This window comes from Fukomys damarensis, unplaced genomic scaffold, assembly GCF_012274545.1.
Source record: "Fukomys damarensis isolate Sample0158 unplaced genomic scaffold, DMR_v1.0_HiC HiC_scaffold_4, whole genome shotgun sequence".
Lineage (NCBI taxonomy): Eukaryota > Metazoa > Chordata > Mammalia > Rodentia > Bathyergidae > Fukomys > Fukomys damarensis.
Window position 1 is genome coordinate 5225469 of NW_022900916.1, and position 72089 is coordinate 5297557.

General features: G+C 40.9%; 1 long non-coding RNA gene across 6 annotated transcripts; it reads left to right on the forward strand.

The window, feature by feature from the left end:
- Positions 1 to 37590: 37590 nt before the first annotated feature.
- Positions 37591 to 56645, forward strand: LOC104870984. Of its 6 annotated transcripts, XR_782682.1 has the most exons (6): positions 37591 to 37773; positions 37873 to 37996; positions 39468 to 39580; positions 41827 to 41992; positions 55164 to 55594; positions 55976 to 56645. It is a non-coding gene; the product is annotated as an uncharacterized LOC104870984 (long non-coding RNA). The 6 variants fall into 6 exon arrangements; XR_782681.1 differs by lacking the exon at positions 41827 to 41992; XR_782685.2 differs by lacking the exons at positions 55164 to 55594; positions 55976 to 56645 and adding an exon at positions 53142 to 54223.
- The last annotated feature ends 15444 nt before the right edge of the window (positions 56646 to 72089 follow it).

Below are 72089 nucleotides of genomic sequence, written 5' to 3' on the forward strand. Positions count from 1 at the left end.
TACAAATAAGGAGAAGATAGTGCAAGAACATCCCTATGGGGAATAAACCCCAGCTTGCTCAAGGAGGGACATCTCAGAGGACTTGGGGAACAGTGAAGAGGAGGCATCCTGTCCCCTACTTCTTCCTCCTCCACCTTGTACCCTACTGTGAAGGACATGAACTGTGTGGTTTTTTCTTCAGGGCAGACAAGTGCTTGGGAATATAGGATGTGGAGTCTCACCAAGTGGGTTCAAATCCCAACTGTGGTACTTGCTAACCATGTGACTTAGATGCTGACCTCAAGCTTTTTCACCTTTCATGTGACTATGATAATGGTTTCCTCAACTATTGATTTTAGGAAGTACCAACATGTATTTCACAGTACAATGTCCTATACATATTATCATCAAATGAATATTAGAAGGTATTGTGCTTGCAATCTTCCAAGAAATATGGAGGTGACAATATGTTATCCTGTTCTAGTTAGTGAAGACAAAATATCCACCTTGCCTCAGGCTACTAAGAACTCTATTTCAGCTGCTTCTCAAGGAGAAAGTGATGCACATCTTTTTCTCTAATATCAATACAGAAGTCCAAAGGACAAAACCCAAGCAGACTTACTTTAATGACTGCACAGCAAAGCCTTCCAGATATCCAATGTTTAATACTGCATGAAAAGACTCACTAGGGGAAAAAAAGAAAAGAGGTCATGCGTTCATGAAGGAAGAGAAGTCACAGAGCAGCTTGGAGATGGAGAGGAGAAATCCACAAATAAAAATCTCTATAGGAAGCAGTCCTGGGTATGAAGCCTCCAGCTGTATTTCTCAAATTCCTGGTGGCTTGGTGTGGATGAGAATCTAAGGTTAACACTCTAGAGCATCTGATCCTTATGGTGTCCCCACACTTAGTGTGCTTTCGCAGTGAATATGAAACTTGCCTTGTGCATCCAACAGATTGGGAGGAACGAACCACTTTTGAAATATGCTCAGACGTTCCATTCTCTTGCCAAGGTTAACTATCGGAAGTAACTATGTGCTAAAGGAGACTATCCCCTTACTCTTTATACTTCACCTAGTTCCTGATATTGAGTACTTTATGTTCAGCTCTCAAGAAAACATTACAAGACACACTGAAAGGCAGAAAACAGCTTGAAGAGTCCCATCAAAAGCCAGAATTGGATGTGTATTTGGTGGGGAAATTAGAATTGTCTGACTAGGAACTTAAAGAAATTGTGAGTACTGTGCTGTGGGCCCTCAGGGAACAGTAGACAGCATGTGACAATAAAGGGACAAGGTGAGCAAAGAAATGGAAATTCTCAGAATAAAAAGGGAAGGCTAGAGTGCAAAAGCACTGTGACTGAAATGAAGAATATCCTTGACATTTGTATCGTTATAGAGCAGCTTTTACAGCCTAGTAAGACTAAGAGACATGAATAGATCAGGCACAGAGAGATTCTGTCTTAGGAATGAACAGTTTATGCACACATCTATTCACAGAGCACATCCTTACCCTATAAATCACACACAAACCTCCATAAGGTCCTCAGTCACTCATATGAATATGTGGCCAAATTGAGTCTAGGTCACTCACTGAACAGGAGTTCAGGTCCTAAACCACACAGGTTGGGAGAGCGCATGTTCCAGTGCAGATCCTGTGGCCTCTGTGTCCCTTGAGGCTAGAGCATGTAGCTTCTGTGAGAAGTTAAAGTTGTTTGTGGGAGACTTCATGTCTAAATTGCCATTTTATATTGACCTATATATGTGGTTTTAGTGGTCATGTCCACCCATCTTAGCTATCCATCCAGCTGTGATAGCTGAGCCATCTGTTCTTGGGTGCAACCAGGCAGCTTCTTGGAACTCTGACCATAGAGTTCTTGGAATTCCTTACCTTGGTTGCCAATAGGCTGGGATGTCATTGTGCACTTGAAATAACTGATCTCATGTTCCTCATGGTAATTGGAAATGACTGAGAACAAAGCCTCTGCACTTCAGAATACCAGGTAATAAAATGTAAAAGCAAACAAGAAAAGACTACCAAAGGGAAAAAAAAAAGAGCAGAATATTCAAGAATTGTGGGACAACTACAAAAGCTGTAACTACACATAAACTAATAAAATGTAAAAGCAAACAAGAAAAGACTACCAAAGGAAAAAAAAAAAAAGAGCAGAATATTCAAGAATTGTGGGACAACTACAAAAGCTGTAACTACACATAATGAGAATAACAAATGGGAAAGAGAACAAGGAAAAGAAGAGATGTCTGAAGCAATAAAGGCTGGGAATTTCCCCATATTGATGTCAAATACCAAATTACGGAACTAGGAAGATCTGTAAACACCAAGCAGGATGATTAAAAACCATAGCTAGGCATATCATAATCAAACTGCAGAAAATCAAAGATTAAAGTCATGAAAGCAGCCAGAGGAGATAAACTGATAGTGCAGCAAGGAATTGTGGGTGAATTGTATCAGCCCCATAGCCATTGGGAACTGGATTCTATCACAAACCATGTGCACCCAAAGGGACCCTTACCTCAGGTGAGAAGGTCCCCTCAGCAGAGGCCTTGGTTCAACATGAACCAAGCTATCTATCCAATAGCTGGATTCCTGACCCATAGAAATTGGAAGTAATAACTCTGTGCTGTTTAATAGTATTTGTGATTTTTCGTAGCAGTGAAGAACTAATGGTGTCAGGGTGGGAGACAGCTTCTGAGTCAAAGAGACACAATTAGCAAAATCTCTGATGTACATGAAAGATTTGTTTAGCTCTCTTTTACGGGATCACAGCTGTGGAGAGGCTGCTTTGATACTTTTTTTGCAACTAACTTTACATAAAATCTGAGCTCTGACTGGGAGTCACTTCTAGCTCAACAGGGAGAATATCGTAATAGGACTGAGTCAGGCCCTTGAGGCCTACCCTGTGTAGGGAGCCCTGGGCTCCAAACCCATCCTGATAAGTCCACTCATGAGAATTACAGATTGAGAATTAGGATGAAAGTTCATGTGAGCACAAACATGAATTCACAAGAAAGGCCTTAAGCATCTAGCCCCTCTCCATTTGCAATCAGCATGGTAGCACTCTTGTCTTTGTTGCATGATAAGCATCCTTCTAAATTTCTACTGCCCGAAAGCTAATGGTCTCTTACATAGTGCATGTGGTGGTGGTGGTAGCAGGAGGTTGGGGAGACACTAACAAAATTACTGTCTTGAGGGGGCTTTGTTTTTCCCTAAATGACTTTATGATATAGTCTTTTCTGACTCCCCCCCCACCGAACAACACTCCTCATTGCTCTGTTTCTCTTCTTGTGAAAACATATTTTATTTTCTTTTCCTTTAATGCTTTAAAGACATTACCCTTGCTGGAATATCTGAAAACTAGCCAGCTCTTGGCACCTCTGGAATTGGCCCTTCTATCACCTAGCATTGGAAGGTTCAGCACTCAGCCGCAGTAAGAACTACACAACCTTGCTTATACTACGCATTTTCAGAGTAGATCACATATGACTCAAACCACATACATGTCCTCAATTTCCTGGATTCAGTCCCATCTATACATACAGAGAATGTGTTTCATCCATGATATTTTAGGAGATAATGCTCCACGAACCTCTTATTTTCCATCATCAGGTATTAACTGGCATTTACTTCTCAAATGTCCTTTTAGAAATGTTTGGATAAGTAGAAGGCTGGGGAGAGGCAGCAATAGAAACTTTCCAGAAGAAATGTACATGATTTTATTTCTTTTCATGGCTAGGGACATCTTCCTTCCCAGAGGAATCCCTGAGTGAAGATAGGGCCATATCTGTCTCCTCACAGAGAACGTTCTCACCCTCTTGAAGTTGCTTGGGCCATACATACTCATGATCATGCCAGGCCTCAGCCTAAATCTGCATACTTTCTAATTTAATTTATTTCTCTAAGCTTCAGTTTCCTATGTGTAGAAGTCTAAAAATGTTAGAAACTGTATATTTTGGATTACGTGGGTGATTGAGTTTCTATGTCTATTAATAGTAATTATCTTCTTGCAATACCTACTCAAAATAACTTAATTTTCAATTTGTTTAATTTGATTAGAGACACTTAAAAACTTAACAATTACATTATCTAATTCTGATAATTTTATAGACATAATTTAGTCAGATTAAAATTTTCCATATTTAAAACATTGCAGAGCTGGGGATTTAGCTCAGTGGTTCGGTGGCCTGCCTTGCAAATGCAAGGACCCGAGTTCAATCCCCTGTACCAAGAAAAAAACAAACAAAAAAACATTGCAAAGTGTAATTCCATTTCTATTTGTTTTGATATTCATGGATGTGTTTGCCTATTTTTTCTCTACTTGTAGACAGATTTACCTACTTCCTGACGTGCCTATATATTTATGGCATGCAGCATACACCTTTCCCAATTAACCCGCCTTCTTCAAGTTTAGGAATTCTGGTTCCATGATTTATCTGCTACATTTTCATTTATCAGATGCTGGTCCAGCTGACCCAAGCAGAAAATTGTTCTTAATTGATATTATGGGTTCTTCTTTTGTAAAAGAGAGAAAGGGAACAATTATACAACATCTGGAGGAAACAAAAATATAGAAACAAGACATAAGAAATGCATGAGAACAGGGTGGGCTGGGGTGAAGGGTGGGAGCCTTTGTCTGGTTCTAGGGGTGTGACAGCACTGACCATGCCAAGCTGTCCACTGGAGAGATAAGCCTGTGGGTTCATTTATTAGAATGATGAAAGACAAAATTAACATGGAGGATGCAGAAGTATAAAGAAAGCCAAGGTTTTCAATGATTTTTATTGCCCGTGTGAGAGTAATGTGTGATTGAATAAATGAGAACAATTAGCAGACACATGATTCGTGAGCCAATTGGCAGTGCCTCGGGAAACTTCCAAGATGCACAATCAAGACCTTGTCATATCACCACGAACAATCGTATTATTCAGAATGAGTAAGAAAAAAGCTAGTGGTTGAATTACACTAGTAAGATATCTGAGCTTAGAAAACCTTTATGAAATGGTGGCAAATGATAAAACAAATTAGGCTATGTTGAAATAAGTCTTAAAAGGCATAGAATGATTTAGATTCCCCCTTAGATTGCTACATTTTGCACTAACTCCTTTGTATGTATCTAGAATTAACTCTGCTGAAGAATTGAAGGCTAGGATTAAAGACATACTGAGAAAGCTCCTTGTATCAGATGGCATACAACCCCAGCAGATAGATCGAATTTAGGTGCAGCTTTGGTGGCAAAAATCTTTTGATGATTACAGTAAGCTCATACTTCCTTTCTGCCCTCTTCTCTTCCTTCTTCATCACTGAGAAATTCTGAGTTAAATGTAGGACAGTGGATCTAAAAATGTGAACTTTTTAAGGTTCAGACATTTGATATCAGTGTCCATAATTTATGCTTGTATCACTGTGCAATGTTACATCGTACTGCTACATCGTAATTTGCTTGCCCATACTGATGGTCACTGGAGTTGTCTCAAGTTGGTGCCATCATAAATACAGCTGTCATGAGCACCATCCGCGAGTATAGGTGTGGACGTGTGACTCTATTCATCTGTGTTTCTTATCTTGGCTGGGTCATGTGATAGGCATATATCAAATCTTTTAGGAAATGGTCAGGCTCCTTTCCAAAGTAGTGGTGCCATTTTACACTCCCACAGCAGTGTATGAGAGCCTTTCAGCCCACAGACAGTCCTGTCTCAGTCCATATCCTTTCATCACCTACTCCCTGATCACTACAAGTGTTGATCATCTTTACATCTGACTATTGACCACTCATAGAGCTTCTAACTACCTTGGGAGTCCACTGATAAATTCTTGATATTGAAGGCAAAGTTGTAACAACTGAGAGCAGGGAGCGATCACCTACAGACAGGATGAGAAAAGAAGAGATTGTAAGAGGCAGAAGGAAATCTTTCTGTGTCACTGAAACGTTTGTTTTACTCTCTAGAGTGATGGTTACACAGTCACATTCAAGTCTAAACTGAACAAATTATTTATTTAAATATATGCAGACTTTTGTACTATACCCCAATTAAGTTATTAAAAATAAAATGAAATTTATTAGGAGGTGCAGATGTCCGCGTGGTGTATTGAATGGTTAGATCTTCCCAGGCAGAACCGTGTGTTTCCTCAGGAAACAGCCCATGTGAGAGAGGAGGAATGGGCTTGTAGTTAGAGAAATCAGCCTGGCACTGCAAGTCAGAGGGAGGGAACAAGGACAAGGGAAGGAGGGAAGCTGGGTAGGGCAGGAAGAGAGTCCACTATGGCTGGGCTGTTTGGTCATTTCTTGGGATGAGGGACACAGTCTGTGTGTAAGTCCTTCCTCTCCTCCATCTTCAGTGTTGGATTCTGGGTTCATGATCTGAAACACATCCATCAAGGGAGGCCAGAAGGGTGCAGTGCCCACCAGGAATTCCAGCCCCTCAGGAGTTGAAGGCTGGAGGATTCAAGATCGAGGGCAGCCCTGGCAGTTTAAGGAGATCTTGTCTCAAAATAAAATAAAACAATAAAAATTAAAAAGAGCTGGAGGTATAACTCATTGCTAGAGCCCGCCTGGGCTCAATCCTCAGCACCACAAAAAAAGAAAAGAAAAGAAAAGAAAGACTAAAGAAGAAAAGAAAAGTACACACCAAGAGAGGTGTAAAAAGGAACATGAAGAACACAAGTCTACTTTGCCACCTTGCGCTCAGTCCTTTGCGGGACTCTTAACTCACAGAGACCTTTGATTCAGCTGGGGTCACGGCAGCAAGGTGGTGTGACGTTTGGAGATGTAATTATATTTGGAGTCAGTTAAGCCCATATTTGAATCACAGTTTCCCAGCCATATTACAATAGGAAAATACTAGACATGTATTAAATACTAAGTATTAAATACTAGACATGTATTAAAGATGATTTCTATTTTTTTTTTAATTTCACTACATGATTCAGGCAGGACTTCAACTCACTATGTAGCCCAGGCTGGCTGTGACTTTGTTGTAATCCTCCTGCCTCAGCCTCCAGAGTGGTGGGATCACGGGGGTTTGCCGCCACACCAGCTTTATTCATAATGTATTAAAGTCTCTTTTTTCTCATTAGTAAAATTACATCTATTAATGGAGGATGTAGTTTAGCGTTGAGTCATTTGCCTGGTATGCCTGAGGCTGTGGGTTAGATCCCCAGCACTACAAATGAACATACACACCCCTCCTGTTAAGTTTCTCACTGAATCTTAGCCTACTTCCTACAGGTAATCCTGAACATCGTAAAGCTAGAATTGTTGAATTTAACTTTTAAGTCTTATCTTTAGCGAAGAAAAGAATTCAAGACGGCTTTGGATCATGTTTCTTTATCATCAACTAAAGTTGGTGACTAGATGATTTGAGTTTCTCCTTTATTTCTAAATTTCTAGTCTGTGTCTTCAGTAACAGCCATACTTTTCCTTCTGTGTTTTAATAAGAATGTTTTGAGACTAAAAACAAGAATACATTTTTCCAAACAAAGTAGCCCGCATAACAGCAGAGACGTGAACCAAACTGAAAAGATAGCAAACACGGGATGAGTGCTATTCATCACAAAAACCTGACATGACCCAATGTCAGATTCTTCTAAATGCAAAAATTAATTATATCCTCGGGGAATGCCCTATTTTATTCCACAACAGACAATGACAAGAGCCACTCTTACCCATACTCCAACTTTTAGAGGTTGGAATATCTTTTTCCAAGCATGAATTGTGTAACATTTCTCAAATTACTCTAAATTTTGAGAATTATGTTTGTTTCATATTTGATCTTGGGATTAATCTCTAGTTCAGCGAGGGTTAACAGAAGTTGTTTCAGCTAAAGAGCAATGCGCAGTGTACATGCTCCCCTGAGTCCATTCTGTATTATTATTAAAGACTATATGCTCAGGCTTTTCACTCCTTTTGCGCAGGGAAATCTTCCTGAGCCTGGCTCAACCTGCACGGTTGCACACGCGGTGTGTGCTGCCCCCTACTGGAAGAGGGCAAAGCCACAAGGCCGGCACCCATCAATCCATGGCTGTTCTCTGATGTATGCACAAGATTAGGGCAGATATACCAGAAGGACTAGTCAGGGCAGGAAGCAGAGGTAGGCCGGCCTTAGTTTAAATCATATCACACCTTCACTGTCTGTCTGTCCTCCTGGGTAGCCAGCCTAACTGCCAAAGCTCGGTTTTGTCACCTATAAAGCAGAGCGAGGAGTATGAAATCCCATAAGATAGCCGTGGGAATTAAATTCCACCCAGAAAGCACCTGGAATAGAACACACAACTAATAAGCACCAAAGCAGGAATACTCACTCCAAGAGCGACTTCCTATTTTCTGCAAACAGAATCATAATGTCTCAATCGACTTCCCGTCCTCGTCATGTCCCCGTGAGAAAGGAGTTCTGCCTCCTCAGACACCCCGCCCTGCGCCCGGGCTGTGTCACAGCACACGCTGCTTTTCTCAATTAACAGTATCTTCCCTTTAAAATCCCTTGCATGACTCATTTTTTCCTTTGTAAGCACCAACGCGCTCTCGTGTTGAGCAACAGCTCTACGGCAGTCGTGAAAGCCAAAGCCCTGGGCTCCAAACCCATCCTGATAAGTCCACTCATGAGAATTACAGATTGAGTATTAGGATGAAAGTTCATGTGAGCACAAAAATGAATTCACAAGAAAGGTCTTAAGCATCTAGCCCTTCTCCATTTGCAATCAGCATGGTAGCACTCTTGTCTTTGTTGCATGATAAGCATCCTTCTAAATTTCTACTGCCCGAAAGCTAATGGTCTCTTACATAGTGCATGTGGTGGTGGTGGTAGCAGGAGGTTGGGGAGACACTAACAAAATTACTGTCTTGAGGGGGCTTTGTTTTTCCCTAAATGACTTTATGATATAGTCTTTTCTGACTCCCCCCCCACCGAACAACACTCCTCATTGCTCTGTTTCTCTTCTTGTGAAAACATATTTTATTTTCTTTTCCTTTAATGCTTTAAAGACATTACCCTTGCTGGAATATCTGAAAACTAGCCAGCTCTTGGCACCTCTGGAATTGGCCCTTCTATCACCTAGCATTGGAAGGTTCAGCACTCAGCCGCAGTAAGAACTACACAACCTTGCTTATACTACGCATTTTCAGAGTAGATCACATATGACTCAAACCACATACATGTCCTCAATTTCCTGGATTCAGTCCCATCTATACATACAGAGAATGTGTTTCATCCATGATATTTTAGGAGATAATGCTCCACGAACCTCTTATTTTCCATCATCAGGTATTAACTGGCATTTACTTCTCAAATGTCCTTTTAGAAATGTTTGGATAAGTAGAAGGCTGGGGAGAGGCAGCAATAGAAACTTTCCAGAAGAAATGTACATGATTTTATTTCTTTTCATGGCTAGGGACATCTTCCTTCCCAGAGGAATCCCTGAGTGAAGATAGGGCCATATCTGTCTCCTCACAGAGAACGTTCTCACCCTCTTGAAGTTGCTTGGGCCATACATACTCATGATCATGCCAGGCCTCAGCCTAAATCTGCATACTTTCTAATTTAATTTATTTCTCTAAGCTTCAGTTTCCTATGTGTAGAAGTCTAAAAATGTTAGAAACTGTATATTTTGGATTACGTGGGTGATTGAGTTTCTATGTCTATTAATAGTAATTATCTTCTTGCAATACCTACTCAAAATAACTTAATTTTCAATTTGTTTAATTTGATTAGAGACACTTAAAAACTTAACAATTACATTATCTAATTCTGATAATTTTATAGACATAATTTAGTCAGATTAAAATTTTCCATATTTAAAACATTGCAGAGCTGGGGATTTAGCTCAGTGGTTCGGTGGCCTGCCTTGCAAATGCAAGGACCCGAGTTCAATCCCCTGTACCAAGAAAAAAACAAACAAAAAAACATTGCAAAGTGTAATTCCATTTCTATTTGTTTTGATATTCATGGATGTGTTTGCCTATTTTTTCTCTACTTGTAGACAGATTTACCTACTTCCTGACGTGCCTATATATTTATGGCATGCAGCATACACCTTTCCCAATTAACCCGCCTTCTTCAAGTTTAGGAATTCTGGTTCCATGATTTATCTGCTACATTTTCATTTATCAGATGCTGGTCCAGCTGACCCAAGCAGAAAATTGTTCTTAATTGATATTATGGGTTCTTCTTTTGTAAAAGAGAGAAAGGGAACAATTATACAACATCTGGAGGAAACAAAAATATAGAAACAAGACATAAGAAATGCATGAGAACAGGGTGGGCTGGGGTGAAGGGTGGGAGCCTTTGTCTGGTTCTAGGGGTGTGACAGCACTGACCATGCCAAGCTGTCCACTGGAGAGATAAGCCTGTGGGTTCATTTATTAGAATGATGAAAGACAAAATTAACATGGAGGATGCAGAAGTATAAAGAAAGCCAAGGTTTTCAATGATTTTTATTGCCCGTGTGAGAGTAATGTGTGATTGAATAAATGAGAACAATTAGCAGACACATGATTCGTGAGCCAATTGGCAGTGCCTCGGGAAACTTCCAAGATGCACAATCAAGACCTTGTCATATCACCACGAACAATCGTATTATTCAGAATGAGTAAGAAAAAAGCTAGTGGTTGAATTACACTAGTAAGATATCTGAGCTTAGAAAACCTTTATGAAATGGTGGCAAATGATAAAACAAATTAGGCTATGTTGAAATAAGTCTTAAAAGGCATAGAATGATTTAGATTCCCCCTTAGATTGCTACATTTTGCACTAACTCCTTTGTATGTATCTAGAATTAACTCTGCTGAAGAATTGAAGGCTAGGATTAAAGACATACTGAGAAAGCTCCTTGTATCAGATGGCATACAACCCCAGCAGATAGATCGAATTTAGGTGCAGCTTTGGTGGCAAAAATCTTTTGATGATTACAGTAAGCTCATACTTCCTTTCTGCCCTCTTCTCTTCCTTCTTCATCACTGAGAAATTCTGAGTTAAATGTAGGACAGTGGATCTAAAAATGTGAACTTTTTAAGGTTCAGACATTTGATATCAGTGTCCATAATTTATGCTTGTATCACTGTGCAATGTTACATCGTACTGCTACATCGTAATTTGCTTGCCCATACTGATGGTCACTGGAGTTGTCTCAAGTTGGTGCCATCATAAATACAGCTGTCATGAGCACCATCCGCGAGTATAGGTGTGGACGTGTGACTCTATTCATCTGTGTTTCTTATCTTGGCTGGGTCATGTGATAGGCATATATCAAATCTTTTAGGAAATGGTCAGGCTCCTTTCCAAAGTAGTGGTGCCATTTTACACTCCCACAGCAGTGTATGAGAGCCTTTCAGCCCACAGACAGTCCTGTCTCAGTCCATATCCTTTCATCACCTACTCCCTGATCACTACAAGTGTTGATCATCTTTACATCTGACTATTGACCACTCATAGAGCTTCTAACTACCTTGGGAGTCCACTGATAAATTCTTGATATTGAAGGCAAAGTTGTAACAACTGAGAGCAGGGAGCGATCACCTACAGACAGGATGAGAAAAGAAGAGATTGTAAGAGGCAGAAGGAAATCTTTCTGTGTCACTGAAACGTTTGTTTTACTCTCTAGAGTGATGGTTACACAGTCACATTCAAGTCTAAACTGAACAAATTATTTATTTAAATATATGCAGACTTTTGTACTATACCCCAATTAAGTTATTAAAAATAAAATGAAATTTATTAGGAGGTGCAGATGTCCGCGTGGTGTATTGAATGGTTAGATCTTCCCAGGCAGAACCGTGTGTTTCCTCAGGAAACAGCCCATGTGAGAGAGGAGGAATGGGCTTGTAGTTAGAGAAATCAGCCTGGCACTGCAAGTCAGAGGGAGGGAACAAGGACAAGGGAAGGAGGGAAGCTGGGTAGGGCAGGAAGAGAGTCCACTATGGCTGGGCTGTTTGGTCATTTCTTGGGATGAGGGACACAGTCTGTGTGTAAGTCCTTCCTCTCCTCCATCTTCAGTGTTGGATTCTGGGTTCATGATCTGAAACACATCCATCAAGGGAGGCCAGAAGGGTGCAGTGCCCACCAGGAATTCCAGCCCCTCAGGAGTTGAAGGCTGGAGGATTCAAGATCGAGGGCAGCCCTGGCAGTTTAAGGAGATCTTGTCTCAAAATAAAATAAAACAATAAAAATTAAAAAGAGCTGGAGGTATAACTCATTGCTAGAGCCCGCCTGGGCTCAATCCTCAGCACCACAAAAAAAGAAAAGAAAAGAAAAGAAAGACTAAAGAAGAAAAGAAAAGTACACACCAAGAGAGGTGTAAAAAGGAACATGAAGAACACAAGTCTACTTTGCCACCTTGCGCTCAGTCCTTTGCGGGACTCTTAACTCACAGAGACCTTTGATTCAGCTGGGGTCACGGCAGCAAGGTGGTGTGACGTTTGGAGATGTAATTATATTTGGAGTCAGTTAAGCCCATATTTGAATCACAGTTTCCCAGCCATATTACAATAGGAAAATACTAGACATGTATTAAATACTAAGTATTAAATACTAGACATGTATTAAAGATGATTTCTATTTTTTTTTTAATTTCACTACATGATTCAGGCAGGACTTCAACTCACTATGTAGCCCAGGCTGGCTGTGACTTTGTTGTAATCCTCCTGCCTCAGCCTCCAGAGTGGTGGGATCACGGGGGTTTGCCGCCACACCAGCTTTATTCATAATGTATTAAAGTCTCTTTTTTCTCATTAGTAAAATTACATCTATTAATGGAGGATGTAGTTTAGCGTTGAGTCATTTGCCTGGTATGCCTGAGGCTGTGGGTTAGATCCCCAGCACTACAAATGAACATACACACCCCTCCTGTTAAGTTTCTCACTGAATCTTAGCCTACTTCCTACAGGTAATCCTGAACATCGTAAAGCTAGAATTGTTGAATTTAACTTTTAAGTCTTATCTTTAGCGAAGAAAAGAATTCAAGACGGCTTTGGATCATGTTTCTTTATCATCAACTAAAGTTGGTGACTAGATGATTTGAGTTTCTCCTTTATTTCTAAATTTCTAGTCTGTGTCTTCAGTAACAGCCATACTTTTCCTTCTGTGTTTTAATAAGAATGTTTTGAGACTAAAAACAAGAATACATTTTTCCAAACAAAGTAGCCCGCATAACAGCAGAGACGTGAACCAAACTGAAAAGATAGCAAACACGGGATGAGTGCTATTCATCACAAAAACCTGACATGACCCAATGTCAGATTCTTCTAAATGCAAAAATTAATTATATCCTCGGGGAATGCCCTATTTTATTCCACAACAGACAATGACAAGAGCCACTCTTACCCATACTCCAACTTTTAGAGGTTGGAATATCTTTTTCCAAGCATGAATTGTGTAACATTTCTCAAATTACTCTAAATTTTGAGAATTATGTTTGTTTCATATTTGATCTTGGGATTAATCTCTAGTTCAGCGAGGGTTAACAGAAGTTGTTTCAGCTAAAGAGCAATGCGCAGTGTACATGCTCCCCTGAGTCCATTCTGTATTATTATTAAAGACTATATGCTCAGGCTTTTCACTCCTTTTGCGCAGGGAAATCTTCCTGAGCCTGGCTCAACCTGCACGGTTGCACACGCGGTGTGTGCTGCCCCCTACTGGAAGAGGGCAAAGCCACAAGGCCGGCACCCATCAATCCATGGCTGTTCTCTGATGTATGCACAAGATTAGGGCAGATATACCAGAAGGACTAGTCAGGGCAGGAAGCAGAGGTAGGCCGGCCTTAGTTTAAATCATATCACACCTTCACTGTCTGTCTGTCCTCCTGGGTAGCCAGCCTAACTGCCAAAGCTCGGTTTTGTCACCTATAAAGCAGAGCGAGGAGTATGAAATCCCATAAGATAGCCGTGGGAATTAAATTCCACCCAGAAAGCACCTGGAATAGAACACACAACTAATAAGCACCAAAGCAGGAATACTCACTCCAAGAGCGACTTCCTATTTTCTGCAAACAGAATCATAATGTCTCAATCGACTTCCCGTCCTCGTCATGTCCCCGTGAGAAAGGAGTTCTGCCTCCTCAGACACCCCGCCCTGCGCCCGGGCTGTGTCACAGCACACGCTGCTTTTCTCAATTAACAGTATCTTCCCTTTAAAATCCCTTGCATGACTCATTTTTTCCTTTGTAAGCACCAACGCGCTCTCGTGTTGAGCAACAGCTCTACGGCAGTCGTGAAAGCCGAGTGCTGCCCATGAGTGCGACAGTTCTAAACTCTGCTGTGCGGAGCGCCTCTGGCAGGATCCAACCAAGGTCCCCCGTTGGGTCCGCTCTTTCCCACCTTCAATAGCTGAGTTCTTTCTGTCCTGGTCCTCCCTGGACCGTTTCCATATGGGCTTCTCCTTTGGTTTCAGAACATGGTTCCGTTTGCTCCTTTCTTGCTTTCCCCTGCCATCCCCCACGTCCACCGTGGACATAACCCTCGACCTGGCATTTTGCCCTTGTCCTTTCTTTCCACACTGTCTGCGGTCTCGTCTCTCCGTGTTGCCCACTGCCCTTCCGTGACTACAGATGCACCGCTCCCGGCCACGTGCCCTTCACAGTCTGCTCACCGAGGGCCACCGACCTCGAGAGGGCTCATTGGTGTCCTTTCTCACTGTGTCCTGCACGTGCTTTCCATATTGTGACACTTTATTCATCACTCTGGCTCACACTGCAGCATTGGTTTTGATTTATTTCACCTTCCTCCCCATCATTCAGTGAAGAGTCTGAAATCTCTTCCAGAAATATTTTCCATTTCAAAACACTCATTTTCCTTTTCTATTCCCACAGCCACAGGTCTGCATAAATCCCAGAAGCAGGTCCTCTCCACTCAGAGTGATTCCTTAATGACCCTACCACCCACCTCCCTTAGCCCCGGGCTTTCTGCACCATCCCCTGCCTTAAAATCGCTCAGGGACAGAGTTAGAGTTGTATAGAATCAAAACAAAATGGTTTAGAAGAAAAAGAATTGGTTATTCCCACGAGCTCGTTTTATTAGTGAGGAAACCTAGAACTGGGCCTTCGCTCCAGGACGTAAGGCCACCTGGAGAATGGTTCTACCCTACTGTGCACACGGGAGTCAGCATAGTCACTGTGGTCTGTTCACTTACTCGTACATGCACCCCGCCCAAGGCGCTCATTTGTTGTTTGTTTTCTCTCCTCTCCTCTCCTCTCTCTCTCTCGAGCTCGTTTTATTAGTGAGGAAACCTAGAACTGGGCCTTCGCTCCAGGACGTAAGGCCACCTGGAGAATGGTTCTACCCTACTGTGCACACGGGAGTCAGCATAGTCACTGTGGTCTGTTCACTTACTCGTACATGCACCCCGCCCAAGGCGCTCATTTGTTGTTTGTTTTCTCTCCTCTCCTCTCCTCTCTCTCTCTCTCTCTATCTCTCTCTCTTTGTGCAATTCCTTTTGCCTGGAATAACCTGTACCTCAGCTTTCCTTTTGCCTTTCTAACCCTTCACTGTGGGAGCTGTGCCCACCGTCCATGAAGGCATACCACTCATTCCAACCCCATAATTATTATGTCCTCTGAGCTACCATAGTTCTGTTTTCCTCCTTAACTTTGGCATCCATGATTTGTTTTTGTACTTGGTAAGAAAGTTGAGAGTTGTTCTGTAGTAAGCCATTTCTGGCTTTTTTTAATTGTATAGAAGATTGCAGTCTGAGAGTTTGTCTCCCGTGCTAAGCACAGGAATTTCCAAGGCCCCGACCTTGGATGTTTAATTGCTCCTTCTTCTAAGAACGATGATCCCTGGGACTGAGTCCATCCCAATCAGGAGCAAAGCCAAGAATGAGGGGCCCAGAGCTGGGGCTGGAGGGGTCTCTTGCTCCCTGCTTAAGATTTGACTTAGCACAATACCTCTTTAACCAGAAACAGCTGGGTGCCTTCTGCCCAAGTAGAGCATGCCAGATGGAGCAGCATCTGCCCCCTGCCACCAGGATGTCTCAGCTGTGAGAGATGTCATCACACCTTACCTACCACCACATACAGAATTCTAGCCCATTAGACATCTAATAGAATGTGTGGGTAGTTACATGGCACTTTACATAGGTTTACACGCTATGCCTAATTCTCTCTACCATATTTCTGTATCCCTTGGTATTTTCTGGAGTTTGTTATCAGACCTGACGAGGATGCACCAGAAGTGCATTAGATACCAGTCACACATCTACATGTGTGTTTGTGCAACTATAGAAATGGTTTCAATAGCACAGCTTCCAGAAATGTTTACAGAATATGCATGCCAGTAGCTAAGAAGGCCAATCCCTCGATTCTTTGGGAAGCTACCAGTATGAAATAAATAAACACAGCTTTGTGAGATTAGAGGTAGAAAAGCACTTGGCATCCCTCCGTAGCCATCCACCTCCTGGATGTCTCTTTATTGTTCAGCTCATGCTGTCTGCTGGAGAAAATAGGTATGCACTGCCTAAATCACCAATACACAGCACTGTCACATAACCTAATCATTTTATATCTTGCAATATATTGGTCCAGTATTGCACAATGTCATGACTTCATCCCAAATGTCCAAGAAGAAAAATAATTAACAGGTGGATGCTGATATCTCATTAAGGCTGAGAGGAGCAATATAGCAGTACCGGAGTCCTTTTAAATCTCCTTGTGTTGTTCCCTTTGTATTAACACAGAAGGTAGCATTGCACTCGGGCATGGTAGCACACATCTGTTATCCCAACACTTTGGGAGGCTGAAGCAGGAGGATTGGAAGTTCAAGCCCAGCCTGGGGAACTTCAAATCTTAGTGAAGCCCTGTCCCAAAATAAAAATTAAAGAGGGAACAGGGTTGGGGATTTAAGTCAGGGCAGTGGCCCTGGACTCAATTCCCAATAGCACAGGGAAAAAAAAGAAAAGAAATAAAAATGCAAGTAAAACTTTCAGAACTAAATAAACATTACATCAAAATATAAGCAAACTCTCAGTACAATAGACATTGATTTTTATCATTCATCTTATGTTCCATTTTTCTTCTTCACGTTAGAGCTTTTGTGTTTTGATTAAATTATCCCCTAACCCAAATCATGTGCACTATGAGACATTTCTCTAGAGAACGGAGGAATTATTTGTGTATACATGGCTGGAGAGAGAGAGAGAGAGAGAGAGAGAGAGAGAGAGAGAGAGGGAGGGAGAGAGGGGGGGGGGGAGGGAGGGAGGGAGGAGAGAGAGAGAGAGAGAGAGAGAGAGAGAGAGAGAGAGAGGAAGGGAGAGAGGGAGGGAGAGAGGGAGGAGAGAGAGAGAGAACAAAAGAAAGAGGAGAGAGAGAGTGGCTGGCACAGGACTTAGGCTGGCAAGTCTGCACCCTGCCAGGCAGAACTTCAGGCCACCAGCTCCGAGAGTGGATGCAGCCCGGAGTCTGGAAGCTGACTCCATCTCCAGAGAAACAATCCATTGCTCTTTGGTGCCTCAGGCTTTGCTCTGGAGGCCCCCACGCCAACACATGAGGCCCCCTCCAGTTGTGAAGGGCAGTCTGTTCTGCTGAAAGATCCACTGGTTTCTGTATGAAACCCTTCGCTGAAATGGACCCTCCAGAAAGTGCAGAACTGAGAGAGAGGGAAAGGCAGACCTGTGGCCACACTTGTGCTGGTAGATTCACTGGTACCCATGGCAAGAGTTCTCTAGGACTTTTTGTTGGCATGAATCAACACACACACTCTTTGCCTTCTTCCTCTTGGGTCAGTTTTCTATAACATGAAAGCTAGATTCAGCTCTGTATGGTTCAACATGTACCACATATGCATACTGGGAAGAGAAATAGTTCATGGTTTCCAGAAAGGGGCAAAAGCACCAAGAGAATTTCACAGCATCTTTCTGTCCCTTTTATCTTATCCATAGTACTGTGATGAGGGCGGGGCCAAACCAGTCACTCAAGTGTAGTGATTTAGTAACCACACACCCTGAATCCCAGCATCACACACTCTACATTCAGCCGCCTCTGAAAGAGGAAGCCCCACCTCATGTGCATGTGGCTTTGGGGGACATCTAAGCACAAGTCACAACAGACAGCCAGCAAGAGAGCAGAATGGTGTAGACACTGTGGGAAACAGCTGGGTAGCTTTTTGAGAATTAAGTATAGAGTCCCCCTGCCGCCCCCCAATTTCACTCCTATATGTGCATAGACCCAAGAAAAGGGAAAATGCATGGTCCCCTAGAAATCTGTGCTCACACGTACAAATGTTCACAGGAGTGCTACTCCTAACATCCAAACAGTGGAAATAATACAAGAGGCCATCAACAGATAGATGGATAAATGACACACAGCCCTGCACTGGAAACCTATCAGCAAAATATATATTTATGTGAGGATCACATGGGTGGACCTTGAAAGTATTGTACGAAGAAGCCCATCACAGAAGGCCAATGTACATACTGTCTAATTCATACATATTGTGTATGAAAAAACCAGAATAGGAAAATCCATGGAGACATGGCTCACCACTTGACGGGATAGAGCGTTGCTTGGTTTCTTCAGGGTGAGGGGCAGAAAATGGACTAAAATTAGACTGTGACTAAATTAGACTAAAAAGCCTGCACCTACTAAACAATGTTGAATTCTGCATTTAAAATGAGTATTTCATGGTATGTGGATTGTATGCCACTGACGATATCAAAATAAAATTAAACAAATAAATCACTAGGCAGCCAAAGTTATAAAAATTTTTCTCTGAACTCATTTTCACTTTGAAAATGTAAAGTCTCTGAATTAAGGCCATTTTTATTTATCAAGGCTGAACGTTGTGACTCTCCTCCCTGCCTCTGTTTCACGTGAACTTCGATTTTTCATCTGCTGAGTCCAGCATTCTTGGACCCAGAGAATGTGGAGGGGGAATTCCACGTTTATGTGCCTCTTTCCAAGAGAGCACAGACTACGGAAATCTCAGAATGCCCGTTGGATGTGCAGGAAAAAGCTTTGCTGCACCTCGAAGCCAAGACCTGTAATCTCTATCACAATGCTCTGTCTTCTGGTTCTTAAGTGGAAACCTGGAGACTTGGAAACATGTGGGGCACCACACACAGGACTGCCCAGCACGCAGGACTGCCCAGCATGCACAGGACTGCCCACCAAACATGGGACTGTACATGCATCTTCCAACCTAACCTCGCATTTGTTTGTTGAGAAAAAGTTAACACGGAGTATGAACTTCTTTTTAGCTTCGGGGATCAGCTATTACCCAGGAAATTTCTCCAAGAAGACGGTGTCAGTTATTTTGTATTTAATACCACAGATATGACCTTCCACCATTTCAAAGAACCTTCATCCGAAAGTAGAAGGAAGTTAAGTGACGGGGAAACGGAACTACTTTTTTTTACAAAGTGAAGCAACTCACAAGCCCGCAGTGCAGCAGTTTGCCATCAAACTTGGCTTTAGTGTCTTGCTGCAGACCTTGCTAAATTTAGTTCAGCATCAATCAAGACAGCAGATAAGTTTAGTTGTTGTTTGAACGACACCGATTATTTTCATGGAGAAATTCAGAGTATTGTTTTCCATAGATCAGTTGTATTCAACTATTGAAAGGGACAATAAGCCACAGATCTTGATTAATGCAGTCTGACCAAATGAACAATATTAATGATCCCAATGCTCTGAAATGCACAAAGGCAGAAGCACAGAGACACTGCAAGGAGAAGCCTAGCAGGGAAAGAATACCTGAATAATGCTTTTTTAAAAAGATGATAAAAAGCATAGCACTGGAAATATTTCACATTTCAGAATAATGGGACAGTTCTTCTTTGTTCCCAGACATGGCTAGAAGTGTTAACACTTTCAACTTTCATTCTTCCCAGTAGAATATATTTTTAAAAAGCATTTTGTGTATTACTAGTTAGTTCTTAAAGCTCTCATATATCTAATATAGAAATATGCTGTCTTATATCTAAGGACTAACTCATTTGCAATTATACTTCAAGTATACAAAGTACTTTATGTTTTCTGAAAGCCATCGTATATTTCATGTCAACTTCGCCCACAAAATTTCCAGAACTTGGGTAGGGAAAATATTGTGATACATAATTTACAAACAGATGGAGGTATAGGAAGCAAGAGTAACTTCCCTGAGGGACTTGATGTATGATTAAAATGATCAAGGTAACTGTGAGTCATTCTGACCCTAAATGCAAAGTGTTCTTTATAAAAGTTTAATTCTGATTTTCTTTTCAGGTAAAAGTATTTTTTATTCTTTTTTTAATCAACGGGGTAGTACTGAACATTAGATAATGTCAATAGGCTATAAAATTTAAAGAACAAAAACATGAGAAGTCCTACTATACACGGAAAGGATGTTTACCACAGTAAGTGTATATAATTATCATACTCAAGGCTACCATAACAAAACTCTCATACTTCTAGAGCCCGGGAACTTGAAGATGGAGGTGCCAACAAGGTAAACTTCACTCTGGGCTTCTCCTCATGGCCTGTGGGTGGCCACCGTCTTGCTGTGCATGCACAGACTTTCTTGCACGTGAGACACCGGGTAGGCAGAGACAGCAACTTTCTGTGTCTCACCTTGTAGGGATCCATCCACCAGGAAGGTCCTAGCCTCACGAATTCATGCTGGCCAGATACCCCAGCTCTGAATACTGTCACTTTGGGAGGTAGGGCCAACAACATGGGGAACTCAGATATTCAGTCCATAGCCATACACTAACTGCATCGCAAACTTTTTATAAATTATATTTGCAAACTATCCCCATTACCATAAAAGTAATCTATCAGCAATTGAATATCCACATAATATTCAACCTCATGGGTTGAGTGAAAAGTTCATTTATTGAATGTGGGTAAAATGAATGCTCTTATCTGTGTCTTTGTTCTCTGGAGTTGGCAGTTTTATACAGCTACAGATGACATATTAGCAGAAATATTTGACAATTTAAATAATATTGCTAGTGATTTTGTTTCTTGAGAGAAATCCTATAAGGGAATTATAACCTTGGGCTTGAATAAGTTAAGAGTATAGAGAACCTTCACATTTATTATTCTATTTTACTCTTCTTATAAGTATTTAAAAAATCAGAGCAAGCATGTTTAAACATGTTTTTATACATTAGAAAATCAAAGCATACAGATTTTTAAAAAAGGAATACTTGTCTAAATTCAACTTCAAGTAGTTATAAGAGTTGGAATTAAGGCCCAGCCTGTAAGGCCCTTTGGGTGTTATCTTTACAGTCTGAGAAATTCATGAGAACAAGAAGGGGCCAGGCTGGCTTGTACAAAGTATATCGTTCACCTGGAACCTAGAGCTCTTTTGCCTCTAGGGTTCTCTTGCTTCTGCTTCGGCAACTGTTTATCTCATCTGGTCTTTTGGTAATGGTAACTATCCAACTTTGTAGCTACTTCCTTGGACTTGAAACTCTGGATTGTGCTTTTACTGCCAGTAAAAAAAAGAAGATTAACTTGGAAAACAAGAAGTACAGCAGAAAATCTAGGAGGCTCCTATCTCAGAGCTACTGTGTAATCTAATATTTTATTGCTGATATAAAAATGTATATTAAATATCTGCACATCATAATCTTCAGTAAGTAGAAGCTACACATGCCAATGTCTTTCAGATCATTCTGACAGCGTTCTTTTTAGCAGAATAAAACTTGTTCTAACAAAAACAACAACTCGCTTTTCTAAGGAGAAGGAATGCAATTATTATGATCCGGAGAGAAACTAGAACATGATAAGATCATACTTAAAATCATCTTTCAAATAAGAACTAACATTTACATCAAGGAAGAATTAAACTTCTGTCATGTTTTAGATCTTGGGTGTCCCCCAGTTCTCATGTATGTGGAAGTGATTGGATCTGGGACCCCTACATGCATCAGTGAGTCGGTCCACGGAGGAGGTCAGCTGCTGAGCTGCTGTGGTCAGAGGAGGCAGTCACTGGGGATGTGAACAGAATGTATTTGTCTCCCTCCAGCTCCTCCCTTCTCTCACGTCCTGGTGGCCATGACCTGAGCATTTGTTCCATCCCCCCAGGCCCTTCAGCCAAACCCTTTCTGCTTTCCAAACACCTAACCACGGACAGAATCTTCTGAAACTGTGAGCCCAAGTAAACCTCTCCTCCCCTTACAGTGGTGAGAGCTGGGAATTGTATCCCAGCGATGAGAAAATCACTGTGGCAGACTCTGAGCACTGTGAGAGACTAAATTAGAAGGATGAATGACACAGGAGTGAGATCAGCTCTTCTTAGGTGAAAACACAAGACGTTGTGTGAGATTTCAATTTCAGTGAAACTGAGCCCGTGTAACAGCTCCAGGAACTGGAGAGTGATTGTAAATGAGGAAGTTCATTTCTATGTAAACTGTCTCCCTCTGTCAGAAGGGGAAAACGTGTTTATAGAAAAGTGCTGTTCAGACATCATCCTCTAGAAGAAAATCACGAAAGAAAAGATGAATGTAGCATCTTTGCCTTTACCCCAAAACCTTGTCTCGTAGACACCAGCCTAGGATCTGTTTCAGAGACGCACCCCATGGCAAAGGGTGGCTGCAGTACTGCGCTTTGATGAGGGATGAAGACTGTCCGGCAAAACCTTGTGTTCTCATGATTTCCGTGTTTGTGATCAATTTGATCAGCTGAGGGATGGATGAAATAAAGAGCATTATCTACTCCATTTAATATTGTAAAGTTGAAATAAGATTACATAGTAAATGCTTAGTGTGAGGTTATTACTGAATAATTATTGAAGTCATGGATATTAAAAGTTTCTTATAAACACAAAATAACCACATTTTAGAACATTTGATGAAAGCAACAGTGGTATTATAAATTATATTTTTATCCTATAATTGTAATAAACTGTTGACTCTTCTTTCTGGCTACTGTTCAATTAATTGCAATCCATAATTAATCAGTTTGTTCTGAAATACATGATGCTGGCTATTCATTATGCCCGAGAACCCAATTATAAGCAGCTCTGTTAGTCAGCTCAGGCTGCTGTCACAAAAGACCATGGCTGGGAGGTTTGAATAACAAAAACACATTTTATCATAGTTCTGAAAGCTGGAAGTCTGCATCAGTGCCCAACAGAATACATTCCTAAATGAGGGCTCTCTATGTGGAGTCCAGATGGACATTGTTTTTGCTGTATACACACACAGCAGTAAGAAAGATATCTTTCTCTTCCTACCTCTTCTGATAGGACACAATGGTCATAATGAGACCTTGCTCTTCTGACCTCATTTAACCTTAATTAGCTCCTAAAGATCCTATGTACAGATATAGACACATTGAGGGCTGGGGGCCCAGTGTATGAATTTTGTGTTGATACAATTCAGTCCACAGTAACTGCCAAGTCCAATTAGAGAGAATCATCATTGTGTTTTGAAGAGCAGAGCAGAACACAGGCTTTCAGAAAACTTGAGTGAACAGAATAATAGTAATAATATATGCAGCATACTCTTTTCCTTAATGAGAAGAGTTAGATCCCCATATTAGAATGAGAAAACATCCAGTTCCATAGACCAAGATATTTGTTTTCAAACTAGGAGAAGATACAGATTGTAGGAGAGGGTTGTTATGTTTGCATGATTATCATCCCAGAGCTAATTAAGACATTTGTGCAAAAAGATTTCTCATTTTATAATAATTATTACAATAGGCCAAATTTGTTTACAGACACTCTCCATGAAAGTTAAATAGATCTCATCATGGAAGAATAACTTCAACCCCATATTGGGTAACCTTATCTTCATTTTTGTGAAGGTCTCTGTGTTTAAATGAAACACATTGATTGGAATAGGTTTCTCTTGGTTATTGAACTTGCAAAAGGCCTACTAAATACCATTATTCTCCTACTGATCAGTATTAGTTCCCACAGATAATTGTTCGTGTGGTAATCATCAGCTATCAAGAAAGAAGCCAATATAAAAAGTTGACTCACCAATAATCTAGCCATTTCACACGTCTGGAACAATCTATTGACTCAAAAGCTCCAATGTACCATCCATATCACATATCAGGTATGCAAATGGCTATGAATATATATTAAAACAGCCATAAATTCTACAGACAAAAAAGTAAGCAGAAATCTGTTTATTAGAAAGCCAGGCTTTTCTGGTGGTAGTATTTAGATAAAGGTTGTGTGCTGGTAACAAGAAGGATTCAATTACATAGAATTGAGATAGAATGGGAGAACTATTATATTCAAGTTTTCTGTAATTCTGAGAAGACAGATTCACATCCCAAATTGAGAAGATCAGAATTTTACACATGATCCACAACTCCAAGTGAGGAGCACCAGCCTCAGTCCTCGGGAGACAGCAGCCACGTGGGGAACATCCGCCCTAGGGACTGGGAGAGTCCTGGGTTTTGTGGTTTCATCTCACCTTCTCTAGGCTGTTGTCATAATGCAAAGCCTAGCCTGATTTTGTTACTTAGTTTTAAGTAGACTGGTACTTACAGTATGACTTGAAAAGAATGATCATACTTTTCCCGAGACCGTCGTTCATCCCATTACTGTTTAATGGGCTACGATGGAACCATACTCTACGTGGTTTAGTTAGCCCTACTTTTTTCAGGCACTTGAGAAATATTTTATAAGGCAATGATTTCTATTAAATAATGACCCAAATAACACACCAGCCTTTTGAGGCACTTTATAATAAGTCCACTGGCTACTTCCACTCTGTACATCTAAAATGGCTAGCCGTGAAAATAGTACAGCAAAATAATTTTGCACTGCGCGTTATTTTTTTTATTACATACGGTCATTTTTTAAAAACCTTAAAAACTCAACTCCTTTTGGACACAGTATTCAGCCTGTTTTCTGAATAGAAAATGAGCAAAACTGAAATATTACTTAAATCCTCTCTTGCTTTAGAAGCAGTTTTGGTGACATGCAAGCAGTTTCCCATGCTACAAAATTCCATGGCCTGGCTGGATCTTTATATGTGTCGTAGCTATAGTCCCATGCCAGCAGCTCCTCTGGAAGTGAGTAGGGCTTCTCTGAGTTGTGCCTGAGGAGCAGTGGAGCTGTTAATGGACACATAGGATTATCTGATCAGAGGCTCACTGGGAGGAAGACGCTCTTTCTAATTCCAGTCTCCTGGGCCATCATTCAAATATATTATTCATGTAGCTAATGAGACAAGAAGAGCTTGAACTATAATTGACTTGTATTCTCTGGGGAAGTCAGCTCGGAGAGCATATCTAAATAAATTCCCCAAGTGTGCTGTAGACAGCAAGTATTATAATTAATTTACCTGTCAGGCCGAAAACAGAATAAATGAAGAACTGCTCACTTCTTCCCTCACCAGCGCTCAGATCCAGGACTTTCTGGGGGAGGGTAAAACCCCAAAACCACCTTTCCATATTCTAAAATATAAATATAATCTGATATCACAGTGTGGTATAACTGTTCATGCATGTGTGTAGGCATATATGTATAAGTGTACACATGCATGTGTTCTTATTTTTCCAAACACTGTCATGCAAAGAAAATAAAAACACATGTGTCATGTAATGAAGTTCTAAATGTGGTAAAGTTCAGTTATATTAAATACAGTATTGTGATATTATTTATCCATATAAACAACCATAATATTCCCCTCTTTATAATATCATGTCTAAAAATTGATAATTTCCTTACAATTTAAAAATTAATTATAATGCTTTAGCTCATCACAGCTAAATTGATTTCTTCCCACTGCAATAAAAAGGGACAATTTAAAAAAATCACAATTTTAAAAATAAAACCACAATCACAACGAAGAAAGGAAAGGATATTGGCACAGAGGGGGCATCTGAACATATTTTTGGAGGACTCAAAGCCTACAGATGAGTGGTATCTGATGCTTTAGGGCAAAGAAACCTATAATCCAGGGAACAGAAGAGAGCTGTCTTCATGGAAAAGGGTGTAATTTCTTGACAAAGCTCAGAAGTTCACATTGTGGAGAAGACAATTTCAAGCAGAGAGCAGAAACAAGGACAGCTGTGGAACACTGTCTCCAGCTCTACCTCCTGAGTGGCTCCACTCCACTGCTCTCCAGAGCCCGGCACCCAGGCCTGGGATAAGGGACCTCAGTGGCAGTGTAGTGTGTGGTGTGAGGTTGGATTTAGGAAAATTAAACGAAATTCGAAGTTCCCAGCCACGTATGATTTCTAATTCAGCAATAGACACAGCCTGAATTATTCTCATGGCCAGAGGACATAGGCTGTCATCGAGAAAAATGTGATGACCTCAGAAAGCATGGTTTTTAAGTATTGAGATTAAATACAAATAAAAATGTCATCTATACACATGTGGCTGTAGCTTCGCTCAAAGGGGAACAGACAGCTGGATACCACGAGAAAACAGCCCACATCACAGCAAGCAATAGAAGAACAGCTGGAGGAGCCAGAAGAAAAACATAGTACAAAAACTCCTCTAAAATTAATTCCCCATAGAGGAGCACAGGCTATCATGTACATGTACGAACTCATCGGTCCCTCGAAGCCAACTGTCCACTGTCACACCCACTGTCACGACACCACTCCGCGCACAGAAAACGGCAAGGAGAAGCCAACAGCTCAAGGGAGAGCGCAAAGAAAACTTGTACCGCAGATCACTGTATCTGACCGGGCATCCAATTTAAAAGTGTTTTAGCAAGAAAGAAGAGAGTGAGAAAAGCATCATTCTCCAGAATTAAAAGACAGATCCTAGGACCACTATCGCCAAGTAACAAAATACCCAAAATGTTAGCTGCTCTTAAAACACATCCTGCTCGTGGTCTCATGGGTTAAGTATTGAGAATGCGCTCAACAACAAGGGTTTGTTGCTTCTCTATGATTTCTGAGCCCTCACCTGGGAAGGAGCAAGCAATGACAAGCAGTGACCCAAGGAGCAGGGGACTGGAACAGCCCACAGAGGGCCTCGTGCATCAGCCTGGCAGTGGCTGCTTGCTGGCTTTGCTCTTGGTCTCAGCTGACCTTGGACCACATCTGGACTCTCCACATCTCCTGGTCTTGCACAAAGCAAAGATTATAAATCGGCTCAATCTCTGAGGGCTTCAGGGTGCTGGTGAGACGCACGAGCTGGTGATGCATATCTGCATCTCATTTAATGACCCAGGTTTAGAGCACAGTTTGACATCATTGCCAAAGGACGCCACTGGTTGTAAACAAGACACCAAGTCTTATCCAGATTCAGGAAGGTAAAGCACAGACCCTGCTTCTTGGGAGAGGGTGCATTGGTGATTGGGAGGCACCTTTTGGGATTGTCACAGCTTGAGTGGCAGCAGAAAGGCCTAGCATAGAGAATTTCAAAAGGCCCGAGTCCAACACATTGATGTTAAATTTAGAAACATTTACAGTTAACAGATCTTCTAAGGTTTCCAAGAAGAGCCGATAATCAAATATAAAAGAGCAGAAAAGTTTATGAAGAATCTGAAATGCTACACAAATACCTTCAAATTTCTGCAAAACTCATTAATTTTTTTTTGGTTTGTTTTCTGTTTTTTGAGATAGGGTCTCACTATGTAGTTGAGACTGACCTGGAACTCACTATGTAGCTCGGGCTGATCTTGAACTCACAGAGATCCTCCTGCCTCAGCCACCCGAGTGTTGGGATTACAGGCGAGCACCACCATGCCCAGCTAAAACTCATTAATTCTTGACAAAGAGGCCAAGGAAATTAAATTAAGACAAACAGTCTTTTCAACAAATGTTCCTAGGATAAATAGGTGAAAATAAAAAAAAAAAAGTGCATTCTCCTCTCTAACCATACATAAATTGACTCAAAATGGATTGAATACCTTCATACAGCTCTAAAATTTAGCTTTTAGAACCGAAATAGACGTTAAGTCTTTGTAAGCATGTATTTACCATATTGTTTCAATGTGATTTTTAAGATTAAAGAGTTTTGTGCATAAAAGGAAAGTATCAAGAAAGTGAAAAGGAGACCCACAGAATGGGAGGGATACTTTGGCATCCTGTACCTGCACCCAGAATAAGAAAAGGCCCTTAAAACCCAACAAGGTAATTTTTTAAATGGGCAAAGGAACGGAGTAGACACTGCTCAAAGAAAACACTTAAAGAACCACACTTGGAAGCAGCCTGTGAGTTCACTGACAGATGAATAAGTATGGAAGATGTGTCGTTTACACACAACACGGTGCTGCTCAGCCTCAGAGAGGGATAAACTGGGGTCATTTCTAAAAAAGTGGGTGCAGCTTGAGACCACGATATTCAGTAAATAAATCAGACTCACAAGCTTAAGCAGTCCATGGTCTCTCTTTCATGAGAAACTCATGATATAAATAAAGAGCAAAATTAAAGTCAGATAACAGGAGGTAGGGAGGGAGATCTTTTTCACACGGGAAGGGGATCAAGGAGGAGGTGGTAGGGAGGGAGAAGAGGCAAAGTGGATGAAAAGACATTAAAATGTGTTCTGCGCATGTACCAGCCCCACACAGGGGACAAGGTTCTTGTGTATTGCAAACGGGTGCTCATAAAAAATAAAAATGGAAAAAAAACTGATCCAATATGTAAAACAATAAGAAACACTTTAAAGCAACTCTTAACTTCAGGTTAAGAGCTGATAAGCGTAGGCATCTGAGTGCCCTGCCCCAGGGCTGAAATTAATTGGGTGGCGTCAGAAGCACGCACCACACAGAAAACAAGTCCGCGGCTAAGTCCCAGCTCTAGCGGTGCGTATCAGGCCCCTCTTTGGTGATTTAAGTTTGGCAGAATGAATTAGAGTCAAAATTGTTTCCTTCAGTTGTTCATGCTTAACCCTGATTATTTTCCCCCAAAAAATGTTATTACAAATTAACACCTAGTAGCTGCATCAGGTACAACCTGTGGATATACGTTCATTGATTTGGAAATTCCACTGCTGTTTAACAATTAAGTTGACCTCTCTGTTTTACCATGCTATTTCTTCTGCCGATAAGAAGCCTTCTCAATATTGTGTACAATAATAGTTATAATTATTTAATATTCATTAGTCTCCTGTAAAATTTAATTTATCATATTCTTTAAAGTTACTAAAATAAAATTTGAAAAGCTACACCTCACAGTGTTTAAAACACTAAAATATTCACATGCTTTGATGCAGGAGAGGTAGCAAAGTTAATTTAAGAACACAACAGGACTCTAGGACAGACTGGAAGATTCACAAACCCTCATGTGTGTCCTTAGCATTCAAACATATTCTTGCATGTGCATCTGCCACTTACAATTTACTGACTTTTAAATTCTTGGATCCAGACCAGATGAGTGAAACATTTAGAGAGTCGTTTCTTTTAGTAGCTGCTTTTCTAATGAAGGGGAAAAAAAAGGAATTAGATATCTAATGTTATGTTACCCAATCGCTACTCTTTTAGAATCTATCGTTTAAATGTTAGTTTACATTGTATGTAATTCTTTTCTTTTTTTAAGGAAGGAAGACATTTTATTAGAAATGGGGAAAAGGTAAGATACCCAGATGATCAGGGTGGTGGACTCCAGAAATATGGAGAACTCCCACTGGATGTCGTTCTCTTTGATAACTCTCTTTACCCAGAATGCCAGTGCCACCATCCTTGACCGCTGTGTCTATCTGGTGTGTGAAATAATTATTCTGATCGCTGTTCCAGTCTCAGCTCCTTCTTCTCTGCCATTCTGCACAGACTTCTTCATTCTTATTCCCAGGAAGAATTTGCCATTTCTGTGATTATCCTTACCCTTTCACGTTGGTCTCACTGTACTGCTCAGTAAATTATCTCCTTCGCATTTCCTTAAAACATATGAGGTCCTTCCCTGATCTTTTCGTACATTATCCAAGCTTTTAGCGACTTAGCAGCTTTTTAATTCCTACTTAGTTTGTCTTTGGCAGCTCGCACAACTCCTGGATTAGCACTGTCAAAGACTGAGTGAATCAACAGACATTCTGAGGGTTTTTAATGAAGGATCATATTTATAATGTCTTGTGCTCTTCAATTTCAAGTTCTAAGAAGGTTTCACTACAGGGAGAGTATCATTGCGATGTAGTTGTTTTATTTTTATATTATGTATTTCATGGCCCTGGTTCTCAGAAATATATTCAGAAAGGAACATAAAATGATGATCGGCAATCTAGCCAGAATGGTATTTTTAAAAATCCATCCTTGGCACAGAAAAAAATGTGATCACAACCTGTCACCACTTTAAACATCATTTTTATGGTTGTGAACAAAATATATTTGGCAGGGATAATTTTAGAAAGGGAAAATATCGTCACCCTGATTTCCTAAATGAAATGGGAATAGAAATTTTCCTCTGCTGTTGCCAGCATATCAAGGTTATCTGCAGAAAATGCTTTTAGATGTATTATGTGTGCTAGGAACAGTTTTATTTGTAAGATTCCTGCCGTGCTCACTGTACTCAGTACAATTAAAAAAAAAAGAAAACACTGTTTGTGGAGGAACAAGGTCAAACTCTCTCAGAAAGCCTAGAAAATATTAAAGTAAAACAAAGCTGAGTATTTATACCCCTAGTGAATACTTAAATACATTTTAGCAAAGCCATGTAATTTCTTGACGGAAGCCATGACAACACGGCTTGGGAAAGGGGATTGCAGGGTGGAAGGGAAGATTCCTGCCTTTCACTTACCCACATAGAGCTGGCTTCTGGTCACTGGCTGGGCTCCATTTCTGCTAAGAGGTTTTGGGTAGCTGATAAGGCGGGGCCCTTGCTGTCCGGATCTTCTGAAGAGGGAGTGCCGTCAAGACCTCAACAGGATGCATCATTCGCTGTCAGTTTCCCACTCGAGTCTGGCACCTACAGGTGGGGCCACCCATTTAGAGATGCCTCACTGTCACCTCTTCACCCCATACTCGTTCTCCAGGTATGGAGGCTATGTCACCAGGTGATACCACATGGAAACATTTCTCTCTACTAATATTCTCTTTCTCTTTTAAACATTAGGCCAGGTGTGGTGGCACACCTCTGTAATTCTAGCACTCTGGAGGCTGAGGCAGGAGGATCAATGTGAGTTCAAGGCCAGTCTGGGATATATAGTGAGTTCAACCCTAGAAACTCATAGGAGATTCTGTGTTTAAAAACAGACAAAAAGATGTTTCCTCTTTGTTTGAACTGGTTAGAAACAGTGATAAAGCACAGTAGAATGAGACAAATAATAATGCTATTTACATTTTGAGCAATCTCCTCTAACATGCTTAATGAGCAGGATATTGATGGATCATTAAAGTCTTTTCTAGTGCAGGCAGGGCGTGTGTTATCCCCATCTCTGAAATATGAGCTGAATCTCCTGAGAATCTAATCATTGAACTTTTTCAGCAGAAAAAAACTAGGTCTATAATTCAGATCATTTGCATCAAAATCCTGTGCCCTCTTCTGTCCAAAATGGAGAAAATGCCACTGCTTCCAAGGAAACAGCAAAGAAAATCTCAGTCAATATGGGAAAGGCTCCTGCCTGGGGTGAACCACTCATTTCCCTTGCACCTGCAGCTGCAGTTTTAAGATGAGAAATCAGCCCCAGAGGGTGAAGCCCTTTCACAGCCCAGGAGAGACCAGATTGCCAGGGAGAGCAGAGCGAGGAGCATTCTGAGGGGTCGAGTCCCCCCCCACAAGGTAAACTCTTGGGCTGGAGCCTGATGCTGATAAGAAGGGACGCTTTGCTGCAGAGGGTGTACTTTAAAAGGCCATGTCCGTGGTGAGGACTTCCATGTCTGCGTGTCACTGTCAGCCTCTGCGACTTGGACTCCTGCTACATTGTATACCTGGCATAATGAAAACACGAACAATGAAGGAGATAGTGGAGGAACGGAAGAATAGCACGTGCTTTAATGCTGCAGAGGGTGTACTTTAAAAGGCCATGTCCGTGGTGAGGACCTTCCATGTCTGCGTGTCACTGTCAGCCTCTGCGACGTGGACTCCTGCTACATTGTATACTTGGCATAATGAAAACACGAACAATGAAGGAGATAGTGGAGGAACGGAAGAATAGCACGTGCTTTAGAACAGTCTCTTTCTCCTTTATTTTTTGTTGGTTTGCTGTGCTGAAGATGAAACCCAGAGCCCAGTGCATGTCCGGCAGGGGCTCTATCCCCCGAGCTGTGCCGCAGCCACGGGAAGTAACCTTACAGCGACTTCGGCTTGGCTCCACTGATGACCGCTTTTACTTTTTCACTCCTTTCCATTACATTTTTCACATGTTATATTTGATTTTATTTACTCACAGTTGAAAGGACATCAACAGAATTTTAAAATTTACCCTAGAGCTACTTACAGTTAGTTCATTGCCATTCAGGAAAAAAATGAGCTGAAGAAATTGGGGGAAATATCTTTAGAGCACAGTGAAACAAAGAAAAAAAAAAGGCTGCATTCCAAAAAATACTGTTTATAGAATTCAACAAAATAAAACATGTTTATGAGCAAATAATTTCATACATGGGCCATCAGAAATCTGCAATGAAGAAGTCACAGAGTAAACATGTATTTCATCTGTTAAACACCCTATTAAGATGCAAGCTACTTTCAGATCTGGCTGCTTAGTTCTTGGCAGGTGATGGACATTGTGTAATAGGCCTGCCGGAGCTTTGCAGCCCACGTGGCACCGACATTTTCACCACCAGAGGGCAGAAATCTATCCACCGCCCTTTGAAATCTAAAGGTTGAGCTGACGCCAAGAAAAAAGCTACCTGCCATCTCCATTTATTTTTAGTTTTTTTTTAAAAAAAAAAAAAACTGGAACAGACATAAAAATGCATTGAAGCAAAATTCTGTCCTGTGTTAAATAAGAAAAAAATTCACTGTGATTAACAACAATTTTCCATTTGAATGGACTGCCAACGTATCATTTTCTGTTCAGTTGAATAATGCAGCCTTAAAGGAATCATTCTAAAAAGCAATTTACCACCAGATCTAGGCAGACTAGAGCAGAATCTCCCAGCCAGTCTGTGGCTCCTTTTGGAAGCCATTATAAATCCATGACCCCTGTGTACAAGTATGGTTTCCTTGCTATGCTTCTCCAGTCTTTCCTCCCTTCTATTTTTCAAGGTCTGACCAGCTTCCCACTCAGCTCTGAGATGCTTGGGGTGGTGGCGATTCTATCACACGTTCTCCTGTCACCTCCAGCACCAAAAGCACGGGCTAACTTTGGTTTGTTAAGCTACATTTCAGCTAGAGGATCATAATAAGGCAGTATCTAGAACCACAGAAGTACTAAGAGTAACAAAAAAGGAAAACGTTTACATAGGATATAATATGTACAGATTTTGCTCATAGGAATCTGGAATTGTTCTCTTTCTATCTGCGTAAGGATTTTGATATTTTAATTCTGTTTTCTTTCCAAAAAAGCCATTCATGGTCGATCAACCTAAATGGCTTCTATATGATCCGATATTGGCACACACTTGGAGATTAGCTGGAATTTAAAATGTCTCCTATATAACATTTTTATTCATATAAATTAATTTAAGTTAAAGTTTAATCATGCAAATAGTATTAGCAATGATGTTAAACGAGTTCCCTTGGTGCCCAAAGTGTCCCAAGTGCTAGAAAAGATATAAGATTTGAGAATTTATATAGTGCAATGATTGTCCCATTTCACATATTAGGAGGCACAGCTGGATTTGGGGTTTGTATCTTTCCTCCAAGGCTGCTGGCAAAATGCATCTGAGCGCCGACGCACAGTGTGGAACTGAGACTCTGAAGGTATCGCCTGTGTTCACTGCTGTGTGCACCAGCACTGCCCTGTGAAAACTGCACCGGGCTCCGCAGATCCGAGGCAAGGCAAGTCGTTCACTCTGCTGGAAATTGAGCTGTACGAGTAAAACATGATGCAAAACACTTGGACTGAAAACTAACTATGGGTTTCACTGTGTGAAATATTTCAAACTTTAAAAATTGATTGCAAATAGTTTTTTTAAAAAGTTAGAGAAGCAGGAAGAGGCTGTGTTGGAGCTGGCTTCACAGGACCTGCTGAGGAATACACCAGTGACAACAAATGCCAGGACTAAGAAAGGCTCCCCGAGAAAAATACACAGGGAAAGAAAGGTAGGTGTGGAGTATAATGGCTCAGCTGTGAACATGGTCATGACAGGGTGAGCCCTAAAATTTAAAGAATAAGTGCATGCTAAATAACTGTGAACAAGTTTGGACAAGGGAAGGAAGGCAAAATATACTGAGTAGACAAGGTCAGTAAATATAATAGAAGCAAGTCCCCCTCTTGCCCTGCCAATAGCTAACCTCTAAAAGCAAAATACTGACTTGCACATTGTTAGCAATCTAGAGTCAAATTCAAGAGAAGGAACAGCTAAGAATTGTGATTTTTATCTCTGGGTTGTGAGATAGGTTTGGAGCATACACAACTGCTGGGTACTTTCTTATAAGAAAACTTTTAGGTCTGTAAAGTATGTCTGGGTATCACTTTCATAAAGGTAATTTGATTTAAAATCACTTTTGAAGGAAAACTAGACATTCAGTGGATTGGAAGCCAGGGCAGTGAACTAGGGCGCGGCCACTTTGCTTCAGAACTGGTGGATGTGAGGCGGGGAGGAGGAACAGGGCCCGGCAGCTGGCACCAAGGTGGGGCATTCACAGCACAGGTCAAGGTGTCAGAGAGCTCGGGGACTTTGCTCAAAGGACGTTTACAGCTCAGCAGTAAGCTGAAGGGTACCCGACGGGAACACACGTGCCACTGTGTAAAGACTAAACTCCAGTTTTGGAAAAAATAGCACATCAGTAAAAATTAACAGCTCAAAGGGACTTTTACACAGATGCACAACTAATGGAGAAGACCATTTTCTTGCTACAATTACTACAATCTGGGGACTCTCTTTGATGTAGATATCTTAGACATTTTTAAACCCCAAAGCCATAAGGAAAAGATCATAAAACTCCTACCAAATGAAACCCAGGTTTCTGTGCCTGTCTTGCAGGTGACGAGGCTGATCAGAATGGGCCAGTCTGCTGTGCAGTCAGCCGGTGTCATTCTGAGCCCTTCTGTCCCAACGAGAACGCAAACATTGACAAGTCATACATTTCATACCTGGAGGCTACAATTACATTATTTCCAGATATACTCCTGGGATCCAAATTTTCCCAACTCCAAAAACCTAGCAGCAGGGAAGGCACAGGTTCAGGAGAAACGGGAATGGCTTTGCCTAGGGCGATCATGAATCTGCTACGTGAGTCTACTGACCCAAATGCAGACGTGCTTTCCTTGGTAGGACTCTTTGTTTTGTTTTCTTTTGCATTCTGGCCCTCATATAATACATTCCAGAAAGGAATACCTCCAAAACAGGTCAGTTCCAACCTACATGAGTTGGAATGAACATTTAAATGTTTCTTAGTGATTTGGAGATACACATAATAAATGAACCAGTTTCAAGGAGTCACACCCCTCCTACTCATTGGAATATAGACTTTTTATCATTTTCTTTATGTCACTTAAATTACAGAGTTAACAGTGGTTAGACTTTGAGAATAAATATTCCTCCCTGAGATCATTATCATTTTTGATGATGTGAATGATAGGCTGCTGGAAACTTCTTTATTCTTTGCTAAACCAAACCAGACTTGTTTGTTTGTTTGTTGTTAATCACTTCTGTAGACTGGAAACTATGGAAATATTTTCAACCAAACAAGTTTTCTCTTCAGCAGCCCTGTGCTGGAGAGAACCCTGTGCACATTGAAGAAACTCCATCTTTCTAAATGTGATATGGTTGAACTCTCATCCCCACATTTTCTTTGATTTTCTTGGGAAACACTTTCCAGTGTTTTCAGATTTTAGCGGTCTGTTTTGCATTGCCTCTCAGATGAAGAACTAGTTACCAACTCCAAAGCCATGGCTGGCTAACATTTCCCTCCAAGAGGAACATCTCACTCCTGCTTCCTTCCACAATGGTGACTCTGGCTGTTTCTCATTTACTTCCACAGCTAATATGGAGGCTCCTGGGGCCAAGCCTTGGACTTTCTGATTCCCTGTGTCTCACATGGACTTTCTAGCAAGTTCCCCAGTGTTTGGGAAACGCTGCAGCAGGGAACCCCACCTGAGGACTTCCTGCCTGAAGCTGTGTATCTCTGACATCACAGGGCTAGCTGAGTTAGCCAATACTCCTAGGAAGTGGGGATGGGGGACACCCAGCCAGATTACAAGAAAGAATTCCCCAAAGACAAAAATCTTCTACTGTTAAAATTCGCTTAATTGTAAAAATGTCAAGTCTATGTGATTTTTTTCAGGAGTGCATTCCTTATAGAAATAAGACACCTATATTTCTGTGAAACAAAATTTCCCAGACTTAAAAAGTTTTCATCCCTTCCATGGAGAATGAGAGGGAATCATAGTCATTTGTCTCTTTGAAGAATCCAGAAAAATAGACTATGCTTAAAAATCAGGCTATGTGCATATATGGTGATCTCGTTTTTTGAGCAAATAACAGTTGATACATAAGCAGAGTTTATTTGCAATTTTTTTCAAACACTACTAAGCAGTCCAGAATCATCTCTTTTTACACCAAACTAAAAATGTCCATTTTACACTTGAGCAAGCAGAGGTCACGAAAGACTAACTCATAGGGTAAAGTTACAGAAACAGAGCGAGTCTAATTCATAGACAAACTAGATTCATGTATTATCCCAAGTGAATACCCACAGTTTGACGGGAACTGTGACACGGAGGCATGTCTGCGAAAAAAATAAAATGATGCGGATGAGAACACCTTTGTTTTCTTCCTGAAATCCCGCGTTTGTCCTGCTTACTCCTCGCCAGAGGTGAGCAGCGTTGCCTCTCAGTTTAATGAGAATTCCTCAGATTAAAACTACTACCTAAGGAGTAATTCCTTGGAAATCACCAGAAAGGTGAACTTACTCTTTCTTTCTGCTTTATCGTGTAATTTTGTTTTGTTTTGTTTTTACATAAGTGTGCTTCTACTGGGCGATAAACCGCCGGGAGGAAAAGCAAGCACAGAGCACAGCTGGCATGTAACCATAACTGAAGACAGTTTCCACTGCTCTGTGTGGGTTAGCCAGCGAGGACCTCGAATCAAGGTTATCTACAGCAAAGATGATTGACCTGCTGCTAGTCAAGAATTAAACATGTCATGATTACTGTTTTACAGGCAAGCAAACAGAAGAGGCAGACCTTCCCGTGAGAGTACACTAGGTCAGTAGCAGGTTAAAAAAACAGTCGCCTGCCTTCGCTCACCTGGACTGGCGGTTTACACACTGTAAGCAAGTTAACCCTTTCCCGAGGAAACTCTGGGACCCTGACCCTCCTCCCTAGCTCCCGAAGCGCAGTTCCTGTATAAGGTTACAATCAATTTTAAATTGCATTTTGCCATCAAGAAGCACTAGCTATGAGTTTAATAAATCAAATTTTTAGAAATTTTACAGAGCAACAGTGACGCACACTGAACAAATAAACACTAGCATCATTCTCGGGAGGGTCTTTTAATCTCAAGCTCAGCATCCCACAGCACCTAAGGTTGTTGGAGTAAAAGAGAACATTTTTCAAAGAAGGCTGATTTACAGCACATAGAGCATATTCGAGGTGGCTGCTTAGGGATTTAGAAGTAGAACAACAGCAGATTTGGATTTTAGGAGAGTTGTTAGGAACTGAGAGGAGGAAATGAACCAAGCAGCAGGGAGCACACTCGGCCTTTGGACTTCCTCTCCGGATGGGGTGGAGACAACCGCCTGTCCGTGTCCTGGCGTCCAGAACTAGCCATGTGTGGTACTCATCTTACAGCCGTGAGAGTGGGGCCACCTTCAGAATCCACAGCACCGAAGGACTTGTTCACGTGTCGAAGTGAGAGGTCAAAGAGGACCTCAGGATTTTAGCTGGTGACTAGGACAAGTGGAGTGGGGTAAGCACGTACATTTAATACCAGAAAGAAGGGCTGATTTGGAGAAAAGAGGGTTGGGTTTTAGATGTGTTTGATTGAATTTGCTATTTTATTTTACAGTCTTACAGCGAGTGAAATACATGGGCAGAGTTCAGAAAGATTCCTTAGAGGAAGACATAACATGCAGAAATACTTCCTCCCACAGAAAATATAGAGAAACAAGAGGCATGGAAGAGGCTCCATGGTGAGGAGGCAAAGGCCCGGGACTTGGGAATATGGCAGAAGAAAAGAGGAAGGAAGGAAAACAAGTAGTGCACAGGAAGTAGGGGTAGTGAGCTTTACAGAAATGTGAATGCATGCTTCCTAGAGGTGTTGTATATTTGGTGTGTGGTTATGTTTTAGGTAACTTAGCCAGAACTTGATACTCATAAAGCTGAATTCGGGGAGAATGATATTTTAATTGCTGCAAAACAACTTTTACACAGCTGTTTCCAAAGGCTGTTTTCCTACTCTGCTTCTTCAAGGTTCTTTGAAATGCAATCAGCCAGGCTCCACTTTAAACTAAAACAGAAAATTAGATCAGGAAAAATACTACTCATGATGAACAGGTCTACAACCCCCTGGTTTTATCTGGAGGAGAACATCAGATAAATCTGAACTGAGTAATGCTTCTCCAAAATACCAGGCAAGTGAGCAATGTTCAGAGCAGCTAAGGTCATAAGATGGAGAGATTTGGGGAAACTGACCTAGCCACAGAGAATCTAAAGAGCTCAAAGGTAGGGCGTTCTTTTAGAAGAGACAGAGGTGGACAAAACCCGGATGGGATCTAAATAAAGCATGGTCTTGGTTAATGTACTCTATCTACGTGAGTTCATGAAGAAAGAGAAACGCACCATTCTAATGTAAGATGTGGGACAGCGGGGACATGGCGTGGGCGAGGGGTGGAGTTTATAGAAACTATCTTCGGCTCAATTTTTCTATAAACAAAAACTGTTCTACAAAATAAAATCATTTAATTAAAAAACTTAATTTTCAAAGATATTGATCACCATCCAAAAATGTAAAATGACTATGAAAATTTAACGGGTTGCAAATTTTTATCATCATTCTTATCTAGTCTTATAAAAGATAGTTGAAAAACAAAATACATATGGAAGCATGCCATAGACAATGAATCCAGAGTCCTATTGTCCCAGGGATGACAATTTTGCTCCAATCGATGGGAATTTGGAGATAATGTCGGTCAATGTTCCAAAGGATAATTTTTGGGAAATTCAAAAGTTTAAATAAAAAAATATATATGGCATTCCAAAGACCTCAAAGTAGGTAAGACAGTCTTGTTCACCAACAGATGAAGGGATGAAGAAAACATGCTCCTCTGCCACAGAGAAAGAAAAGCCGAATCATTGGTAGGAAAATGGATGTGCCTCGAGACCATACTATTAAATGGAATAAATCAAATGCACGAGCTTAAATGCAGCGTAGTTTCTCTTATATGAGAGCAAAATCAGGGATAGGAAACAGGAAGCAGGGAGATAGATCTTTCCCGAATAACAAGGGGATAAGGGGGTGGGGAAGGCAGGAAAGGGGGTGAAAAAGGAATGAAGATGTGTTCTGTACATGCACAACTGCACGCAAAGTGGTAAACGTGAGATTCTGCAAACATGCACGAGTAACAATTAACGTGCAGGAGGCACTGCCTTTGTAAATATCAGGAAATACGATAACGTTATAGCCACCAGAGGGATCTGACACTGACTCCTGCGCCGAGACAGCACACAGAACCAGCACATGTGAGACCCAACTGAGGACGCAGCTGGACTTACCGGTGAGTGGGGAAGGGGTGCAGTTTGTGACAGAAGGTGCTGGGGTTGTTGTTCATTGGCAGGAAAATGTAAAATGGGACTCGCTCCACACGTTTTAAAGATAGCATAGAATCTTGTCTCTCTTGCCAAGGAAAAGTATCTTAAGATGCAGCAAGTCATATCCACAAAAGAAGTGACTGATAGAACCTTAGGTATTCACCGTAGCACAGAGAAACTAGAATGGAAATTCCAAACTAGGACCTAGTATCCAAGACTTATTAACAAATTTTGCAATTCGGTTAAAATCTCAGAGGACCTAGTAGAAAAACCCACTGAAGGGCACACCACCAAAGAGTCATTCCTGGCAATCGTGCACGGAAAAGAAATATGACATTACCCTCAACCGCAAAACTAATCAGAAAAATGAAAATCACCATGAAATACATCTTGGTACCCACAAAATTGGCAGTATCAAGTGTTAGTGATGTGTGATGTGGATAAAACTGATGAAATGTTGATGAGATTGCCAATTGCACCAGTCTGGAAAACAAATTGATATTTTCTAACAAATTGGAAACTGTAGCCCCAAAACTTAACAAGTGGCGTTTACTCTAGGAGCATAGCACATGTGCACTTGAACAAAGGTGCCCATAATGGGACTGAACAGTCTGAGACCTCCTGAATATGCAAATGCATAACAATAGCAAACTGTGCTATATTTATCTACTGCTGACCCTAGGCAGTGGTGACAGTGGTGCACTGTACCCTCAAGCGACAATAACAATGAGTTTCCCAAATGTAATGTACAATAAAGTTAACAGGCAAAGCATAAACAAGGGCACACAATGTAGTTCCTATTTAGAGCTATGCAAAATCTTAGGAATATGCTGCTTTGGCATAGAATGATATATAGGGAAAGTCACAAAACAAAACAAAGGAATATTAAATATAAAATGTTTGATTGCATCTCCACAGCACAGAAAATATGGAATAGAGCTCAGGATTTTCTATGAGATTTCAAGGGGAATAATAATCATTTTTCTAAAACCAAATGTTAGACAAAGTATACAGTTGAGTCATCCTTCCCTACACTTACACAGATTTCATATTTTTAAAGTTTACTCCATATTTTGAAATATAATTTTAAAACACAACAATTAATTGCATGCAATAGCTGCAAAATAGTTGGGATCTGGTCATTCTGCATAATGTGTACAATGTATCTCAAAACAAATGTAAGTAAATTGGATCATTTCTCTAGTCATTTGTATCTACTTTTTGACAACATGTTAGGAACATGGGAAACAACCCTACAACCTTAGCTATTCAAACTCTGAATCACTACTGCTCTATTTTTTTTTTGTTCTGACTCCTGAGGATGGTAGAAAAGACAAGAATTTGATTGGGAATGGGAGGAGCTTAGAGAAAGGTGCTATTTTAATGGGCATCTGTTTTGGTGTTATTACACAGACAGTATACATGTCCCTTGATCATCTGGAACACTCAGTGGATCGGTGCTCTGCTTTATTATCTTTCTGCTAGCTAATTAAGACTATGTTTCCATTAGAACATCCTTTCTGCTTGTAATAGAAATCTAAAGATGACAGAAGAGATTGACACTAGGAGTTTCAGGTCACCAGCAAGGGGCAGTAAGAGGTGATCCAGCCTCTTATTCACAGAACAAGTACTTTGGAGCTAAAGTACCTTTGAGAAATTCTATTTCTACTCTTCAGCCTGCATTGGTGGCAGGAAACGTGAATCCCCTAATAAGGAACAAAGATGGTACTATCAAAAACTTCTACTTATTTGCTACATGGCATAACTATCAATCTAGCAGCAAAACTGAGAGCAGCACATTGTGAAAGCTCTACTATGGTACCTATATTCCTCTGTCTCTTCCATTCAAGAGCAGAAAAATACACCAAAGGATGCATTTTAAAGGCATTTACCATGGCAAAAAAAAAGGGTTACTTGGCTTATCAAAGATTAACGACACTTACTAGGACCAGTAAATAATAGAATAGCGATGGTTTCCCACAGACAACTGCAATTTCCATTCAGCACGAGAGTTAATAATTTCCAGTGTAAACAAATCATTCTTTAAGGGCATACAATGCTGTTGTGCCAAAGGCACTTAGAGCTGAACTCTGAACCATATAAATGTTTCAGAGTGTTTATTAGCATCAGTGAGGTGTAAAGTGAGAAATATCAATAGGCAGAAATTAATAAAATCAGTATTGATTTTAGCTGCTACATTATGTTTCTCCAGATATCGAAAAACTCAAAGGCATCTTATGGCCCATTGCCATGAGTGAGGACTTAGTTGATGACTCCATAGCTAAAGCTACTGACTAGGCTAGGATGTAATAGCCCTGGAGATTGCACTGGGAAAAAAACGACTGCTGGTGTCTTAGGAACGTTGTATCATCGAATGAGTGAGTATATTTTTAGAACATAATGACGCACTTCAATGTCATCTGCAAATTCTGCTCATAAAACCACAAAGCTGAAACTTGAAGGAAATATCATGTGGAATTTCTTAGAGAAACATGGAAAACTAAAGAGTTAGTGTCTTGTACATGTTGTCATTTAAAGCAATATGCTTGCTGTAGTTGCAAGGAATATATTCATTAGCATTGCTTCAATTGAAGACAGAATATTACAAAAGAAAAATACAACTAAGTCAGAACCTGGGCCAATAGCAGCTAAGATGAAAGCAAACTAGTAGACACCCACCATGTTGAAATCACAGGAACTCATACAGCATTAACCTTTTCATGTAGTTTCTCTTGGACAATGCACTCCTTTTAAACAACAGAGGAATTCTTTATTTCATCATGGAAATTACACTAGAGTAAAGGTTAAAAGATTGAAAATCTTGTCTATGGTCTGTTACGTTACTTTGTGATAGAGGCATGACTCAGTCTTTAGAAAACTAAAAAGAATAATTAATTAATTTGAAAACCAGCTGTCCATCCACATCACCAATAGCTAATATCTGAAAAGCCCCAACTCTCAGCTTTGAATCAGTTTTATACAAGTCCTGGAAATCAATATTCTTAAAACAAAAACAAAACAAAACAAAAAAACTCTGCCATGATGCTGATCTACAAATAGGGTTAAAATTCACAAGCCACATCATGTCAAAGATCTTTTTTTATTTTTTTTTAGCTCTGTAGGTCAAAAAAATGTATATACTTGCTGAAGCTGCAATTCAGAGCATGCTCACTCTAGGGTTGTAAAGGACTGGCTGCAATTAAGCTCGCTTTCTCAGTGAAGCCAGGCTGAAGAGACCGTCCAAAAACATAGGGGACTTCAATTCCTGCAGCATCACCACGGCTGCCCACGTGGCCCCACTAACAGATGCACTTAGGGAATGGAAAACCTGATCCCCAGGTTATCCAAAAGCATTAACCGCCATCTACGGACTTCTTAAAGATGCAGCTCCACCTCCCAAGAACAAATGGCATTTTACTGAGAGATGCTATATATTGATGCATATTTTCTACAACTTAAAATGCTCAAGGATCATCTAGCTCTTATTAAATTGTCTCTTTCTCTTTCCCTGTCTATGTGAATTAGCAAGACATACCTTCAGCCTGCTAAACTGATTTTCTGTGTGGAACTGGGCAGCCTAAAGAAACTCACGGAATATTGGAAACTGATTCAGACTTAAATTAAAAATGACTGGCGAATGTGCCCTTTTCGACAAGGGTATTGATGGGAATTAGGCCATTGGTCAGATTGTCTGTGAAGACTGTGGAGACTCTTCCTGGCTGTGTTGCCAGGAGCCATTTCCCTATTCACAGTGGCCAAAATATTGATCCGATCCTTGTAAAGCAGTGTTGTATCCTTCACAGGCGTCTAATGGTGAGATTAAATCATAACTTTCCCCGCATCAAGACATTTGGCCATCTGCCAGGATCGTCCCTGCCGACGGAGTCCACAGCGCATTTGAGATGCACATCCCTTGTGTCCGTAGCTGAGTCCACGTTAGAGTAAGGCCTGCGATCCGAAAGCCAGTAAGACTCAGCTTGAAAGTGGTCCTCGATGAATTTCACATCCTACACCCCCAAATCTTGATTATCTTCTTGCATTTAATTGCAGTTGTATTTATGCCCCAGCGCGCTCCGTGGTGCGTGACCGATCCTGCGGCTCGCATGAGTAGCAGCTTCCCGCACCTCGAGGCTTGGCGGGCGACTGCGGGTCCCCAGCAGAGCGGGGGAAGCAAGGCCTCTGCAAGACTCGCTTACCCAGAGAGACTCTGGAAGCTCTGCTTTGCTTTGACAAGTAAAAGGGTTTATTTGGCCAATTGATGTTCTTATAAATGAGAAAAACTATCAGAGAAGAGGAACCAGAAAAGGAGGTAGCAGATTTGAGAACCGTCACTCTGGAGGCCGGTTGAAGAACGGCCTGGGGACGGAGAGGGCTTGGGTCAAGTTCACTAGTGCACAGTGGCAGTGAGAGCGGCTTCGAAAAGACGGTTGGACTGGAGGGAGTTTTTGAAAATATCAGATACCGCTAACAAGATCCTGTGTATCTGGTGTACAGACAGTGTTCTCTAAGTTTCAGTTTTGGGAAATACAAGTAGATAGATGGTGATATAATTGACCAAGAGAAAAAACACACCGGGTGGGAGGAGCAGAGAAGAGGAGGGGATTTTGACGGACGACCAGTTTGTGTTTGAGCTGCTCACATATGGGTTAGAGATAAGAGAGGGGACATTAGGATGGGTGAAAGGAGTCACCTGCACATTTATCAAGAAAGAGAGGGACATGAAGGGTCTGCTACCATTGACAGCAGGAATTGTCAGCCATGGCAACTGGACACCAGTGGATTTGCATCAATTCAATAGTGAGGGGAAACATCGACGTCCAAAGTCAAGGAGTAAATTGTCAGTGAGGAATTAGAGAACTATGGAGGCTATTCTTTCAAAAAGTCTGTTTGAAAAGGAAGAAACATGAGAAAAAGTAGGATGGAACAGCATTTTGGTTCAGGAATCCTGTGCATCTTATAGGCTGAAGGAAAACAGCAGTGGAGTTATGGTATGTATTTGGTCAGAGGAGAAAAATGTGAACCTTGAGGCAGCATCTAGGATGGGGTAAGAAGGAGGAATGTTTAAGATCTGAAGACTACATTAAGCTTAGACAAGAGCATGGAGACCCCCTTCAGTTTAGTAGAGTTGTCAAAGATAAGAATGGAAACAGATAACAGGAAGCTTTTTCAGTGATGGAAAAGGAGAGAGTATTAAATTTTACAAAAACTGAGCTTGTTTTTAAATAAAGTTATAAAATTTTGATACTCCCTATTAAAACAATATGTAAAGATATATCTATATAAAGATAAATGCATAGATATAGATAATAAAGCAATTAATATATGTAGATAAATAAATCTAAAACCAAAATATCTTTTTAGAAAACACAGCATTCTTGCTGGTTGTGGTGGCACACACATGTAATCCCAGGTATTCAGAAAGGCTAACACAGGAAGATTGCAAGTTTGAGGCCAGCCTGAGCAATGTAGCCAAACCTTGTCTCAAAATAAAGCGATACAAAGGTCTGGGGATGTAGCCCAGTAGTGAGCACTTACCTCCCATTCCTGAGGGCCAACTGCCAGTACAAAGAACAGGAGGAAAACAGAATGAATGAAACAAAAACTACAGCACTGTATGAACATGAATAAAACTTCCTCCCCTCTCTTTTACTTGCTGGGCCCACATGGAGCATTTGCAGTCTTTCCTGCATTGGAAAGATCACAGATCTTGCTCGTTAATCATGCTTTCTATTTCAGCACAGCCATTTCTTGCTTTAGTCCTGAGCTGTTGACTCTAACCCCTCCATAGTTTTCCAGAGTCATCACCTGCATCACTGATTTTTTAATTTTACATTTTCCAACCATTTTCTCAAAATCCCTTACTTCTTTCACTAGATTTATGTTACACAAAAGCAAGAACCATGTTCCACTTATCTTTTAGACTTGCACAAAATATACATCAGGCTTAAAACTGCTGTAACCTGTTCTGTCTGGCAGGCTAGTGTGAGAAAATGGCATAGTCCCCATCTGGTAGGAAGGTCACAGGCCCCTGCTGTTAGCAAACACTTGAGAGGTACAGCTCAAGAAGTGAATTTCAACTTCAATTAAAACAAGGATAGAGATTATTGTATGGAATAGTGCAATTGTAAATTGTACACAATTAGCATTTTTTGGAGGTGGCCTTTGGGTGACTTTTGTATTCTTTTGTTTTCTTTTTTAAAACATTTTTAATGCTCACAGTAAATTAGAGGGAGCAAATTGGAGTAGAGATGGCAAACAAGTAAGAAAGAGAGAAGTTAAATCTGACAAAGCAACACAAGATAGTTTTGATCTTAATTAATGTGTGGTCGAGCAGTGCAGTCTTTCATCTATGTTCACCATGATGACTTTGAGTCATCCAAGGAATGGATAAGTGCCACAGTCTTTGCCCAAGTTCAATCAAACTCACTTTTTGTCACAGTTCCAGCACTCATACATTATTATCCTGAAGTCACACATCAAAGCAAAACAACCAAAACCAGATTAAAAAACAAAAAAAAAAAAACAAAAAAATCGACCTTCCAAACCTTAACAACATTCTCAAGGGCTTCTAAAAGTTGAACTCTAGTCTGTGCCAAAAGCCGTAATCTTCACTCTCCATACAAAGGCCCGGTTGTACTCATCACATTCTGAGCTCTACAATACACTTGTGTGTGTATTAATTTTGCTACGAAATATATAAACCTTTAGTTAAATACCACCTGTCCTCACTCATTTATGGAAACAAATGAATCTTATGGAAAAACAGAATGGAAGAGTGGTCAGTACGATGAGGAATGTCCACAGGAGGAAGGGGCAGAAGAGAAGAAAAGACATGAAGAAGTTCTACAGGGCACCAGCGCAGCAGCTGCAGCCCTTCTTTTGGCTGTTCCGTAATACAGGCGTGTGGCTATTGGCTAAACAATATCAGAATCTCACAGTCTCCAAGTTGTTACAAAGTGAGTACAAAGCTCCAAACACATGAAAACAATTAATGATTGAAGGGATGGAAATGCTCATCACCCTGACTGGATTATTACTCATTGCATACATGTACTGAAGGACTATACTACATCTTATGAAAGTACAAATATTATGTCTCTATAAAGAAAATGCCCAAATTTAAAGAACATTTCTATAATGTCACCGAAGTATTGTTTGTGATAGAAAAATATTGGAAACATCCTAGATGTCTATTAAAATAGATAATATAATACAAATGACAGTGGCAAAACACATAAGCAAATCCTGCAGCACTTAAAAAGATAAATCCTCAAATAATTAAAAAACATGACCCCAAATGACTCATGACCCAATGATCCTGGATAGACAAAACGATAGCACATTCACAAGTCAGTACAGATTTCATAAAATATTCCAATTCTAAAAAGTTCTTATGTGGTATACATTAAATTATTTTTAATATATCTTTTTGCAAAAGAAAATAAATAAACAAAACCACCATACTACATGGTAATGTCTAGAAATAACAAAATCAGCTGGTTCCAGAGATGTTAAGAGTTTCCCATTACCTCCACAGAATAAACTCATAAAATTTATCTTTACCTTTTCATTTGTTGTAAATGTACAGTATATTCCTGTTGTTTTGCAGAACAAACTCCTCTACAGTTTCTTTGGTCGTATAGCCCCAAATGATGTATTAAAAAGCCGTTTTATGTTTTCAAAGTGTTCTTAATCTTTAGTAAAGAAACACGCTGAAGCCATGATTGTCAATGTGTCCTAAGACACAAAGATGGAATGGTTTTAAGTGCTGCCTCTGGTCATAGGAGGCAAGTGCACTCCCTCCCAACTTCTATAAATAAACTATGGTTTCTTAAAAGACTCACCAGATAAATTTTACTTGTTGTTACTAATTATCTAATTTCTTAACACATTCACCAGCAACAACACCTGTTTAATGATACAAGTATTTCTCAAACATTATCTTTCAATAACATGTTTTGTACTAGGATTCTTATTTGCCTCCAGTGGTCTCTCTCTTCTAAGTTTCATGCCATGTTCTCCTTCTAAATTATAACTGTATATGCTATTCTGGACAGAATATTCTCATTCCCCTCAAATGTGGCCAGTAAACAAAAACATGTGAGAGTATAAATAAGAGGGAACCTCAGATCTGTTTCTTCTGTGGGTTTTCAAGTTATCTTTGACTCTACTAAACTATGGGGTGTGATGGTTGTTCTTGCCTCAGCTACACATAGACCTTAATTTAGATAATCATAGGATGGAACCCATAGTGACATACTGCTTCAAGCCAAATTCTGAGGCCCTTTCATATAGACAAGGGTGGAAAAGACACATTGCATTTAATATCCAACCAGTTGTCAGGGGCATTCAGTCTGTTATTCCCACTGTCAGTATAAACATAAACAGAGAGAGACAAATGAAAAGGAAAAAATTTCTGCCCTTTATGTTTCATCAAGCAAAAATCTGCTTTGTGGGGTGAAATCCTTTTTCTAAATTCCTGGATATAATCAGGAATGGATGACAGCATACTTTTGAATTTAATATTCTTTATCCCAACTCAACAGGTTTGACTCATTTCATATTTATTGAATGCCAAACCTTTAGATAAAAGGCTTGTGAAAATGATTCATGATAACACTATGTTCATACCACAACTGGCTTCATTCTTGCTGCAACAATAAAAGACAAAAGAAAATGGCAGAAAGATGTAAGCAGCATATTTGAGACAACATTTTTCAAATGGAAAAAGCCTTGGATGTCTTCACACACTGCCAGATAAAGCCACACTGCCAAACTGCACAGTGATGGAGAGCAAACAAGTCCGGCAAATATAGAATTCGCAAAGCCTTTATCATTGCAGTTACTGTGCAGCAAGCAACATCTTCATAGCAAATTTTAAGTAAGGAACTGGAATATTGAAGCACTGGGTATAATTCTCAGTAAGTCAGTGTTCACAAGGACAAAAACTTGCCTTTCTCTTTCCATGGAAGAGCGTTTCAGGCTGCTGCTTATTGAGCCTCGCGGTAATCTTATACTTGGGAAATACGCAAATGTGAATCCAAAGAAACCCAACTGTGGTATTCAGTGTGACAGTGAGAACTGTAGCTGCTCTCAAAGACAGACACATGGTGGGCAGAGTAAGCGCCCTGTGCAGACACCCTTCTGGGATGCACTGGTCTCTCTGCTGCTTTGAGCATGACTGTCTGAACTTCACAACTGCCCCTTCCTTTCTTAGAAAATCGCCTGCCAGCAAACACTGACTGGGGCAGTTCACCAAAGTCTGTTCCCCCATTTCAGTTGACTTCTGTCAGTTGGCCACTCTGAGGTCTGTGGACAGGGATGCCCCTATTCAGGGATCAGCAGGGATGCTCAGGGCAAGCAGAGCTCAGCAGGTCCCCAGTGTGGACCGTGCTCTTCACCAGCCACTTCTCCGTTCCCCTGCGTGTTTCAGTTCTGCTCTCCTGAGGATCACCTTACCATCCAGCCACACTTCTAAATCCCCGCTTTCCATTCTGTTTCCAGGAAGCTCTCCTCTAAGGTACACAGGGGACAATAAAACTTTAAACTGGATTTTTTTAAAATTAAAATTGGAAGAGATGGTGTGAAGGATGAATAAAGAAAGAGAATTCTATTACCAAGGTGTGTGAATGAAGCCAAACACTGAGTATAAAGTACAACTTCAGTTCCACCTTTATGGTTCATATATTTAAGAATCTGTTTCCTTATCTTTAAAATGGAAATGGCATTCTGCATTCCCATGTGTAGTAGCAGTGTTTTATTTAGTGTCTAAATATCTAATAATGGACAAGTGGAAAGATGTTATTTTCATGCCTTCTCTAACTGTACTTTATAGCAGAAAAACAATAATAAAAAGCTCTAATCAGGTCCATTAATTTGCCAGGATATTTCTCCTTTTCTTCCAGCATTAAAACCAAGGAAGGATTTTTTTTTTTAAGTGAATGAATCTCAAAAAATAAGTGCTATGTACTTTGCATCAAGTAATTTTTCTTTGTTTGTTTTTTGGTACTGGGGATAGAACTGGGGTCCTTTTTCTTATAAGAAAAGCAGTGGAACCACTGAGCTAAATCCCCGGCCCTATCAAGTAATTTTTACTTAAAATATTTTGTGATCCAGACTTCCATGAAGGTTCATTCTGTGTTCAGATCAAATAAACCCGAAAGGCCCATGGCTGTCAGAATCACCTGTGGACCTTAGTGTCCTTTTCAGGAGCTGACACAAAGAAAAGAGGGCGTTATTGGTGGGCAGTTCTGCGCAAATCAGCAAACCACGTAGGAGTGGTGTGTGGGCTCTGAGACTGGCATAAGCCGGTGTCTTCTGGCCGTCTCTTAGTAGCTAGGTGAGATGGAAGTCTGCTTTCTTGAAATCTCATGTTCTTAATATTTAAAATCTATAGAATAGATACCAAATGCCATATGTAAATCTAATGACATAATGGACTCAGCATAGCTCGTACCAGGGCAACAGTCCCTACTTGATAGAAATAGTAGGATTGTAGTCTAAAATTCAAACTCTAGTTTGAATAGTGGCTTATCAGAAGCCAATTCTCCTAGTTGTAAAGATACACAAAGAAAATTTTTGTAAGAATTCTAAGTACCATCTGTAGTTGAGAACTAGTAGTTAGGAAAAAGATAGGCCTAAGTTTGCACTAATATTTGTTTGCCTATTAAAGACACATAATTAGATTAGGTGGTAAGAAGAGAACCCCAGGTTTAAGCAAAGGATTTGACTGAAATGCAGAAGTTGACCAATATGGAAGTAAATGTGTCAGTTTTGGCCATTGTTCTTTTTATGTGTGTTTCACTGTGTTAGGAACATGCTTTCCTCAGTGAAATTTTTCTTCATGTCCTTCACTCAAATGAGAAACAGTAATTATTACAAAGTGCTGTACAAGTCCTTAAATAAATTTGCAGAGTTGAATTTAGTATTTGAATATAGAAACTAGCCATCCATGTCTTAAAGTACAATGTATGTAACGAGTCCAAATAGGACAATGGTAAAAGAAAAGTAAAATAAAGGCTAAAAATAACAGTGAACTATAAATGAACACAACAGACTAACCAGGAAAAAAGAAAAATGAAAAAGCAAATAGGCCATCCAAAATAGAAACTCCTCTGGCATTGCACAAGAAGTAACTTTAGACATTGTCCAGAGACTTTTTTGCCTGTCCATAAATGGACATGACAACTCTGTCCCTTTGAGTTTCCTGATTTTTGTCTCCCATAGACTTATTTAATCCAAAAGCTACATTCACACTCATCTGCTTAACAACATACATAAAGATCTCTGTTTCGGCACGTTTTAATGTTATAATCTATTAAAAAGGAAATTTTTAAAAAAATGAATAAATCTTCTGTAGCTAATGTCAAACCACTGTTAAATAACTTTTATTCAATCATCTTTATAAAAGAGTAATTTCCTTTTAGATATTCTTGTGCAGGAAATATCTTATTCTCCTGATGAACTAATACTGCATATTCTTTTAGCTAAGAGCTTACTGTATAATTCACCCTAACCAAAAGGGGTTATAACAAGTGGAAGAAGAACTCTGGATTCCGTGGTGAGACAGGCTGGTGTTTCTGTCCCACCTGCCGTGGAGCCCTCTCAGTGTCCTTTGCCTCAGAACCCAGCTGGGTGCCCTCCCTTCGGTGTCGCAGTCTACAAACCGTCCTCTGTGGCTGATCCGGAGAGGACTGCCAGGATAAACGTGAAATCCAAAAAGGGCATTTGAAGTCCCAAAGTTCTAGGAGTAGAAAGCAGGCTGGAGAAAGGACTCAGCTACAGCCACAGGATGTGCCTGAAGAAGAAGGAAGGAGAGCACCGAGGTTTATGACTTAGGTCCAAAAAGCAGCAGACACTTACAAGAATGACAAACAAGCACATAAGGCAGGTGACAGAACCACTGAGCTAAATCCCCAACCCCTGTAAATTATTGATATAAACATAAAAGGTACTTTGAAAGCAATTTAGAAGTTTCTAGTAAGTTTAAACATAGTTTATCATACAACCCCAACTCTACTCCTTCATATTACTCAAAAGAAATGAAAGCCTACGTACCCCCAAAAGATTTTCACACAAATATGTATAGGATATGTACTCATAATAAAAACATCCACAAACTAGACATGGCCAGATAGTCATCAGAATGCAGAAACAAAGTATGGTATAGTCATTTAAAAATATTATTCAGCAATAATGAAAGCAAAGCACTATATACACCATAACATGGATAACTCTTTAAAGCTCTGTGTTATTAAAAGAAATCATAAATAAAGGAAAGAACACTCCGAATCCATTTTATGAATTATAGAAAAGGCAAATCTATTGTAATAGAGAGTCAGTGCTGGCCAGGGGCTGGGGTTTGGGGCAACTGGATTGAAAGCAAAGGGGTTTTCACAGCTGTACCAGTGAATGTGGACATTTTCCTTTATTCATGGGATTGCCATCCTTAGAACAGGTAAATTTTGTCATATAGGTCATACTTTAGTGATTAAAAACTCAATGCCAGAATAAGTTGTGGCATTATCTGGATAGTAAGGCTCTCGCTGACTTGTATTCTGATTTTCTCTCTTAGAGGGAGGAGAGCGAAGAGCTGTGTCTAGCATATTCAGAATTGCCCCTTCCTCCAACCCTAATAGCCCTACGGTGTTGGTGGAGTCTTTCTCACCTGGATGTTACTTGCTGAGTGTTCCAGTTACAAAAGTGGGGTTGGGCTGGAAGGGTAACATACAGTGGGACAGGACACTGGTCACAGGATGGGCACAATTCTGTCACTTGCAGGAGAGGAGATCATGAGCTCTTTCTATAGAGCGCTAGATATAATGGAGAGACATGTTTTGAGTTTAAAGATATATGAGTGATTTTTTTGTGGTTATTTATTCGCTTTCCAGCGCAGGCATTTAGCCTTGGAATACATCTGCAAAGTCATTCTTGTCTGAGTCATGCAGCTCAAATGATGTATTTCAAGACATTTATAACAGTCGTATTAAATTTTAAAATGCTCTTTTTTAGTTAGAGTGACACAAGAAACTAACATTAGCATAAGTCAGTGAAAATTAACAGATTGCTGTCACTCAGTCCAGTATTTTCCTATTTCTGTTCCTCTCACTTTGTTTAAAAAAAAAGAACCATAATAATAATAAAATAAACATTTCCTTAGAGCAGTAGAACTCTTATTTTGGGGGAAAATGACACACAGTCAACTTTGCCGGGTGTTTTCTTCACTAGCGCACATCACAGTCATTGGAACTGAGACGGAACAATCCAGAAACACGGCCTCTTACACCCAGTTCCTGGGTGGCTCCACACTCTTCCCAAGCCAACGCCCACCAAACTTGACTCTGTATCAATTTCAGTAACGTTCATTTGTCACCGGAGAAAGGCAAAGCCACGTGAAATGTTGAGTAAATTTGTGGCGATCTGTTTGCCATTCTAAAAAGAAATCAAATATTTGTTGTCTTTATGAAGCATGGTACAAAATCCTGTAATTGAAAAATGAGGTTCTCCGTGTCTTTTTTTTTTTTCCAGCTGCCAAAACAGCTGGCTTTGGGATGAAAGTTTGGTGGCTGAAATATTTCTACCTTGCTGGCTACCATGTTAACTTTGAGTGAAGCCAGGAGTTGGAGCAGCATGGAGATGACATCTGTTACCGCAGTGTGGGGAACTCTTCTTCTTCAGCTGCTGTCCCAGAAAGGGAAGTGGACCCGTTTTTCTGGCTGCGGAAAAACACAGCTTTAAACATTCATGACATAGACTCCCTACCTAAGAGTAGCTGGATAGAAAAGTGAACCAGCTCTTTACTTATAGTTGTTATCTGGGAAGCTGAGAGTCAGCAAAAGGAATCTGTGAGGATTGAGAATAAAGCTGTCGAAGTTATTTCCTAACTTCTGGTCACTGTGACATTATCAGCACTGTCACTTTTCACTTAGTAGCCTGCATAAATAAAATCTGAGTCTGAGAGTAATAGCAGCATATCACATGTGTCCACTCACTGGCTTGCAATGGCTTCGTAAAAGGTTGCTTTGTCTTTTCTTCCCTGTACTCGTTTCATTTGGGGGGGCTGCAGTTTTGCACATTGATTTTCTGTAGTTCTCACCACTTAGACTGTAGCACTGCAACTCTGCTCCAGCCTGCTATGCTTTCATAGCTCCAGAATGGGTTTTTGACCCTCAGATGTGACCCTCGAAAGCGTGCCAATGATCAGCTATATCTGATAAATCAATGCCTGTGATCTACCAAGGTTGGGTGGGAAGAACAGAATTCATCTGCTATTATGAGATTCCGGCTAGAGGGTGAGGCCGCAAGACCTCAGTTTTAGAAATACCAAGTGGGCAGCCAACTGAAGAGGACGTCCTGGCGGCCACCCAGGTGGGAAGTACTGGCTCCTGAAACTTGGCATTGAGGCTGGGGCCAGGCAGAGCTAGAAGGAGCCAGAGATGCATGGGAGACTTTAAGTTAGAGACAGCGGTTTCTTCTTATCATACTGCATCCATGTGCACAGAATTCTCTGTGTGAAGGAAAACTGAGTAAGACTATGGGTATCCTCTACTCATGTAATCCCCAAAGGATTACACGAGGAAAAATGGAAAAAAATTAAGAGTCTTGTTTAGTTTTACATCTGTGAGAATTCAACTCTAATGTGTTTTTCCAATGACAAAAGTTTATTTTTAAAAATGAATTTATTGACAGGAAAATTTAAGCTCAGAAATAGAACTTTTGTCCATATTCTAATTTACTTATTTTTCCTCAGTTGGGTCTAAAATCCCATGATTTCTCAATTTCAGTAATTTTTCAGTTTTAAAATGTAGAATTTCCACTTGGTTTGTTTGTATGGAATTAAATTTATGTCAAGTAGATAAATATTGGCTTTAATTACCTAACATAAAATTATGTTATACATTTATTTCTTCTACCCCCAGAATTTCTGTAACTGATTCATAATTGCTCTGTTTCTATCTACTACTGTTTTTGATTTGTTTTTGCATTTGTTTTGTTTTTTGAGCAAGTGTTTTATCTTCACTTTATAGCTACTTATTTTTTACTAAAGCTAAAAAATTTTACTACATACATGTGGAAGCCATAAAAGGGCAGGAAAAAAGAAACATACAAAACATGTTTGGATCAGGGGAGGTATTTTTACGTAAATGAGACATTTAGAGATGTAAAATAAGTCTAAACACAACATCCATTTCGGTCTCACAGTCATCTGGTAGACATGGCCTTAAGCTCAGTGATGTCATAGACTTTGGTTTGGGTTTTTGTTCTCTGTTTTTTGGGGGGGTTTGTGTGTGTGTGTGTGTGTGTGTGTGTGTGTGTGTGTGCGTCCACCTGTACGGTGAGGTCGGGTGTGGCATTTTATGTTTATGATATCGGTATTGTGTCAGTGCTTATAAACTTTCAGATTTGGACTTTCATATTAAAGATGTTCAGCCTGGATTTGTATTTTTCTTTGTTTTACATCCTCCAGAATATAGATGTATTTATTTCTCCTCCATGTATATGTACACTATATTCACACACACACAATTTTGTCTTCACAATTCATTCCAGCTATTCTTGTTTCCAAGAGGGGGAAACACTGTCACCTGGTAAACAAATGAGAGAAGGAGACGCGCGGAGGAGAGCCCTGAGGAAGGAGCCCTGGGACTTCTGTGCCTAGGCCCTGGCCGGCTGCTGCGAAGACCTGGGGCAGGCAGGGCCCGCGCCGTAGGGCGGGGCAGAGCAGCAGTGAGTCTAGTGGAGGAAAGGCTGACCTCAGAAGCAGCTGAGGCTCTCCCGGAGCTCCCTCCTCTTGGGGACCTTCGCGGTGCCCTTCCAGGAGTGGGCTTCCTGCTCCCGTGGGGGCTGAGTTCGTGGTGACTGCAGCGGGGCGGCCGCTCACCTGAATGGGTTGCCTCCAAATCGGCTAGCTGCACAAACTGAGAGATGAACCCACCCCCGACCCCGGAATTGTCTCTGGGCTTCTTTTTTCCTCTCAAGAGGTGAGCTCAAATCTCTGTTTAATCTTTTGTTTATTAACGAGTTTTTAAGCACACAATTAATTTACTTTAATATTTCTTATTGCCTATATTATGTTTTGCCTATATTATATATGATACTGAAAGCTTGTTTAGCTTCTAAATTTATTTTTGATTTGTAATCTGGGCTCTTAAAACTGTTCTTACAAAATTGCTTTAAGAATGGGATGGGGAAGGTTAGATATAAGATGTACTGGGGCAACAATTCCAAGCCCTGCCTCTGCTAACCCCCTTTCTTCTCCTGAATATGCTCGCTCTCTCTGTCTGAACTATAACTCAGGTTTTCGTCTCATTTTGAGGGCATCTCTCTATCGCAGGGTAACAGAGCAGTCTCTCCTTTTGCAGAATTCTGCTACTCCCAGTTTGGACGGGTCCCGTCCTGAGGCAGCCTTATGTGTGGACTTGCACACTATCTGAAGACACTGGAAGGCACAGCCTTGATAGAGGTGGTGGAAAAGTGGTGGGATAGATCTGGAGCAGCACCGTCCCGGAGCTTCTGTGATAACCCAAGTACTCGAGCCCCGCAGTGCCCCACGCAGGAGTGGCGCACACTGCTCAACTCTTGAAGCATGGCGAGTGTGAATGAAGAATTTAATTTGAATTGCATTTCCTTTTCATTTCCATCAACACGTGTGACTAAATGTTGCCATTTTAGATAGCATCTGTGTTCAGAGTGTTTGTGGAGTTACATGGTTAATGAATTCTCCACCGGCATCTCCTCCGGCTGAGTGAAAGCCAGGGCCATGGGGGACATGCACAGTGGTCCCCGCCCATAGCCCAGCCTCAGCTGATCTCCCAGCACAGCCTCCGAAATGTGCACCCTCTCTTCTCTAGGCCTTGCCCTGGCTGAACTTTCCCCTCTGACACCTCTGTGTCTTCTTCCTTCCATTCTCTCAGGGCTTTCGAAGCCATAGCTTCAGTTTGAGTTACTTTGTGATGACCCTGTCAAAAATTCCTACCTATTCTCCACAAGCAGTTGCTCTTTCCTGAGTATTGTTTTCTCTGTGGAAACTGTCCGGCATGCAGTATTTATTTACTCTGTTTATGTCTACGATTGCCTGCTGCTGTTGTGCTCTGGATGCAATCATGACATATTTTTGTTGTTTATTTCACTATGTGGTGGTTTCATCTACAATGTCCTTCAGAAATCTCACGTACTCAGAGGTGGGAACTTGGGAGGGTGACTGGATCACTGGTTGTTGTCCTTGTCTGTGGATTAACCCACTGATGCTTTCATGGCTAAATCTGCTGTTGGGGAATGGGGTCTGAAAATAATGATTCCACATTATGATCCTCAGCTCCAGCATTAATGCCATGCAATATAAGTGTCCAACTAAATGCCAAATGAGTGGATATAATGGCAGGTTCATGCACAATTTTAAAAATCCGACAGAATTATTCCTTAGCATTGCCTGTTCCTTCAGTCTACTCCAGATTTTCAGTCCAAATTCATTGAGTTGAGCTTACATGAAATCATAGATCCAAAATCACAAGAAATCCTATAACTGGAATCAACAAAATTAACTGCACTCTATTACACCTATCTTGCTTCTAAAAATGTTTTATAGCCAACTATGAATGTAGGAAAGAAATTGAATTTAATTTTGACATATATGAAATATAGGTAATGATTTAGAGTCTATGGATAGTGATTTAAAGTCTATGTTCTCTTGGATTTCATAGTTTTGCCTATTTGCCTTCAAGTGTATTATGATATTATTATTGTGGATACATTCTGGGTCACATGGCAACATATGCTTATTTGCCTTATGGGGGTTTTTTGCAGTGTTTCTGTTTATCTGCTTACTTTTATTTTTTCTGTTTTCAGTGTTTCTGGCATGAAGCTTTATTTTGCAGCTGGGATAGCACTTCACATTTAAACTCATTCTTTCTGTTGAATCCTACCCCAAATTTAGGTTCATCAAGCATGCAAAAGATATTAAGACCAGTAAGATGCATCCACTTTCCCTGTTATTATTCTTTTCCAAGTGTTCGGGAAAAACTAAACTACCCAGCTGGTTCTGAAGCTGTGTTATTCACAGCTTTGGCTGTTGCTGACTTGAGCTGGTAAGGCTCCCATGACTGTCCTGGCTTTCCTTGGCAGGGAGACTTTCTGTTGGCTCATTAAAACAGAATGCCTGGATTAGAGAGTATACATACTCTTTGACATGTATGAGGAAAAAAAAGAAGCCAGACATCTTGAATGCTATCCTAATCTTAGGCATTGGACCAAAGTCAGTAGAGAATATAAAAATGAACAAGGATTTTTATGGTTGGTCTCATACCCCATCAATTACTTATGCTTTAGGAATATAATTTGCAAAGTAATAATTTCCTTAGCCCAAATAGGCATATGGAAAAGTTAAGATAGGACTAAATCTCAAAGACCTACCTATATAAAACTGGAAAAAAAATCACTGAGTGCTTTCCCTGTTCTGAGATCAATGTATTATTATTATGATTGAGTTACAACAGTACAGAGTAGGCAAAGCCTTTCTGAAACCTCTGCATGCTGATACCACACATCATTATAGCAAAGGTGGAGTTCAGGTCAGTGAGTTCCTGTCCCATCATTGCCACCAGGAACTCTGATTTATGTGCTATTTACATGCTTCTAGATCTTGTTTCTTTCCTCTTGAAATTAAAGGGGCCACATATTTCTAAAGGTGTGAATGCTGAAAATGGCATCTAAAAAGTCTCAAATAGCACCACAGATAAAATTCTGTAGCACCTCAATTCACAAATGCTTCTACTCCCAAATAACTCAGTTTTTAAACAAAAATGTTCAGAAAACTTTGGCTTTTGCTCGTGAACTCTGCACTAGGTGAAGAGCAGGACTCCCCAGAATTGTTGAAGGAATTCAGTTTGTGCACTGAGCTACAACTGTATATGAGGAGAAAAGCGGCTACTACTAATTATAACACTTTTGATAGGATTCTCTTTTATTTATCATAATAGCAAGTTTGTGTGTATACACACACACACAACATTTCCTCAAGCCACCTGCATCTTCTGGTGCCCCTATTGGGCCCCATTCCAATGTCTGTACCCTCTTACTGCTGGTCCTGAAATTCAGACAGCTATGGTCAGGAAGCTCAGGGTTACTCTGTATTCTTTGGGTCCAAATAGAGAAGTCCTGCCCACGTCCATTTCCCAGGGTGCCTAACAAGGGAGCCCGTGGTGATTTCTACTGCTGCTGCACGACACAGTGGCTTTACCAGTACAGTTTCATTCTCTGCTTTGGAGAGCAGGCCTCCAATAGTGATCTTACTAGGCTATAGTCAAGGTGTCAGCTTACCCTTTGCCTTGCCCAGCTATTGGGAGTTGCTTACCATGCTTGGCTCATGACTGTCCTTTGTTCCAAAGTCAGGAATGTGATGTGGAATCCCGCACACAACCATGGCTTTGATTCCCTTCTACTCCCCGTCTCTTCCTGTTTCAAGGATGGTTAGATTGGGCCCCACTTCAGTACTCTAGGACAATCTACCTATTCCAAGTTTGGTTGATCAACAACCTCAAATTCCCTTTGCTGTGTACGCTAACGTATTCATAGGTTTGGATGTAGAACTTGACATGTCATGATTCTGCCTCCTGTAGGATAGACCAAACAACCCTTAGCATCTGAAGAGGGATGTGAATGTCCATCTTGTTGGCAGTGGTGCATATGTTCCAGAACCTTTCAACAGCTGGTGGTCATGGAAGCAGGGCGAGTTAAATGTGTTCCCTCCCCAAAAAATAAAGATGAGGAAGAATGAATGGAGACACTAATAGGAAAGGAAATGAGGGAAACAGAGAAAAACAAGATAGATAAAGAAAACCACTGTGGAAAGACTATGTAATTGTAGCAGGAAAGAGAGATAAGAGAAAGAAACTCAGCCAAAACAGAAAGTAGAGAAGGTGTCTGCATTCTCAACTTTTCCTTTTAAATAACTTCAACCGGAGACCCAGGCCTGGATGTATTGTGCTCTGATGAGCTCTTAACGGCAACAGTAACTTCGTTTTTTTTTGTTTTTTTTTTTTATTTTTTTTTTTTTTTTTACGTATCCTGCTTTATTCTTTCCATAAAGAATGGTTACATTGTAACATTTAAAAATGTAGTCAGGAAGAAGCTTCGTGTAAGCGCTGAGTTTTCTCCACTGCTGTGATCAAACTTGACAAGGGCTCCACTGGCCCCAAAGGAATGACTGGTTCCACCCGTCACTACACAGCTCCTACTGTAGTTCCTAGCACTCTGTAGATACCTTACTAAAAGGTAACCTCAATAAATTAGGCAAGTATCGCCCTCAAATTTTCTAGCTTCTGAATTCAATTTCCAAATAAATACATTACAAGAAAAAAAATCCATCAGAATAGACAAGGGGAAAATGAAGATGATGGAAGAGAGGACATCTTCCATTTTCCATCATTTTAAAGCTTTTGAATTTAATCCCCTTTGCTACCTGAAAGCTAGAAGTTTTTCTTCTTTCTTTCCAAACAATTTAGCTAGGAAATGTAAGTTTCAGCTATTTATTTGAACAAAATCACACCACAGCAAAATGGCCCAGGTACTCAAAAAAGTTGCACTGGCAGAATTTTCTGTTCGCCTGGTGAGTGGAGACTCCTGCTGCTCTGTGCACGGCCTGCCTGTTTCCTGCAGGCTGATGTTTGCCAAAACTACTACTGTTTTCCAGGTGAGTGTGTGTGTGTGTGTGTGTGTGTGTGTGTGTCTGGGAATTTAACCACAGGCCTTTGCAGTGAGGTGCACACCCAAACCTTATTTATGTATTTGTTTTTTTAATTTGAGACGTTTCATCATGTTGCTCACGCTGGGCTTGACTTGTGATCCTCCTGCCTCACTCTCCCAGAACGTTAATTTGTACTTTTTAAAAAATCGAATCATATCTACAGATGGCTACATATCAAATAATTGAGGGAAATGTGTAGTGAAAGATATCAATCTCCTATTTGAATTCAAATTTCTCTTTTTTTAGAAGCTGACTTTCAATTTTCTGGGACTTGGCTGCTTCTTCTGTTACTTCTTTTTTAATTTTTTAAATCATTTCTATACATATTCAACTTACTTCATGTTTTAATCTTCAAGAATTCATCTTGTATTTCCCAACTCTCTTTCCTCCCTTTGAGTTCTGTCACCTCCCAATCCCTTCTAATTTAAATATATTTGTTACAAAAGCGGAAGACTCAAATATTCTGTAGTTATTATTTTAAAATCCTGCAGCTATGCAAACCCATATTTGTGAAGACAAGTTAACAGTATAGGAAAATATTTGTCAATTAAAATGGAAAATTATTTAGGCCTGGTGTTACAGGCCTATAATTCCAGGAAGGAAGATCACAAGTTCAAGGCCAGCCTTGATAACCCGAGTGAGACCCAGGCACAAAATAAAATACAATTAAAAGAGCTGGCAAAGCATCTCAGTGGTGGGCATGTGGCTAACATATGTGAGACTCTGGATCTAAACTCAGCATCGGAAAATAAATGAAGAGGAAACCAAGAAGATGCATATTTATGATTACAGTGATTCAGATTCTATAAATATAAAAATAGAATTATTTAGATTCTATACAAAGATCATGGAAAAGAGATAATAGAACTAACATTGCGTATCATTTTAACTTTCTCCTATTTTTTTTGTATTTTTAAAAAAACCTTTATAAGAAATACATTACTTATAATAAAACAAATTCAGGTAGTGGGAATAACTCTCTGATCAGAGAGAGGAAGAAGGATCTAGAGTGGAACTTTAGGCCACTTGTAGGTAAAGCTTAGTGCAGGAAATGGCCTCACGCATTATGTGAACTTTAGAATGTCTTTGTTTTCCACCCAATGCTCCTTTTTTACTTAAAATATGCCAACTGGTGGCCTTCCAGAGATCCAAATTGCCATTAAAATTCAGGACACCATCAGAACTTTAAAAAATGAAAACCCAACAGTATTTAATTATGTGCATAATACATATGCATGAGTACATTGTCTTTTGTGATAGGACATACAGCTGCGTGCTCTGGGGCTGAAGTACTGCTTAAAAAATGTTTGGCCCTATGCTAACGATCTACAGAGAAAATGAAATGGCAGACAGGGACACTTTGCTTTAACATGAAGTGCTCTCCACGCCAGAATCATCCTCACTCTCTCAGTGTTAATGAGAAGCCTTTTCTCGCACAGTCACATATTTTCCCTTGGTCCTGCTTTCCACCTGCAAAAGTGTACAGAGTCACTTTTAATGAAGAGCTCTGCGCAGAGCTGAACTTAAGGAATTCGCTCTTCTTCTCGGTACTCAGGATGGCCCCATGGGATGGGTCGAGCCGGGAATGTTTTGTGCAGAGCGGAGAGAGGGCAGTTCTCACTGAGCTTGCTCTCTGGCCCCTGAGGAAGGGCAGCTGACCCTGCCAGACTGTGTCCTCCTCCGAGGCAACTGCTTGGGACCCCAAGTCCACCGTAAGTGGGCTCCCCAGGGCCTGGCCTCTGCCTCTCGGAGTAAGGAACTCTTCACGTGCTCCTTATTGTCCTGCCAGTTTGCCTCCTGCTCTTCTGCTCACCTTGGTTTTAGCCATCAGAGAGGGAGGAATTAGTTGTCTCTTTTTTTTCTCAATGCTGTCAGTCTCAGGTCTGGAGACCTCCTGCTTCTGGCCCTGATTAGAGGTCTCTGCTTCTGATGCCTTCTCTTTCTGGCTCCCTGATGCCCTGACTTCCATCCTAGGCACCTGCATCTCAGGTTGACTCCTTAGCATGTCTCCTACCTAGATCCACAGCTGAATCTTGGCTCGGATCTTCGGATCTTTTTTTAAACTTGCTATTGATTTTTTAAAATTTATTCATTAGCACAATGGCTACTTTCACTGTAGCTATTTGGGACATGTACACAACATGTCTTAATCCTTTCTATGTCACCTTTGCCATTTTTCCCCTTTCCTCTGTCTCTTGGTCTCCTTCCCATTTTCAGTAGATCTGTTTCCCTATTTCCTTTTATCTATCTTTTATTTTGCTTTTTATTTATACTTTGGCTCCTATTTATGGTCTCAAGGAAGGCCCTTAACATTTCTGTGCCCCAGTTTCCTTGCTTGTAAAACACGTAGTAATGGTAACTAATCCGGGGTTACAGGAAGGAATAAATGAGATCATATATACAAAGTGCTAAAAGAAGTTCCTTGAATACAGCATGGTCAGCTTATAGGGAGATAGCCAGCATTTTAGAAGGCACATATAATTGTTATACACAACACACACACACATGCACAGACTAGTACTTTAAATACCCTTGTGTGGTTCAGACCGGAAGTGAAAAGGCTTAGTTTGTGGGAAAGGAATTTCAGGAAGACGAAACCACTTCCTACTTACCTTTCCCTAAGCACAGCTGACCTTCGTGGCAGGCAACCTGTTACTGAGCAATAGCAATGACAGGAAGGTGCATCTCCAGCATAGCTTTGCTCAAAAGGAACAAAAGATGAAAGGCGGGGGCTGACTTAGTGTGAAAACACCTGGCCATGGAACCCCACCATGGTCAAGGAGAAGAGTCCAAGATTCCTTGGGCCTCCTGTTTGCCTGGGACAGTCCACAGGAGAACCAAGACGCTCACAGCATTCAGGGACTAACTTAGATCAAAACCACCTTCTTGAGTAATTCAACCATTTGGCAAAAAGACCTTTAAGCAATGCGCTTCAGGTCACCCGTGGGTGAGGATCGGGCTGCAGCAGGGCTCGTGTGCAGAGGAGCAGCTGGACAAGGTCGTGTAGATGAAGTCCACAAGCTTCACTGGGCCCAGCTGGCCCTAACTCAGTTCTGAGTAAGCGCTCTCTGGCTCGCAGGCGGAGACGCCGCTCCTGGAGTGGCCGCACTCCAGCACCGTGCTATCCTTTCATCCTCCGCAAACCTTTCTCCAAGCTTCACCCACACTATAATCAGTGGCAGAGACCTTTTGTGACTATTTCTAAAGGGCACCCTCTAACTCACCCTTGTAATTTAGCTGGTAGAGTTTGCTAGAAATGTTTAACAGCTCGCAGTGCAAAGGCACCTCTACCAAGTGAACTGTCTCCTTTTTAAGCATAGAGTAAGGCACGGAGACATGAAGTGCTGTAATTAATGCAGCTGCCTCCAATTCCCATGCGAAGGTCGAACACTGCTCACTTCTCGGAAGTCACAGACAACCTAGAAGTGCCGCAAAAAGAGTCGAAACTGCATTGCCCTGTGCCCACCTCAAACCAAAAAGGTGAAATTTGCACCCTGAGGCTGTTCTCACAGATTCCCCATGAATCCGTCCAGCTTATCAGAGAGGTGCAAGAGGTTCCTCAGGGTCGCTCCCGGGGATTCGCGGTGGATCAGCCTCAGAGGGCCTGGGGCAGGCCTGAGTTTCCAGAGCTCGCACTGGTGCTCAGGTCCTCCCAGTGCAGCACCGCACTTTGAGTAGCAGCAGGGATAGAGGCACAGGGAGAACAGCTGCGGGAACCAGTGGATCTGCTCGACACCGTCTGAAAGCTTGTGCCAACCAATCCTTGCTGGTGGTTTTGGGATCCTACTGGCACCCAAATCGGTCAGGCTGAGCTGCACACAGTCAGCCTTCTCATTGTTTTCATCAATATCATCACCACCATCAACAAAGACAGAGAACTAATATCCATACAATGAATCATAAAAATAAATCTAGGATTAAACAGGGGGTTTAACATTTCCCAATGACACAAATGGGCATATCGTTAAGTCCATCTGCCCAGTAGAAACCAAAATTATTCCTCACTCATGTTTAAAGTAAAGAAAGGCTATTGGTCTTTGGCAAAATTCATTTTTATTCCCTAATTTTCTCACTAACAAAGTAACAGAATTTAATTAAAATGACCTATAAGTTATTTTCTACATATAAAGTACTGTGATACAATATAGCTGAACTTTTAAATTCATGTGTGACATGACTCAGGTTCAAATTAATGTGTTATATGTTGTGCAGCGAAATTCTCTTGCTGTCCAAAAAATTGACATGAATGACAGAAATATTTTCTCCCTCTGTTATATTATTCCATTCATACTACCAAGTAAGTGATCTCAAATATTTAAAAAGAAAAAAAAACTCAGAATTAAAACAAATTGCTATTTTAAAATTTTATGCAAAACTCTTCTTTTAAAACATATTTATTACATATCAACAGTGTCATGTGGCTGACATGAGCTTTGACATTGCTTTCTTTTAATTCCAGAATATTTCTGTGGAAGCTTTATTTCAGAACTCTGTACATGCCTAGTAACACACCAAGTATGTACCCATGGTCCCCAAATTCACAGTGCCTCTCTCTTCTGTGCAGACCACCTGTGGGTATAATTTTTTTCTAATAGTTTTATTGATTTGCTGAGAAACCCTCTGGCTTGGATGAAGGAATTTTAGAAACACAAGATATATCCATAATCATGACACTATGTGGTCTACTTTCAATCATTCATTTCAATTATTATTCAATTATTAAGTTTTCAAAGTCGCTGCTCTCACTCTTTTTTGCCTGACTATTTTACAAGATAGCAAAAGACTGAAAGAAAAGGATCAAACTTTACCTAGATTATCAGCAGCTCTTTCAAATTCACACTGCAGGCCACCACATTAGGAATGTCAAACATAACAACTAAGGGTTATTATATTTCCTTCCACAAATCTGGACTATTTTGATTCTTTCTAGTAATATTTTCACACTGCAAAGGGAGAATATAATAATAATGGTAGAAAATGATAGTAAAAATGAGCCATTGGGCAATGGCTTAATCTTCTGTGATCTCATCATTTCAGAAAACACGCAATCAAGTAACCACACAATTGATCGTGGTGATCGCAATACGATCGCCACGCAATTGAGTAACCTACGAATAATTGTACAGCTGCTGAGGGACAAGCATGAGGTTCAAAATCCAGTTTTTCTGACTCCAGTCTGTGGTTTTATTTTTTATTAAGTTTATTGGTATATTTTAGGTATACAATTACATTCATCCTTGGGATCTTATGTCTTTCCATGACTTATCTTGGTTCTTATTTCTCCCCATTCCCCGGCCCTCCCTTCACCTCCTGCACCCTTCCCTGTTTACAAAGACATTGTTTCCATGTTTTTCCTTTTCATATATTTTTTCTTTTCCCTTTTTACCTTTCCCCTACCCCTCCCACTTCCTTTACTCTTTTAGACCTTTCTTCCTACCACATAATATCAGTTATACATTTTGATCCTTATTTTAAATGTCTCATGTGCTTTCCTCAAATTTCTTGCCCTAAATAGTAGAATGGCTTCTCAGTGTAAAATATGAAAGGCCTCATCCAGTAGAAACTAAGAGACAGCGAATGCTTAATACTTTATCCACTTCTGAGAACGTGCATTATACAACAAACAAACACACAGACAAACAAAAAATAGTGACTACTGTTGTGCGCAGATCGCGATATCCCCAAAGACCACCAAGGAGTGGAGTCCAGTGAGGAGTTCATTGCAGGCTCGAGCCCGGCAAACTCGAGGCTGGGCCCCCATACCTCACCGAACAAGCGGATCAGAAACGAGAGCCCCGACCCTTTTGGAAGCATACTTTTATAGGGTTTGGGAGGAATAGGAGGGTAGAAGCTGGAAGTTACTAATACCCACAAAGGGGGGCAAGTTCAGCGGGGGGTCATTATGTTCTTTTTCTTCTAAAGAACATCCTATGTGGTTAAACAGTTAGGCAGACTCTTTATGCTTAGCAAAGCACATGATTTCCTTGCTTAACTTATCTTTTACTTATCTTATTTTGAAAACTTAAGCAACTATTGGGAGGGGGTAGGTTCACTTGGGTCAGAACAAGAGGAACAGAGAAACAAGGAAGTTATTATACAAAATGGAGTTTCTGTTGTTCTCTGCCCAGAATGTAGAGACGGGCGAAGGACAAAGAGGGAGCCCACCATGATCAGCAAACTTGGTTCCTACACTACTAGTCTTTTTGAAATAAAAAAATATGTAACTGAAAAGACACAAAGTTGAGAAACTAAGGGTTATTATATTTCCATGTCCCTTAACGTTGGGAGAAGCCATATTCATCCAGTTGAGTTGAAATGAAATGTAAAAGCACATATAAACATTGAGATAAACCAGCGACTATTTTCTCCACCTAGACTGCAACCTACTTTATATAGAATTTATATACAGAGAATCAGGCTCGGTGACAGTTTATCACTATTCATATTCATGACGCATAATATTCCGAGCTCAGATCGTTACTGCTATAATGAAAGATGAGCCAGTGGTGATGAGCCTAGGTGAGCCAGTGAGTCAACGAAATGGGTGAGGGAGGAGCCACACCACCTTCACTCTGCACTGAGCAAGGAGGATGAAATTATCCATTTTCATTTTCTAGTCTTAAACAGATTTCTCCTTTCAGAATGCTCAGGAAGAACCCCCTGATGGCGCTCAGATGAGGTGGAGCCCTGGGCCTGAATCAATCTCTCCATCTCATTTCTCACTCTCGTGATGTATTAGGAAATTTTCCCTTTCAGATTTCCAGACGCTTGTCAACCGCTTTGCTCTTCAACTTGCCGTTTTGGCAAAGCAGCTCTGGGTGGAACAGGGAAGTGCTGTGCATCCTCACCACAGTGTTCCTACAAGACGACTGTGACTGACCTTTGGAAAGAGACGTGAACCACATACATACTCTGTATTTTAAAATCTGACAAAGCACATCTTTCTTGAATTAATAGTTAATTAAATTTTAAATGCAGGGCCATTTATGTGCTGCAATACATTTTTCTAGTAAATGGAAACTCTCTACCCATGGAAAAAGGGTGTGTAAGGGTCAGTGGCGATGATGTTAATTCATATTTTGTTCTCTGTGACTAGTAGAGCTAATGGACAAGAGTGCAGTTCCCCTACATTGGCCAGAGATTTTCAATTTGGGGGTAAAGGACTTTAGATAAGCAGTCTCCTAGATTTTCTGCTCAGGAATGGCTGAACAGTAGTGAAAAGAAAGTTGGTGCTCCAGGAAGAATTCGTCACTCTTGACTATTTCTGTTCTTTCCCCCTCGTGTGCTGCATGCTGCAGCCCTTCCTAAATATCTTATGAATATATTCACTTCTCTGTCTCTGCTCCTTCATCTCCATCTGGGTTTCTAATGCCTCTGAACTAAAATGCTTTAGCAAATGGTCTTCTCTCTCGGACAGGCCTACGCCTGGTCCTTCCTCTACCCCACAGCGTAGGTCATCTTTAGATGCATCCTAGACGACATTCCTGCCACTCCCTGCTGCGCTCAGAGCACAAACTCCATGTGCCTAGGCCCTTGGCCACCTCAGTCTCATGACCAGTCATTCAGTATGGCTTGGTTCCCTCTGAAGAAAAGAGGCTACCGTGGGTTCTGCTCCCTTCAGTGTGTGTGTTCTCCTGGCTGCTTTACACTGTTGCTTGTGTCTAGAATACATTGCACACACACACACACACACACACACACACAACACGTACTTCTTCAGAGCGTAGTGGAGATGTTGCCTGCACCAGGGAGAACTGTGGATTTCTTCCTCCAACCAGTTGTAGTTTCACATTAGCATCACACCAAGATAAGATCTCATGCCTCAGACCATATTAAGACCAAGTCAGTCAGGGTGGGTTCCAGGCATCGGTGTTTTGAAAAGCTTCCGGGTGGTTTCATGGCACAGCTAAGGTGGAGCTACCCCACAACTACAGCAACTCAGCCTACTGAGCCTTCCCTGGCCCTCTGCTGCCCAGGGAATTGGAGTCCACACTTTTCCACCTTGGCCATAGTCAGGAGGGGCTCTGTCAGGGGGTTGTGAACTGTGTTATCTACTGAATTCACTCACAATAACAACTGTTGGTCATAATTATATGAGAGTTTTTTACATTTAGAAAAATATCTGCATAAATCAAACACTATTTTCTACTGGAACCTTCAGACATTTACTAAATATTAGATAGAGGAGAATCCAACCTATTTGACCGTTAAGTGAGTCTGGCAGGAAGACTTTGAGGCAGATTCGTGTATAAAATATGTTTCAGAGATACCAAAATGCCTGCTGGTAAGTTTTCTATTCCTTGTTATGGCAGCTAAAATCCAAGAAAATGACAATAACGTGAGAGTTCCACACAATAACAACATCATCTTTTAATAATGTAATGCTACTCTTACTTGGAAAATATAAATTACATCTATATATGTGTGTGTGTGTGCATTATATATATATGTGTGTGTATATATATATGTGTGTGTGTATTATATATATATGTGTGTGTGTATATTATATATATGTGTGTGTGTATATATATATATATATATATCAGGTATGTTTTGCTTTGAAGTGTGTGTATATTGTAGAGTGATTCAATCGAGCTAATGAATATATGCATCCACGCACCACTTTTCATTCACAAACTCGTATTTCAAAATTTTTATGTTGATTTTTCTGCTTAGATAATGATAAACACACCAGGAAAAGGAAGCATATTTTTAAGCACAAAGATGTTTCCACAAGGAGTCAGGACGCCTAAGACTTAGCCCTCATTTGACACACATTTAGGCTCCTGCCTTCAGCAATCCTAGCACTGCAAAATCAGGATCAACCTACAGGCTGGGATTTCTAAAAATTCTGTTAGAATTCAGCGGAAGACAGCTGTGTGTTCCTACCTGAGACAGACTGCACTGGGCAGGCAACTGCAGAGAATTTAATGAAGTCTATTTACAAAGACATAGACAGGATAAAATCAGGAAAGGATCACAAAGCACGAAAGAGCCAGCTACACAGGACGTGCTGCTGCCCTGGCCCTGAAGGGATGGACAGCGGACAATGTCCACAACCAGGTGGGAGCGGAATCTGGTGGAAGAGGAGCTGCAGTGGCCACAGGAGGGAGGAGGGGCTCAGTCATTGCAGAGACCATTACCTGGGAGGGAAGGAGCACAGCACAAACACCCGCCCGCCCTCCTCTCCTCCTCCTGCCCACCTGCCCACAGCTTTTGATGAACAAACCCAGCCCACAGCAGCGCAGTCTGTGGAGACCAGAGCTATAGAGCAGGACTGAGAGAGACCAATTGTTCCTGAGCATGTTCAGTGTGGCAGGAAGCCTACTATTGCCCAAATGTGTACAGTAAACTCTTTTAAATACAAAATGACAAAACAACAACACAACATAGAAACTATCATTCCACATGGCGATGTCACGGCAGGTCGCTTGGTTGTGAATTTGCGGAGTCTCATCACATGTTCCACACGGGAGCGCTGAGTCCGAACGCACCTGCATCAGCTCCTAAGACATGACACACATGACACACATGCCACACACGCACAAGGGCCAAAACACCGGAGATTGGCAGAGGATGGGGGCCTAAAGGAGCACGTTGTGCTTTCTACTCATCTTTTCTATAAAGTAAAACATAACAAGAATTAATTGTAAGAGTCCCTTTCACATGCAGTAGTCACTGAAAAAAAAATCTCCTCTTGCCCCAAATTCCACCGTGTTGCTGCACCCGCGAAGATCGGGTGACCGTGAAGTCATCGCCCTGGGACACTGAGTTGGTTGTTAAATACTCCAAGGCCCCGGGGAGCCTCAGCTGCAGAGAGAAAATCCACCTTCCTGTCTGAACACCTATATTTCCTGTCCCAGTGCCCTTGTTCAGAAAGACAAAAATCTCTGCTTTCCAAAATGTCCTTGCTAAGGCACTACAGATACCCACTGCGCTCACCATGACTTTGTTTCATGTAGAGATAAAACAACTTTGCCTTCATGATATAGTAAATGTGGACATTCCTTGCCCTTTAAAGAATCTGATGATATAAATTTGGGAACATCTTCATGGTTGTTTTAATAATAGACATTTCCTGCTGATAATTTTTTATCGATATGAAGGAAGAAAAAAAATGTTTATATCAAAAATATAACACTGAAATATATTTTACTTCAAATCCTATATCAGTTTTTACAAATCTAGTTTATTTGTATCATATATCATATTTTTATACAGAAAAACTCTGAAATGAATAGGTCAAAGTAAAAATGTTCTGTATTTTGATGCCCAATGTATTTGTTACATATACTATTTAAGGTTCCATTGCTATGAGATGGCTGGAACTCTAGCTATGAAAGCCTGCTACTGTTCTCTTTATGCAAGAGTTTAGGCATAAACTTAAAGCTATTATGTAACATTGCACTGGAAATGAGATCTAACAGCAAACTACGCTAAACCACCCCAGGGCAGACTCTGGATGGCGGTGCGATAGGACTTGGGGGCAGCAAGAGACACGTGGCTCGGGGCCACTGTGGCGCCAGGGACAGCACAACGCAAACAGCTCCTCCGGTTCTGGTTTCGGACACTGCTGACAGGCTGAGTGATTCACACAGAGCAGCACTTCACGTGCACGTCTATGCCTGCTTCTGGTCAGCAGTGTACGCAAAGGCAGACATCGTCAGGCGCACATAGCCCTCTCTCTGAACTTACCTCCTCGGGTGCGTGTACACCCTGGCTCTGGGAAGACTGGGGAGGAGAACAGGATGCAGCTGTGGCTGTTTGCAGGGCCAGGAGCCATCTGCCAGCCCTGTCCTCGGCCCCTTGCCACCCTGCACCTTGCTTAGAAAAGTTGATCCCAAACACAGTGCTCCTTGCTCCAACCCTGTGACTTCCCGGAAAACCACCACCCAACACAGGCTGAGTCTGCTACAATACTCAACACAGAAAGCCCGGATTCAGCTGGTGCCAAAAGAAGAAAAAAAGATCAGAACAGAAGGACTTTCTATAAAATTATTAATTTTTAAGACAGTATTTCTAAAATCAATCCAGGATTAGCTCTTTTGGCCAAAGGCAGGCTGTGATTATGATTACGGAAGATATTTAAGGAAGGGTGTTTCCTGGCCAAGGCTATGTGTTTTATCCAACTAAGTTGAAAAACAACATCTCAGTAGGTAACGAGTTCAGAAATGACTTCACAATTTGTTCTTGGCAAAATGACCACGGCCAGGGCTCCGCACCCTCTGGAACACACTGAAGGGAAGAATGTGAGAGACAGCGGAAAACAATCCACAGGGCCCCTAGTCAGGAGAGGAAACCTGCTCCCAGTAGCCAGTGCTGTTACTACTTTTTGGAGATCTTAAGAAATAATGCACAGGACTCCAGGGGAAGTTTGGGACATACTACATCCATTTTCCCTGGTGAAGGAAGACGGAGGAGCAGAACTGATTTATGCATAGAAGTACATAAAAGACAGTGTCAGGAAGAAGGTCTGGGCTGGGCTGCTCAGTGGTTCCACACATTTGTGTGTGCGGAAAGCGCAAGGCCCTGGGTTCGATGCCCAGCACCAAACAAGAAAAGAAAAAAAAACTAAGGAAGAAAATGTGTGTATCCACTCTGAAGTCCCTTTGATATTTTAGAAGGAAATGATGAGGATGATCACCATCACCAATACGTAATATAAGATGTAAGAGTAAGTAAGCGGAGCAGGGTAAAAATAAACTGGTTTCTGTCTATATATCCGAGACACAAAC